Source organism: Gymnogyps californianus, chromosome 2 (genome assembly GCF_018139145.2).
Source record: "Gymnogyps californianus isolate 813 chromosome 2, ASM1813914v2, whole genome shotgun sequence".
NCBI classification, from domain to species: Eukaryota; Metazoa; Chordata; class Aves; order Accipitriformes; family Cathartidae; genus Gymnogyps; species Gymnogyps californianus.
Window position 1 is genome coordinate 150,869,350 of NC_059472.1, and position 71,250 is coordinate 150,940,599.

Consider the following 71,250-nt stretch of genomic DNA (forward strand, 5'->3'; position numbering starts at 1 on the left):
CCATCAGCCGACCTGGTTCAAAACTTCTGACATTCATCCTAGGCAGGCTAAAGAGACGTTTGGGGTTTTTGAGTGTCCCAGCTTCTCTTTATTTGGTAGTGGCAGAGAAAGATTTCTGTATGCACAAAATCCCCACTTCAGTGGACCGATCTGGCCCTTCTCCACTTGGCATGAGAACAACTTGGGAGTCACAATCGATACAGAAGAAGGACATCTTGCCTGACACCCGCACTGCTGCTCCATCCCCACACTTGGAGACCCTTTATCAAAGGTGTTACGTTTAGTCCTTGGCCTGGAAAGTAAAGGTTTGTCTTTCTTCCCACAATTTAGGGATGCTTCCTGATGGTTTCTGTACTCTTTCTTATGTTTTGTAAAACCTACTACATTTCAACTCGTATCTCTTTCCTCGGGTCTACAGCAGCCGTTCCCCTTCTCCTCTACTGCCCCCAATGTGCTGATGCCGTTTTGAGGAAGGAATTGCAAGCACAGCTCCCTCACCTTTTTCTGCCATACCCTCATAATCGTGGCTCTGACTCATGGCAGCACTCAGGTGATGGCTTCTCCCAAAGCACAGGAGAAGTCCTCTCGGTCTCCAGTGCAACATAGTGCAGGGCATTGCACAAGGAAGCACAATGAGTGCTTTATGAGTAGTTTGCCTCTCTCTGTCTCCATATCACTGTCTTTGAATGACCACCTTTATAAACCACATTGATGTCTGCCAGTGAAAGACATTACAGGTGAGGGAGGAAGAATCACTGTTGCCTTACTTGCAGTTCTGGGAGGAGAAAGGTGCTATCTGAAGTGGGTTTCAGTTCCTGCGTTCTCCAAGGTCGGGGCTGGTTTCCCTCTGTGGCAGTAACAATGCCTACTCAACAGGATCCACAGTCCAACTCACTATTTTATTATTAAATTATAGACCTAGAAATGCTCGAAATAAAAACTGATTAGATCAAACACTACTTGCTTAGCACATCGCCATGGCAACTCCCCTTTCTCCATCTGCTTAGTTATGAAGATGATGGCCTCTGCAATAAACTTTGAAATAGATACATAGAACCAAGTCAAAACAAGTTACAGAAAATGAATATCAACTGGCAGCAAGTAAGTCCATCATCCTCTGCCCCAGGATATCACTATTGTCTAGGCCCAAGATGAAAAAAGGTATGGCCACCAGAACTAGCACATAAGCAGAATGTAAGCACATGCATAAACGCAATCCACAAAACCCCCAGCCACTTGCTGTGTTACCCTAAAATCCATAGATACTTCAGGATATTTTTACTTTAAAATTCTCCACACACCCAGAGTTTTCACATGCTCCAGTGGCTTCCAGTATGGTCTGACTGGGCAGCACAGTACTAGTGGTGATGATAGTACATAAACCCTCCCCAGAAGAATCTCTACTTGGAAAATACTAATAAAAGCTAAATCATCTCAGCTCATTGCAGTCATTCACTTAATCTCTCCTTAGCTCCATGAACCACTCCCAGCTGATTGTGAAAACACCTCATTATCACATGAAACTAGACAGGCTTCTCACAGCCAGCTTGGTAGAAACCTTTCAAAGGTGCCCACACTCTTCTGTGAACGAGCAAAGTGAATAGTTATCTCCTCCAAGAAACACTGACAGATCATTAACGACTTCTGTGTGTTGCAAGAGCAACAACAACAGCAAGTATGGGTAAATGTCAATGTCTGCATTTGAGCCTTGATCCCTGTGGTCGGCAGAGGGAAATCAGCACCATCAGAGGTGATCCGTCACCCTTCTGAGATGCCCTCCTAAGCACAGAGGGAATCCAGCAATAGGAGAGACGGAGTACACCCTAAACCATCAAGCATTGGGACCTAAATAGACCCCAGAATCAGATCACAGAGGCGTTGCAAAAGCAATGTTATTCTAGGCAGTTTCTGCTCCATGAACAGCAATTATGTCTACGCCATTCTTTGCGGGATCATCCTTAGGTGACAGCACTGGAGCTCCAGATGACATTGAGTGGTGAGATCTCCCACCCCAGTTCCCTTCTCTCCCTGCTTCTCAGCCCCTGGTAGAGGCGCAGCAGCCAGCCAAACACAGATCCTGACCTGTCTGACAAAACACAAGCGTGTCGGAGGGCAGCCTCCCCCCTCTTTCAGCTCAGTGGGGAGCAAGACTGTTATCCTTTTTCAGATGAACTTCAATGATGAAAATCTCTCTGTCTCTCCTTTTTTCATGACTTTTAATGTTGGCATCACAGCCCTACCCAGGGATGCAGGTGCTAGGAAGGAGCCAGTCAAACAGACAGCCCTGTGACTAAGAGGGGTATACACGTGCAAAAAGGTAGCAGCTAGACTGAAGCCTTGAAAATGAGAACAAGCAGTGTTATTTTGCGCTCTAAAGCAAACATGAGAACTGCTAGATCCCATCCCAAACACTTATGTGGTAGATTCTATGCCCTGAAACATGGCTGCTGCACGCTGTGCTCCTTTATGTCCATAGACCTTTCCCCAAAGCCCAGATTTCTGTGTGTTTGTACGGATGCACACAGTTCCGGGCAAGGCTGCTCTTGGGATGTATGCCCACATAGGCAGGCAAACAAGAATCTTCACAATCAAAGAAAAGCATTCACAATTTGTCCGTCTTTATTTTACTGTTTATAAATACCCAGTTAGGAATTAGGGGAAAACCACTGTGTGGTTTAAGTAGCCAGTCTTCTACCACAAAGATGAATAGTGAATAGCTGAAGTGAATGATTCCCAGCAAACTCATAGTCTGAAAACGGTTTGTCTGTGTTATTCAGCAAATGCTTATGAATAATGAACAAGCAAACAGAAGTCAGAACATGACCAGAGGATGGATTAAACTGATCAGAGCGTTTATTCACAATTAAATATTTATCATATACTAAAAATATATATAGGTGTGTATGTTGGGGTGTATTTATACACCTCACACTCTTGTGCAAGCGTAAACAAGCCAGACAGCGTATCATCTATCAGACGGTAATGAGCAACACTAACGAGAGTGCAGGAAATGACTGTCCGTGGGTGCCGTAGTGCAACACCCCTACGTCAACTATATTTTACCTTCTTGTTTCGTCTGTCCCATATGCTACAAGCATGTTACGAGCATGATCAGTACTCATATAGAAAACTTGACGGCTATGCATCAGCAAGGCACCTGGGTGCGAAAAATGGGCAAGACCTGACAAACTTCTTCACAGTGTTCCTTATGGTACTGATGATATCGGGATGATATTGAGCCCGAGGTGGGAGCTGAGACAGAGAGTAATTTTATGAGCACTGCCACTGAAGTTTCCTGGCCAAGAGACTGTCAGAGACGTTACCTACAAGGAATCCTGCCTCTCGTCTTACAGACATTCTCCTCTTTCTGCAGTGATTTATCAGCCCTCGAAAGTAATCTGGAAGGGACGGTCACCTGCATAACAATTTCTTCAGAAGTACCATGCGTATTGCAAGACCCCTGCTTGCAAAACCCTTTGTGATAGTCGTGAGTGGGAAGCCATTATAAGGTCAACTACAAATAATCCAAAAGTATTTATTTTCCTATTAAGACATGCTTACTAGGTCAAACTCTCCAGTAGAACTGGGTGAAAAATAAACCTTTTTTTTCAACTGCAACTGGAAAGAAGTATTTGGGGCTGATTTGATTTTTTCATTTCTTAATATAGCCTGATTTCAAAATGAAAATACCATTTTTAAACAAAATGTCAAGATATTTTCCAGGCCTTCTCCCCACTTTTTGTTGAAATGATTTATCAAACTTGACCCAAATTGATTCAATTGCTCTAAAACTGCTGTGAATTTATATATTACCTAAAACTATTTTCTGCTCAGCTCCATCCAAAACATGTATAACACTTGTAAGAACTGGTGGGGGAAACTGTGACTGGGATACAGAAATATTTAAACATCCAATGCAAATAAAGTGCAAATGTAATGGCCTCACTACTACAGAAATGTCTTGGCATGTTTCCATCTGGAGCCAGTGAGATGATTAACTGGCCACATGCACCAATTATTTGAGGTTGACATTTACATCAGCACTGTGCAAACTGGGTGCTGTTCTGCTCACAAAAAAACCACTCAACCGAAGCCTGGAGACTGGATCTTCTCTGCTTGGGAAAACCTGAAATAAGGTGCAGAAAAATGAGCCTCCAGGATTTCCAAGCAGAGGTTTGGGCAGACCCGAAGAAGTCAACAGCCTGGACAGGGAAAGCCCTTGCTGTGCTGGCTGCAATAGTCCCCAGAGGGCTTCCCCAGAGCAGGAGTCACTTGCACAGGGACTCCCACCATTCCTGTCCTCCTGGAAACGTCTGTAACAACCTTCTCCCCTGGGACTCAGATGGGGAAGCATGGAGCTGACCGCACATTACCTACAGATGTCTTTACATTTGGAGGAGCATCTGTGTAGTGGTGGTAGATGAGTGCAATGCCAAATCCAGCCAAATGCCCTGTTCTGACTGTGTTCTCTATCATTCCACAAGTGGTTCTTGCACAAATGATTTACAATATAAGTTTACATACAGTGGGTGAGTTCTCCTCTCAGTTGGTGAGAATTGGAAATAATTCCCCAAAAGTCAACATAAAAGTTGCATGCCAGGAGGTCTGGAAGAATACACATGAAAAAAAGGCAGTTATTTGCTGTGTAATGATAATATGCAGCTACAACAGAAATGCAAGTGTTTTGCAGAAAAAACTCTGCACAAACACAAACGACAGGCTTCTCCCAAACCTCTCTAAAATCCAGAGGCCAAATTCTGCTCCAAGTCTGAGTGAATAAGGTACAAGTCTACTAAGGCGAGTAAAGCTTCAGCACCTCCAACATTTGGCTTTGGAGTACCTTTGGTTAGAGCCCTGTGCCACAAGGAGTGCTGCTAAGCAAGCAAGGACACAGTTCTCTCATATATTTCTTCCCATATATGTCTTCAGACAGCATCTGAATTTGCATCCCTCCCTTGGATGGAAACAAGCAGGTTTGTTCATTATCCATGTTTGGAGTAGGCAGAGCAAGATCAGGCCTGAGCTTTTGCTGAAAGGTACCTGTTGGCCTGGCTCTCCTACATATACTGACAGCAAAAACTATGTTAAAGCTTAGCTTAAAGGTTATTTGACTTGAACACAACCTATAAACCCAGTTTCAGTTACAGGGGTGTTCAGGGTCTCTAGGCAGTCTTGCTGTTCACTGCCTGTTTTCATATATTCCTGTCAACTGTGGCTGAGCCTTATCTGTTCTGTGTTTACTATTTGCGTGTTTGAAAACAAGGGAGGAAACAACCGCCAAGAAAATCCTGGCACATTTTCTGTGTGTGACAGCCATGCTATAAATAATAGAAAATCAATGTTTTCATTTTTTTCGTATCTGCTTACAGCTGGCTTGCCCTGTGTATTTCAGACAGCAAAATTAGATCAGTAGCAGCTTTGTCAAGCGTATTTTTTTCTTACAAAATGTTCAGTTTCTTTCAGAGCCTGTCCAGTCAAGTTCCCGTGAAGTGCTGATGATAAACTGAGATCTTCTGGTGCTCTTCAGCAGCCCTGTGCCTGCGGGTACGGGATGGATTGCTTGTTCGTATATCAGTGCATCATTTTGCGAAACAACGCTGGTGAGGAATGAATGGAAAAAAGAGTAGAGGTCAAGTGCAAGCTTTTATAACTGTTTGTATGAACCTGCAATGAGGGGAAAACATTCTCCTAAGGTGACATTTGCAGGAGGGCCTGTCTACCCACTAGATGGTGCTAGAAAATAATGTAACTGCCCGGAGCTGGCTCTGCCAACAGCCCCTTCGTCCCGAGTGGGCCGCCGCCGGCTGAGGAGGCAATGCTTGGATCATGCACGACGCTGCAATGTGCTAAGTGTGTGGTTTAAAATCAGTTGGAAACCGATATGCTTTCTACTCTGACTTGAGCTCGATTTGGTCTGCTTGGTGTATAGATGTGCCCTAAAAGAGAATGTTTAGCCCGGGCGTAGTTTGATGCCTTCAGTTTATTGCAAACTGAGCATCCTCATGAGCAGCCGGGCTGGCTGGCACAGTGCGTGGGGTGGGTGCGGGCTTCAGGCTCCTGAGCTGTGCCACACGCTGACCCCCTGCCCATGGCCCGGGGCTGCGTGGACACTGGCTAACGCAGCAGCACGCTTGCTGGGCTCAGCAGCGATGGCCAAGGAGACCTTCTGCAGGTCAGCAGCCAGCAAGACACAAAATCCTTTCATTCAAACCAGCCAAGTTTTCAAACACCTCCTGAAGGAGAAAGCCCTGCCAGGGCCAGGGCCGGCATGGAGGTGTGCACTCAACGGCAGGAGCCTCCCCTGCAGCTGACTGTGCCCCACTTGTCACACACGGGCTTCGCACCGTTCCTCTCCATTTTGCAGTCCAAGAAAATCAAAGTCGGGAGACTCTGGTGTATGAAGAATACAGGTGACATGAGTGATGTCTGCGGCTGCCCGGGGGCTGGGTAACCAGCACTGAGGCAGGCAGTGGCCAGCAGAGCATCGCTTGAGTGAAGAGCAGCCAGTGATGTACCAAACTCTGGGAGCCCCACACCCCGGATGGGGAGGAGGGGACGTCGTCCTCCTGGGCAGGGCCACAGAGGGGGTGAGTGGGACCCATGGGGAAGGGCACCAGCAGACTGAGGACATCAAGCACTGTAATACTTTCTCTCATATTTTAATAAAACCATTTGAGTTTCATTTTCACTTGAAAAGTTTGGTCTTTGTGAAGGGATGCACTTAATACAAAACAATCCTCACTCATGTGTAGTTAACACAGGGCGCTGCTTTCTCATGGATACACAGGAGGTACCACAGGAACTCCCATTGCTAAATGTTTCTTACCTAATTCCAGCTTTCTGTTTTTTTCCATGCACTATTTTCAATTAATTGCAGAAATGAATCAGTCTTGCTAGTGGACATAACAAGCTGAATTCAGATCCAGACCATAATCCAGAATTACTCTTTCTGATGAAAGAGAGTTTCCCTGATATTACATGATTGACAGTGAGATCAATTTTTGTCCCTGTTTGCCAGTGTTCTTCACATTGTGCAAGGGATATTCAAAGCCAGAATACAACGCTCTCACATAGCCACAGGAAAATGACAGACAGGGGGTATAAGACAAGCTATAAGTGAGGAATCTGGCCCCTAAAGCTGCAATCTTGTATAGTCTGGAAAAGGCTTCTGGGTAGAAAGCAGGGCCACAGGTCAGATCAATTTCTGCAGCGGTCACACAAAGGCCAGCTGAGGTCAGGTCATCTGCAATAAGCAGAAATTTCCATGCCGGAGCACTGGTAATGTGGTCCTGGCACATCCTCGTTCCAAACACATGGCCAATATTTGCTATTACAAATCATTTATTAAAGCTTGGCCAATCATAATAGCAAATTTGTACGCATGTGAAGATCTCTATATTTTGCCAAAAGTAGCTCATGCATGAAAAATATTACATAAACTTTCTGAACGTATATCAAAATAAATATTACAAATTACAGGAAATATGCTAAAATGACTCCCATTAAAGTTTCAGGATTTGTTTAGGATTACTCTGATGGTTATAAAAGTGTCTCCTCTCATATCCTTCAGTCGAAGGAACAGCTTTGCCTTGGTCATTTTCTCCCCTTAACAACATGCCAGATTATTCTTATATCCAGCAGAACTGCTAAAGGCACAGCACAAAGTCTAGACACCTGCACTTGTCCAGACCAAGTACACTGCTGAGCTGGATCCCTCAGGTCAGAAAAATCTTCTGTGCCAATTTTCCAGTGCTGATTGATGCTGCCCCTCCATGCTACGCAGAGCTGAGCCTTCAAGCCACCATCTGCAGTGGTCACCGTGTGTCTGCGAGTCGTGCCAGCGCTTTAAAGGCAGGTGTCAACACTCTTCACAGAGCACGACGACAGCAGGACTTGAACTTCCACTGTATGTGGCAAAGAGGGATGAAGTCACATATTTGCTTCACTTGATGCCTGTCAGCCTGCCCTTGCTACAGTTCTGGCTATACTCACTTCACAGCACGATAGTGACTGCAGTATCATGACATGCTTATGGTGCTTATGGTCCTTCTTAAATCTGCCTCTTACTCTGCAGCAGGGACATGGCAGGGCTTTGCCTCACAAACTAAGACACCTACATGCAGCTGTGAGCTGAACTGCACCCATAAAATCTGACACAAATTTCTCTGTGTTAGTGGCAAAGTGTCCTTTGACTTCAAGGGATTTGGGATTTTGCCCCAAGACTGATGAAAATGCCATGATATTCCCAGGTTGAAACCTCGTATATTACCCCTACACTACAAATAGTCACAGCTCACTTAAAGTCAATGAAAAAGTGTTTGAAAACATTCGATAAGTCCTAAGTCTACCCTGACAAGAATAATTGGTTCAGCTCTGGTCAATCTTTCTACAAGAAGTGATGCAGAGATAACGGGAGCTGGAAGACAGGAAATGAAAATGATGACAGAGGTAAAAAAAGAGCAATGGGAAACACTGGAACTGTGTAACTCAATGAAATGGAAAAGGTAAACATTTAAGGATAATGTTAAAATGAACAAAAGAAGGGAGTTTTTATACCACATTATCTCTGGCACTTACTGCCTCATGATTTCATTGAAGCCAAGCATAGATCAGGTTTCCAAGAGGGCTTAGATATGGATAAACAAGGTCCATATGAAGACATAGATCATTAGAATGGGAAAAGAAAAAAAAAAATCCACCTTTTTTTTTTAATTACAAACTCTTATGAGTCAGTCAAATTATTCCATAGCTGCGTATTACAGGACTTTTGTACCTCCCATAAAGCACCAATTATTTGGAATGAAAATACTTTCATGCTGCCCCCATGGCCACTCTGTTGGAGAGAAAGGGTGCAGGAGAAGAAAGGAGTGAAGAAACCTACCCCCAAGCGATGCAGAACCGGTCAAGCAGACTTTGTGGGGGCCATCCCAGTGACCTCCTATGGCAGACAGCCTTGAGGAACCCCAGCTCGCCACATCCCATTGCCTTCAGGCTCACGTGGGTGGGAGGCTACCACGGAAAAGTCCAGTGTGCCCAGAATAACTCAGCAAGGAGCCAGCATATGAAGTTTAAATAACTCACCCAAGGTCACATATCAAATAAACGGAAAACCTCGGGCTCCAGGAGATCCCTATCTCCTGGTGTGTTCTTTAGCCGACGCTGCCTGTCTCCTGCCATGCAATTGCAGCTAATAAAAAGGAGGGTGGGTGCTGTGTGCGGCTCTTTCTCCATAAATGCTATCAGGTATGTCACTTATCTCTCTTGGCCCGCTTCAGACAGCACATGAAACACTCCTCCGTTTGGCCAGCCGTGTATTTTCGGTGCCCCCCTCCCTGCCCAGACCGTGTGCTCACATGTGGAAGAAAACCAGCCGGAGCCAAGCCATCCTCCTCCCCGCTGCAGCTCGTTACTGCACGACAGCATCTCCCCCTGCACCCTCCCTCCCGAGAGGGCGGCTCGTTTGCCGGGGCGAAGGCGGGGAGGTGCGGGCGCAGCGTTTCCCAAAGGCAGAGGATGCGCTGCCACCTGCCGACCGCCGCTGCGCGGAGCGCGGGCCCGCGCGGGGCTGCGCGCCGCGGCCCCGCCGCCCGGCCAGGGGAGGGGGCTCGGGGTGTGGGGGGGGCACGGCTGGCCGGCGTGCTGCCGCGCTTGCAGCCGCCTTCGGTGTGCCGAGGCCGGCTGGGCAGGGCGGGCGGGCGGGCCGCTGCCTCCGCAGCTGGTGAGCCATCGCCGTGGCTCGATGCGCTGGTCGCTCCAGACGATGCAAAACATCCCCGGCATGAGGGAACAAAATCCCCCAGTTTCTCTATAAAACGCGGTTCTTCTTTAACGCTGCACCTGCCGCGGCATGAACGGCAGCCGGGGCTCCTCTGACCGCCACCGCACGGCACCACTGCTGGGCGCTGCGTGCTGGCACCGCTCCCAAACTCACCCTGGCGAGAGAGACCCCCCGACCAAAGCTGGGACTCACAGGGGAAAGGCTCTCTTGCCCTCCAAAACCACCGCTTGGAAAAGCGACGGGGAAGGGGAGGGAGATGGTGCCCAGGTGAGAGCGGAGCGATGTTCAGAAATCCCCAAGCAGAATGTGAAGAGGAGGACAACCCCTAATATGGGGAAAACGTGGTGGCATTCACAAAATGCAGGTGGAAGCGGGGAGCTGGACACGGCGAAATCGGCCTGGCCAGTGCTGAGGTGCTGCAAAACCAGGAGCCAGGCCTGCCTCCCTCCAGCGCCTGACACTAGCTTCGAGACCACAAAGTTTCCTAATGCAAGTATGGGGATGATGGGATTGTTTTCCAGCTTCTGACAGCTTTAGGCACACAGATTTCACAGCAGAGGGCATGTCTTGCAGCCATTGGGACCAGACTATTTTTAATGAAAAGCAAAATTTTCATAAATATTTGCTGACTCCGAGAGTTAGGGAGTGTAAAAAACCCACGCTATTGCAGAATTTGGGGTAATTGCAAGCTTTAGTGTTGCTACAACATAAATAGAGAAGTACTGTTATTTAAAGAGGAAGGAGATATGTATAAAGTGTTTTAGGGGGGTTTTAAATGTCTCTAAATATAATAACTAATTTCCCTGTTTGAGGACTTTCACTCTATAGTCACACAAGACAAAGTTTTTTGCTGGCATATATTAGATCAGCAGACACTAAGTTTTATTTTAGCTCCAAACTAAATTAATTTGAGTTAGAGATTTGTAAGGGTTTTTTAATGAAAGCATTAGCAGTATTTGGTTTTGTAAATGCTTGTATATAGAAGTGACGCACAAACACCCTCACAAAACCAATTCCCAAACCCAGATGGCCCAGATGGTGAGCTCACCTATGCAGAAAACGTCAATACGCTGTTCCCACAAGATCCAGCATGAACACCACCAGAGAGCCTTCCGTCCTCCCAGTGCCAGCTCATCCCCGCCTCAATCCCAAACAAAAATCTTAACGGGAAACGTATGATTTTCACTTGGTCCTAAATAGAAGTAAACCATTTCTGCTCAAATTATGAAAAAAACTGACCACTTCCCCCCCAAACCCCAGGAAATGTCAGTCTGAAAGATTCAGCAAGGTAAGTTTGTAAAAACTTACATGGATTTAAGAGCCACTTCTAAAATCAGCTGCTAATGACAGACTTAGAGGCTCTTAAACCAACATAGTTACTGAAAATATTAATAGTGTAAAAAATTCAGAAAACTCCAAGTGACTGAGAACTCTTTTCATTGGAAACCACTGCGAGCTAAAGCTTTTGCTAAGGTGCTAGCGGTAAGTAAGTGGCTTGTGTATGACTTTTATTGAGATACAAGTTCCAGGCTTGTAGAAGACAGGACCAGCGGTTTATACTTCAAGGAAATGACATTGTATACTGATGATTATTTTTATAGGTCTTGTTGTTGCTATTGAAACATGAAAGCACTTATCTTTATGTAGTTTCCTCTATCTCCATGAACTAGTTGTAAACTCTATTTGATTTTCCAGATCCTTTTCAGTCAAATGTTATTTAATAAGGACTGTAGTATATACAGAGCAGAGCAGCCAAAGGGCAGTTTTTAATTTGCAGGCTGAAGGAAGCCGTATTATAGCCAGGCAGGGAGGAACTTCCTGGCCATTTTTTTATAAACTAATAAAGTTTTTTGAGAAAAGGCGGCTAATCTTCTCCTTACTGCATGATTTCTCTTCACCTGGAACAGGAACCCTTTGCCAAAAAAAGCAAAGCTGGTTGCAGAAAAGGGCTCTGTTCAGCCTTCACGATCCTGTCTGCGGATGAAGGCAGGAGATAGCAGGATATGTTGCATATATATTTAAGTCCTTGCACCATTGTCAAGGAAGTTATATGAGCTTCTGGGAAATCCACAGTTCCTCTTTAATATGTCAACAGGTTAACAGTGTTGTGCAGACTGTATGTGGCTGTGCAAGCAAGGTGACGTTTATACGGCTGGATAGTGATAATAACAATTGGATGGGATAAGTTCTGATTCCTTCTGGTCATATTATCTTTCCACCTGAGCCGTAAGCACAAGTATTGACTTAATTTATCCTTACTGGCATGTGTTCGTTACAGAACACCAATTCATTCAGCAAATTCCATTTATAGGAGTTTGTAGGTCTTCATGTTTGCTCAAAGCCCACTGTACACTACTTTTCCTTCATAATGAATTTCGAGTGTGAGAACAAGTGCTCTCTTTAAAATCCTCTCCTTACTGAATGCTGGAGAAGTCTTCGAAAACTCGAAAGTCCCAAATGATGCAACGCATTTCCTCTTGTTCTCTGCCTGCGAAGAACCGCTTGGCTGCAGCAGGGTTTTGGCAAGGGGCCTCCAGGAAAGGTCCCCGGGTGCTGCCCACCCTCCCGGCCCCGATGTTCAGAGCTGGTGGCCCACGCTGCACATCATGGCCCTGCTACAGGACAGGTGCAGAGTGGGGACTGCGACGTGGGCCATTAGTGAGAGCAGTCCTATGCTATTTTTTGGCCTTTACATCCTCTCCTGGGGCGTGAGCTCTAAAAAACAGTTATATCACAGCACGAGAAAGTACTGCAACCCTGTGAGATGCCTGCACAGCTCAGGCCTTCTGCAAGCAGAAAGAATAATCGGACTATTTCTCAGTGCCAGGAGGTGAAAAGCCAGGAACAGCCCAGTTGTCTCCTTACCAACAAGAACTGAATCAATACTCAGGAAGGATTTGGAAAATTATTTTTTTCTGATCACAAATTCTCCAGAAGCAGCTAATTGGCGGGGGAAGGGTATTTTCTCATATTTTGAGGTTATTTGCCAAATGTTGGAGGAGGGATCCTGAATAATTTTTGGTCTGTAGGGTTTTTCCCTGTGTATTTCAGAATGAATACACCATGTCCAAGCTTTTGATCTCTTTGGGCAAAATAGTGACGGTCAACATTTGTGTTTTGAGAGATTTCAGAAAGAGATTTCAGTGGTAAATGGGTTGTGGGTTTTGGGTGTGAAGCTACCTTCTTACAACGCTTCTGCCCTGCTGGCTTGAAATGCACTGGAAATCCCCTGCACCTATTGGGCATTTTTTGACCATGAACTCATTTTCTAAAATACTGCTTAAAAGTGATGCACAAGCTAAGAACAATCCAAAAGACCTTGTTTTAAAATTCTGACAAAGATTAAAACATAAATAAATAAAACCAGTTCTGCTCTGGTAACAGTGAATAAACTTTTTTTTTCAATTCTATATCTCTTTGTATCTCTCCTTGTTTTCAAAGGTTACTTCCCTCAGTTTATTTATTTTTATCCCAGCTTTTATGTTTTTGTCCCTTGCCTTCCACCACAAATGACCTCACTGGAAAGTCCAAGAAATCCTCAACATAAAGTTTGCGAATTCTCCCAAGGCAAGGAAAAAACCCCATTGCTTCCCATTTGGTTATAAAATGTGGTTCCATAGATGTTCTTTCCAGTGCCGATACTATTAGGAAAGAGCAACAGCTCCAGATCTGGGGTAAAGTGCCAGTAAAAATCCTCTTGAGCCTAAGCCATTAAACAAAATGTTGATTGTATTTTATATTTCCCCCCTCCCAGAGTTTTATGTGCATCATTCATTGCATTGCTTTACCGACCTTGTCCTCTCTCAGAAAAACACACACACTTTTCTTTAAAAAAGTCATTAAACAAACCTAGCAAATGTAAAAACCTCTCTTCCTTGGGTGGTTTTATGGATGTATGCTGATTAGATCTGTCTCTGTGCACCAGAAACTGAGAGGCAGTCAGGTGTCAGGGAAATAACCTCAATAAAATCACAAAATCCTTGGGCAATATGAGAAGCCTGCTCAGAGCAAAGCATATTACAAGAGCTGTGCCGGGCGTGGGGACTGCGGAGGAGAAAGCCAGGCCACCGCTGCAGAGGAGAAACCGCCCGAGTCTGGACATGGTGTAAGGTTGGAGGAGGTGGGAACCCCCCAAGGTGAGGTGGGCAGGGGAGAGGGCAGACACAGGCAAACGTGCTGGACGCAGTCTGGAGAGCTGAAAAGCGGGCAAAAGCAAGGCACTCCGACACACAGCAGAAAGGTCAGCCTGGACCTCTACCGCCAGATCACCGAGGCCACCGATGTGAAGTCCTGAGGGACCCCAGGCGCCAGAAACGTGTTGCGGCTGGTCTGATCTCAGCCTGCAAGAGCAAACACCCGCTTCCTCCTGTGTTGCGCAGAGAGGGAACCAACCGGGGTTGAGTCACGCCTGGTGAAATTCTGGGTGGTGTTATTAAAGGGGAAAAGTGATTTGGATGAAAGTGAGACCAAGAACCGAAGGGAGAAGTAGAACTGCTGCGTATGAGCAGAGGCGCAGAGAGAAGAAAGTGCCGGTGGCATTTGCACAGCAGCATGGTGAATCAGCGGTGTGGATGTGCCTGGTGTGGATGTGCTCAGCGTGCCTGGAGACCTGTTGGTGCCACCCAGCCACCAGCATGAGCGAGTGCCCACAGCTGCACTTGGGTGCCCCATGGGGAAGTAGAAGAAGGAAGAGACTGGAATGGAAGAAGAGCAGAATTAAAAGAAAATGGAATTGAGCTCTAAAATGGAAAGGAAAGCAAGCCACAGTTGTCAGGGTGTCCTTCCACAGCACACTGAGACTGCAGGGTTTGGATCAGAGGCTCAACAGCAGCGCAGCAGAAAGCTCTCCAGTTCCCCATCCCTGCCTGCTCGCTCCCAAATTTATTCAATTTTATTGTGAGATCATTTCTAAGTCAGATCTAGTCCCACGCAGCAGGGAGAGGGAGACATACTCTGCATGGGGATGGGAACAAGTGCCTGGGGCAGGGCAAAGAGCTCCTTGTTCCAGCTTTGCAGCAGGGATGCGCTCACGTGAGTCCCCCTGTGCAAACCGCACCAGGCGAGGTGGCAACCTGTGGTTGCTGCACAGCTGCATGGAAGGAGAAAGCCAATGAGCTAGCAATGCTGTTATTTAACTTTTTTTCATATGCATTTTATTTTTCATCTGTTGAATCTGGATCCTCCTGCTCCTACTGCACAAATATCTTGTGTCATCTCTTAAAAGTTTTCTGTTTAAGAAAATTCAGATACAGTGGATTAATTTTACATCACTGGTGAATTGACAAATGCTTGCCATTTTCAAATGAACAGCTTAATTAGTTTATTTTTGCATAGAGGACATTTATGTGCTCTATGGTTCATGTTTCTTCTCTGTGTCACATTAATTCCTGCATCTGATGACTTTAAAGATTTGTCCTGTGTTTTGTGGCAGTAAAGCTGGACTGCCCATAAACTGCTTGTAACACCAAATTACCAGGACATTTATATTCCTAATTTAACCTGTGAAACACAAGGGATATCACACTGCATTTGGGGGTTTAAACTGAGCATTGCTAAAATCCTGTCCCTTGGTAGGTGAATACTGGCTAATGTTCCCTGGCTGCTGAGTCCGCAGGGCAGCTAATCGCTGCCAGCAGAGCAAAGAGTGACAAGGTGGCGGGCACTGTCTGCAGGGCCCAGGCACTGTACCCACTGGTAGCACGTAACCCCTGTGTCCTCCCAGCCAGCTGTGCAGGCTCCGCCACGTTTTGGACACACGGCATCCCCGGAGGAAAGCAGGGAGCTGGTGCAATGCAAAACCAACCTGCCAGCCCGCCGAGGGGAAAGCGGTTGCAATAGCCCTGCTTTCAGCTGGTCTCCCTTTTTTCCCCTGTCCTCTTCTGGGCTCCAGGGGATGAGATTCGCTAGTCCCAGCCGTGCAGCTCCCGAATATGTGGCTCTCGCAAGGACATCAGTAGATGGCGATAGAAGTTTTCAAACCGAGCTGGAGTCTCCTTAGGATTTGCACAAGGCTAAGAGATGTGGTTCAGGTTTTAACTCCCCCAAACTGCTCCCAGCACCAGGAGGAATGAGGCTGACTTTGGTAGCACTGCTCCTGGAGTCCACCTGATCTGCAAAAACGTCAGTCAGAGAGATCGGGAAAGAGCTTAAATATTGTATTAGTACTGCCCTGCACAGTGCCAGAATGGTAGTCTAACTTCCCCCGCCTATACATAACCCTATGGGGCAGAAACTGTAGCTTGGGCTCCTGATGGGCCTCTTTAGCTCCAGCCATCACGCCCTTTCCCTCCTAGAGAGGCAAAAAGCCACATTATGCTGTACTTACCTTTGTTCCAAGGCAAGAATCCAGCATGCTGGGCTGGAGATAGAGAGGCAGTTGCGCAGCTGGAGGGCCTCTGTCTGCTAGTGGGGCAATGCAAATAATCACATCCCATTGCACCCGCTGCAGCTTCTGAGCGTGGCTGAGTAATCTGAGCTTGGTCAACGGCCCAGAATAATAACACTGAGGTGCCCAGAGCGGCATTTGCCACGTCATTCAGGAATAAAAGTGTTTGGGCTCACTCCCAGGCTGCAGCATGCTGCCTTCTCACCAGTCAGCCATCCCCACAGCACTGCCCCAGCACAACTCCATTCTGCGCTTAGGCTTCGGTTTAATTTAATTCTATGCAAAAAGGGGGAGCAAAAAAAAAAAAAAAGAGGTCAAAAGAGGAGAAGCCACAAAAAATTAAATTTAACTTTATATAGAATAAAGGTCTTCTGCAAGGAAGTCACTTTCTTGCCATTCTGGGTGTTAAGCTACTCCCTGGGGAAGCTGTGGGAGGCACACCTCCTTATTATATGCTGCAAACATGATTAACTTGTTTTTCTGTATAAATGACCCCTATGATTCATTGTCGTCAGGCAACCTGCAGAGTTTCAGTTCCAGCTGAATTTAAAAAAGGAGTTGAGCAAATTGTTGGTGTTTTCTGGCCCATGATGCAAAATCGTAAAGTCACAAAAGGGTTAATTGTCGAAACTACTTTGGAGTATTACTGAAGTTTCCAAAGCCAAGAATGTCTGTTTCTCATGTGTTTCTGTTTGCCCTCTGCTCTGCTGCTGCTTGCTGTGCTCTGCTACAGGAGCAGAGGTGGCATCCCAAAAACAATGGCATCCCTCTGCCTCACAGAAGGGACAGCAGGACCTGTTGGGGCATTGAAACTTGTCCCCTGCTCCTCAAGTTCCTGTAGCCCATCATCTTCAACATCATCTTCATGGGCTTGCAGGGACACAGTTTGACAGCCTTTACATGTGCCCATGCCCCAGATTTCCCTAATGACTCAGGAAACGACACACCTCACTGAGGGCAGGTTGTCTCCTCCCGGGAGTCAGGGACGAATGTAGGTACAGGCAGGGTCTGATGGCCGCTCTGCAGCGTGAAAATGAGTCCTCCCAGTGCCAGGGTGAAACCAAGGGCAAAAGCACTTTGCCATGGGCTTCACATTCTCGTACCACCCTCTAAATGCCATGTCTTTTTTATATACCCTGCAGCCCCACATTACACAGTGAGGGTCTGGATGAAATTGGACCCTGTGAGATAGATAGAAAGAAGAGGCCATGGTCTAGATGACAGTCTTTTGGTTTCTAACTACTAACTCTCAGCCAGAGGGCAGAGGGTCTATCTGCACAGCCTGCCAAATTGTCATCTTCTCAACGGCTTTGTGAGAAGGAAAGCGCAGATGGGCACAGAGGCATCAGGAGCAGGAGTGACCCACCAGTGTCCTGGGAGCCTGCAGCAGAGGAGGGAGTTGCGCCAGGGCTGCACCCTCACCCCAGCCACTGAACCACGCTTTCAGTCATGGTTGGGTCGTTTCCAGGAAAAAGTGTCTCTTGGTGGAGCTGAGAGCAGAGAAGATTCATTGCCCGAGAAGATTCATTGCCCCCTGCAAACACCGCTCAAATGCTGCAAGGCTGAGCAGGCACGACACTGCCCTGCAGCACCCCGGGGGAAATGCATCAGTGAGCATCTGCTGTGCCGGGGCAGACAACCCGGCATGTGCCGTTATTACCAGGTTGGTATCAGCACGGCTTTGGGTAAGGCTGGTGCTCACAGGTGACAGCCCCAATAGTTGCTCTGTTTTTCCCCAGAAGTGGAAACCCAAACCACATACCCCCTCTACCCTCCTCCACTGTTCATAAGCCAGGTGTCTTTCAGAAAACATGGTGTTGGACTGTTTGAGAGAATTTTATGGGGTTTTCTGGTACCGTTTCTCATTTCTTTTGGCAATCCAAGTGCGTTAGCACCCACCAAGCATCTAACTGTGACGCAGCTAAGTGTTGGAAATCCTGGAACATTACAGAAGCCATTTAAAGCACATTTCTGTGTTTCTAAGGTCGTGTTATGGAAAGAGGATGAAACCACGTTGCGTCCTTCCCGACACGCTGCTTAAACTGGTAACAGGAGCCGAAAGGCAGGAGAGCAACCTGAGAGGGGAGCGGAAAGAGGCACGGCCGGTGGCGCGAGGGCTGGGTGCGGGAGAGGAGCCATTGGTGGGGGGAGCATGGAGGACACAGAGGGCAAAGCCCTTGGGGCACATCTGGGGTGGCTGCAAGGGCAGAGGGCTACCTTGAAAGGCGGGGGCTAGTGCACCAAAAATTCACCGGCTGGGATGGGTTCCTGCCAGGGCCAAGGATGCTGCCGGGCACTCCCCATGGTTCTAGAGGGTTGTCTGAGGGAAGGCCGGGATTGCACCACCTGCTTCTTCTACCAGCAGAAACTGCTCACAAACCCCTGCTTACCCTGACAGGACTCAGGCTGAGCTAGCAAGCAGTTTTCTGCTGAAACGAGGGGCTTGGGATCAAATGCCCTGCTCTCTGTGCCAAGGCAAGGTCCTAGTGGGGGGATTTCCCTGGGAATTCCTCCCTGAAGGACATGTGTACCTGGAAAAAAGGGAAAAGGGAATTCCCACAAGCTCTAAAGCTGTGTTTTGGCCATTCATAGTCAATGTCAGTGATTCATATTTAATCCCTGCATCTGGATGGGCAGCCCCTAGCCAGGCTGGAGGCAGATAACCTGGCCCTCACCCCATGCTCCGGCAGAAATAACTGCAGTTGCACCAGACTCTTCCCTTCAGGCTCCACCGAAAGCTCAGACTGATCTGGGAAGTTTTAGCTTTTTTTTTCCATTGGTAGTTCAAAGAATTAAATGTAATTCTCTTTCTCCTGTCACCACTGTTTTCGTGTGTGCTGGAGCTTCTGGTTTCCAGTTACCACCGAAAGCAGAAGTGAAAAGCAGCAAGAAAAGCCATTCTCAGGGTATTTTAAGTTCAAGCAAAGTCAGGAGGTTTTGGAAACAAAACAGGGGCATTATGAGATAATTTGGTTTGTGCTTAGCTAAAGGAAAACCAAAGTTTGACACTTGCCTATCCCTGTGAACCAGCCACATACTTTCTCCTCCCTCTGAAATACCCACTTGGTATCAGTATCCACAGCTCAGTTCCAGTTTTGCCTAACAGAAATGTTTATGAGTAATAATGTTTTGCTGTTCAGTCAGAATTCCTGTCTGAAGGTCTCAAAATAACTGCAAAATTTTAATTTTGCCAAAGTAAGAGCTGAGAAACAACAGATTTTCTGAACACAAGGCCCTACCTTACTTGCCCAAGCTTATGCTCTGTTTCTGGGATAGAGCCCAACTACCTTGTTTCTTTAAGTAGGTAATATTTCTTCACATTTTCCTTCAGCAAGTGGCCATATTTTGATATAGGTAGTAACTGTCTCTTTTTCATAGTCACTCTTTTGCACAGATTTGGTGTTAGCCACCCAGGGAGGCAGCGGCAGAGCTGAGGACGATGCTGGAGTCCCTTAACCCAAGGCACAGCCACGCTTCACCAGTTCACCCGCCTTTCCCAGCTGTCCTCCTACAATGGACCAAGGATGCATGGGGAGGACCAGGTCTTGCTACGGCCACTGACTTCTTCAGTCACTCAGATATCATGAGAAATGTTGGAATAAAAGCCAAGAGAAAGGCTCTGATTTTTGTTGTTGCTTTTAATCAGCAGTGTGTACAATGCTGCCGTGTAATGAAGATGGTCTGGACCCAGAAACCAAAGAAGAATGAAGAGGTCTCAGAAAAAAATGGCTGGTCAGGCAGGAGACATGCGATCCAGATCTATTTATCTACCTGTACACTTCTTACGAGAGAGGATGACAAGTTTCTCTGCAGAGCAAGCATGTTTGCCAAGAGCAATGACACCAAGTGAAGATTTGAAATGGCAAAGATCATCTGAGAGCAGTGAAAGCCTATGGGTTTTTCTTTGTTAGACCAAATGACTGTGAGCAATTCATACTGGAATGGGTCAGCACAGGTACAGCGGGCGATGGAAGATGCTTAAAGTGAAGAAGTTTTAGGTGATGTCCAGTGGAGTTTTCTGGCCACAGAAAAGGAGTGCAAAGTCCTGACTGAACAGTGAAAACAAAGAGATGTTTCAACACTTTGTGCCATAAGGACAATTGGGGGACGTGAGACCTTAGGGAGACATTCACAGCATGAAATCTATGTAGCTGAAAGACTAGTATTTGGGGGCTGGATCTGGCCCAGCTGATCCTAGTCGATACTTCAAGTTTAAAAAAAAAAAAAAAAGAAATCTTTGAAACTTAGATCTGGGCAGGGAATTGTTCTTGCAGCCTATGACCTATCGTCGGAGCAACTTCCCATTCAGCTCCAAGTTTCAACTGTTGAAAAAACTTTGTTTGCTGTGCCTACTCTTACTAGACAGGAAGAGAAAAGTAAGATAGAGTAGGAGATACACGAAGTCTAGAGAGCAGGAGAATGTGCATCAAGGAGAAAGGAAGTAGTCGTGCTGATAAGGACAGTTATTAAGGAAACATTACAGTAAATGAGAGAACTGTGCCTGTTTCCGCTAAGGAATATGGTGATGTCAAACAGAAAGAAAGAACAAAAGAAAAAAAACCAGGAAATTGAGAGGATCGTGCATAAAAGCAGGCAGCCCAGGTAATAAAATGGAGGAGTATCTTGATCTTCCAGTGAAAGACATGAAATCAGCTAGTACAGGGATAACAGCAGCAGGAATGTCACCTGGGGTTGTAGGGTCGATATCGACCAGGAAAGAGAATAGTACCAGGGGAGGCGATGGAAAGCTTTCCTCTCTTTGGGAATGGGAAAGAAAACAATTTTGATCTGTGTAAAAATCAATTTGTTGAACCGGTCATAAAGAAGTTCTAGCAGGGCGGTGTTAGGAATGTGTTATAAATTCCTTAAGGTCAAATTTGCATTGTGATAGCACTCTCCAGAGAGGGGGTAACAATGACAATTTTGGAGGCCAGCAGGTTTTTCCTTTGTGGATTTGATGCGCCAAGATGCAGGGCCAGCGTGTGACGTCCCTCCCCGCTGCAGAACCAGACATGTGCCTGCCACGCGATCGCGGCACACTTGCCCTCATCTTCCAGGTGTATGGATGGGCAGCTGTCCTATGCCCGAGAGGTCTCTATTTGGTTGCATGACAGATGCACTCAGATCACATGGGAGAGAAAAAACCCAGAGCCCTTGGTAGCCAGAGCAGCAGGGAATGGGCTGTGGGCTGGCAGGGCAGTTCCCTGTCCAGGTGTAAGTGTTGACAAGCTTATGGGCTATATGTTATCCAAACCTCCACCAAGCAGAAGACGCAGAAGCTGTTTGGAGAAACATACCTCAAGAGAAAAGAAGGTGTGGAAAGGCTCCATCCCTAATGGGATGAGTTAGTAGCTGAGTAAGGGTTTCAGGTGTAAGCAGGAGCCTACAGAGGCTGGGAAGAGACTGAGCCACCGAGGTCATGCCTTGGACATCTCAGAGTGCAAGGGGAAAGTGAGAGCTGTTATGAGGCAAGCCGAATCAGTCAAAGGACATCAAAACAAACAGCAAAGTATGGGTTAAATGAAGTGGAGAAAGAACTCACCGCAGGAACTCTTCCTCTTTTGTGCAAGGCCTGCTGCATGATGCATCAGTGCCCAGGGGTGTTGCAAAAACCAGCACTATTGCACAGACATTTTCCCTGACAGTATTTTTACTATATCCTCTTAGTTTCTCCTTAGTTCTAGTTTTCCTCCAGTTTCTAGGGAAGTCTGGGCATAAAGAAAAAATAAATAGAGAGCCTTTAGACATGATCAACGGCTGGCATCAGCTGATCAGGTGCTGGACTTTAGTTCCTATGTCCTTTTTAGGATCTGGCTCCAGACACCTTCCTCCTTTAAGCTCTCAGGAAATCCCCAAGCTAGAAGGGCTGAAAATAAAACTAGCCTAGACTTACCAGAGTACAGAAAGGCACCTGAAAATGTAACAGAAAAAGAGCTTTTCTCTGCATTCAGGTAAAGTCTGAAAGTGGTTTTTAAAGTAAACTTTCCCCACTGCCAGCTCATTTCTGCACTGATCTCGTGCATAAGGAAACATCAGCCTGAGACAGACTTTTCCAAGAAAGTTGTCAAGGGGGTGCAAAATGGAAGCAGCCCCCCGCTGGGGGGTCACCTCCCTTTCCCTGCCTTCACGTGGGCTTGCGGTGCCAGAGGAGGGTCAGAGGCTGGGGCGGGTGAGTCACGGGGAAGGTGGGCAGGGGAATACCAATGCCTCGCTGCCCATGGGTGCTCCTGGGGTGACTCACCCAGCAGCGAGCATATGCAGCACCCTCTGGCTGCCAGGAGGGCACCAAAAACCATCGGGGCACCAAGCGGCAGCCTCGGAGGGAAGGGGGCAAAGCCTGGGGCTCGTTGGTCTGGGCAGGAGAAGGACGAGAGTGGAGCAGGTTTGGGATTGCAAAGGTGTGAAGGCACTGGATGAGGCAGATGAAGGCATAGGCAGGGATGTGGCTCCTAGGGTGGCTACCACCACGCTGGGGACATGGGATGGACCAGAGATAGTAGCCAGATCCTGTGTCTTTCCGACGTAGCACTTTCCACTGCCACCAGCAGAGATGGGAGAGGACCCTCTGCTGCAGATGCCCCAGCCCAGGGGTGCTCAGAGTGCCCACGCTGCCCAGCCCTGCTCAGTGGTCCTGCTGCACTCCTCTGCTTGCAGCAGAAATCCACGTAGCTCATGTCCGTGAGGCCAGTTTTTGCAGCTGGTATCACTCAGCTGTGGCATTCGAGTCTACTCATATTTCTGAAGTACTTCATCCACTGCTCTCCATCCCTCCTGCTCCAGGGAGCAGGGCAGGGCAGAGGAGCTGGGGGAGTTTCTGCGAGGAGTCCTTTAGCTTGTGTTATGCAAAAAGTTAGACAAGATGATAATTATCCCTTTCAGTTTTAAGGTTTCTGAACCATTTCCTCTCTCTATCATCTCACACATCTGCTCTGTTCATATTACCCCACACTAGAGCTTTCACCTCTGCCCGAGCCAGTCTGCAGCAAGGTCTGATCCCCAAGGCATCTCCACCAATCCCACAGGGACTCCACAAAACCTTGCTGTGGAAAGCACATCAAAGGCCAGGGAATCACAGCGGAGGAAGGCACAAGACAGAGAGCATGCCATTGCCGAGATGCCCAGCCCAAACCGGGGAGAGCCGCATTCCCTCCCGCAGTCCCCGGGGTCATGGCTTTCCTCTCCGGGAGTGAGGCAGGCTGCGAGCTCTGCCTTGCATAGGGCATGTGGACACGCTGCTCTCCAGACACGAGCCTTTCCTTCCCACACCCTGTGAAAGGTGAGATAAGCTTCAGGCACAAATAAATAAACAATATACCGTGCTTGGCTCTCAACAGCAAGGAAATAAGCTGAGGGCTCCAGCGCACATGGCTGAGAAACCATTTACCAACCGGGACAAATGCAGGAAGATATTCTGTCCCTGGCAGCACGCCCGTACAGTCAGTGGCATGACACCAGGAGTCAGCTACGCGCCAGGAGTGAGTCCGTGGGAGTTGTGGAGGTTGTGAATAATCCTGCATGCACCACCCTAGGATGGAAAGCTATGTGAAGCTCATCACTAACAGCAACATAGCTCCTTAAATATATGTGACTGCCTGTTGTCCCAGCAGATGTGGGACAGACGTGCTCTATATGGGGTTTCTGAAGTGCATGCCTGGGACTAGGCTACTGGCTGCTGAGGAGGAGGGGGAGATAATTATAAGGACCCTGTCGTAAAGAACTAGCTCAGAGCTCAAGTGTCTGAGTGACAGGAGGCAGCTCAGCTGCCGTGCCTGGGGCTGGGGCAGGCGCAGGCTCGCTGAATGCAGGCAGCTTTCCTGTTTTGCTGGCTAGATAGCTCCATATAGACTGCATGGGACTCGGGCAGACACAAGGCAAGGGGCATGAAAGCATCGGCCTAGCAAAGCTGCAAGTGTCTTAGGGTACCTGAGGGCAGGGTGGCACAAAACAGACTGTTCCTTTACTTAGAGGAGAGGAAGGATTTAAACTTAGAAACACCAGCCTGCTCAGCAAGATGCAGAGAGCGAGCTGCTAGCTAGTGTCCTGCAAAACAGGCAAGTGTGTGCTAGATAAAGGCCTGAAAGAGACTTATTTCAAAGAAAAGAGAAATCTGTGTGCATGTTATGGATAAATGCACTAGGCAAATTAATAGGGCCGGACTACATCCTGTGTCTCTGGTCAGCTTCTGCATCCCTGGTGCCCTTTTGGTGTATGCATCACGCTATGGCTTTGACTCACGAGTTGGCAGTGGAATGGCTTTGGATTTACTGTCTCATGTCCTGAGAGGAGACGAGGTGGAGGCACTGACATTGCTGGGAAAGTGGAAATAATCTTTAATCTTCCCGCTCTGTACTACAGCCATATGCCGGTGCTCCTGCAGAAGTCATGCTGTGTGCCATGCTTAGCACCAGCTGGTGGGTAGCACAGGACCCGTTCCCACGGTGGTCAGCTTCCCAAAGTACCTGACATCTAAGCCAGCCCAGCACTGCCAGTGCACTGGCTCAGGGCAAGCACAGTGTACAGGCCACCTCTGCTCTTCCGCAAGTTTTGGTGACAGTGCAGCTATGCCAAGTATTGTCCTCTGCTAAAGGCTTGTACCCTTCCAGGCTTTCTGCCTGGCTCCTCTCCCAGTAAAACCTTCCCTCGCAGGGGCTGGCAGGAGAGAGGAGAGTAACCCTCATATCACAGCGCTAGTGCTTAGGTGAACTTTTCTGCTCAGAAAGGCACTGAGGTCCTGGTAGTCCCTCTCCCAGCGACCTTAGAGGAGAGGGGACAGAAGGTGACTGAGTCAGGCAGGGGGGAAGCATGGGGGGACTGTGCCCCGGAGCACGTCAAAAGTTGCCTGGATGGGGGAAACAAGGCTTCCTTCTGTAGTTTCTCCCAGGCACAAGGAATAACCTGGGAGAGCTGCAGGAACAGGAAGTAAAAGACACTGTGTCATAAGGAGGTGGAAATTATAAAAGCCATTCCTGAGACCTTGCAAGACCGGGAAGGGAGGTGAGGTAAGCAAGCAGAGGAAGAGGAAGGGTCCCATTGCTCTGGGACACCAGGTGGAGGTGAGGGTGCAGGCAGATGCTGAAGGGAGACAAGGTTTGCCTTTTCATGACTGCCTTTTCTTGCATCAGCCTCTGCTCTCCATCCAAAACATGGGTCAGCAGGCAATGGGATGCAGGGTGGCTCAGCTTTCTCCTGCCACCTGCCGCCCCTCAAGGTTCAGGTCCACATGGAGCAGCCCACGCAGGGCAGACTGCAAAGTCACACTCAGTTATTTGGGTTGTCCCGTTCAAGCTTTGAAAATGTGTCCCTATATCTTTAAAAATACCAATTTACAAACTTAAGGCAACTGACCTTATAAATTAGACATGAAATTGTGCATGCAATCTTATGCACCCAGCTGGTTACTCGTATTTTCAAAACTCTGGTCTGAAACTGTTATGTCGCTGCGAGCGCGTGACTCCAGCTGAATAATCACAGCCTCACGGGAACTGGGAGAGGAGCACCTAGCACGGAGTGTTACAAAGATGAGTCATCCTCAACAGGCTGATATTTAATAGCTGGACATGTTTCCCTGGTGTCTAACCTCTGCCTCATTTCATCATGTTTCAGGGACAGAGGTGATGTTGCCTGAGACAACATTTACAAATACAACACAGACAATATTATTTTGGAGAAGATGATCTGTCTTCATGGCTTCTGGTACTAATTGCTCCTGTGAGAAGCTTGACTCTGCTGTGATGACTTTTCACATCGCAGCACTATCCAGTTCACTAAAACCACTTCCTTAATATAAATAAGACCTTTTCTGATTAAAAAGGCACAATGAAGTACTGTAATCATCACTATTGCAAAATCTAGAAGAATGGTATCTACTGAAATATGAAGGCTGGGCACGCAAAACATTAAAGTCTAAGAGAAGGCAAATTCCAGCTCACAACAGCTGGAGTTAGCTGAAGTTTGCAAGGAGCTGAAGCTTGCAAGGAGCACCACATTTCCTTGCCTAAATCCAGAATTTTCCTCCTTTCTGCAGGCAGCTGAGGGATGAAAGGTCTCTATTGCTGACCATCTCCAGCAGGCCTTCCTACTGTGCTGGTTTCATCTCCCATGTGTCCTACCAAGCGGTCTGGAGGCGTTCATAAAAAGCGGCTCTTGCCCAAGACCTGTTTATGGAGCGGTTTGCTGGGTGGTCCCTCCTGTCCTCTGGCATGCCAGAACACGAGGCGTGCAGGGGTGCCTTCTGATGGGCACGTGCGCTAATTCTGGCTTCAGGTGTCTGAATGTGCGACGCTGCGTCCGCCTGATAAATTAGTGCTGGAAGTCACCCCCCCTTCATCATGGAAGAAGGAATGCTTCTGGCCCTGTTTTCAAATTTCGTGGGGCGCAGGAGGAAATAGCACGACTCTCTTTAAGATATGCACACTCAGAGACACACCTTGAGGCCTCCTCCTTCCAGGTCATTTCTGACTTCTTATCAAGTCTGCACTTTTTCATGTGCGCTACAGGGAAAGCTAAGAGAAGATGCTGCAGTTAATATTGGAGTCTTGGTGCAAGGCTGGAAAATACAAGCTAACTGGGGTAGTAGCTGCATAAAACAGTGCAGAAAGGGAGCCAGACCTTCCTGAACATTTTTAACATTATTTGGGTCATTTCCCTTCCCTGAAATGTTGCTCTTTTGGCAAGAGGAGTTATTGATATGTTGCAGCCAAAGATGTTTTCATATTTCTAGGGAAGAGCCAACTTAACTTCAGAGCACTCCTTGCTTGCCTGAAAAGATCTTTTCTTACACAGAAAATGGTTCAGTTTTCCCTGAAAATAACCCAGTGCGTACATGAAAACGGCATTTGGCTAACTCTGCCTGAGACAGTGAAACCTGGTTTTCTGTTGTTTCAAAACCACCTACACTCATACCCACGTGGATGCAGCATACGTGTCCCTCCGCAGCGGGTCTGCAGGGCGAGCAGGCAGCCAGTTAGACAAGACATCATTACATGGGTGTCGTGGTTTAACCCCAGCCAGCAACTAAGCACCACGCAGCTGCTCCCTCCTCCCAGTGGAATGGGGAGGAGGATTGGACAAAAAAAGTAAAACTCGTGGGTTAAGATAAGAACAGTTTAATAACTAAAGTAAAATAAAATATAATACTAATATAATAATAATAATAATAATAATGAAAAGGAATATAACAAAAAAAAAGAGAAATAAAACCCAAGAAAAGACAAGTGATGCACAATGCAATTGCTCACCACCCGCTGACCGATGCCTGAGCAGCAATCCCCCCCTCCCGGCCAACTCCCCCCAGTTTATATACTGAGCATGACATTCTATGGTATGGAATATCTGTTTGGCTAGTTGAGGTCAGCTGTCCTGGCTGTGCTCCCTCCCAGCTTCTTGCACACCTGCTTGCTGGCAGAGCATGGGAAACTGAAAAGTCCTTGACTTAAGATAAGCACTACTTAGCAACAACTGAAACATCAGTGTGTTATCAACATTATTCTCACACTAAATCCAAAACACAGCACTGTACCAGCTACTAAGAAGAAAATTAACTCTAACCCAGCCGAAACCAGGACAATGGGGTTTTCAGACCATTTTTCAAACACATTCCTTAGTGGGAGCCTTTGCTGGCACCCCTGGTGCCCTGGTGTTGCCATCTCTGTATGCCAGGAAGTGCAGCCATGGTCCTCGCAGTGCCCGGCCCCAGTGTCCCAGCAGGGGCTCACCTGGTGGATGCTCCCAGGGGTCCAGGTTGCCCCTGGGCCACTGCACCTGGGGGATGGGAGCATAGTGCCACTGGGCTGCCGTCATCCCTGGGGCATGGCCATGCTCCTGGTCCTGCCCAAGGCAGCAGTTGAAACCTGCCACCTCCAGGCACTGCAGCGGGAGCTCAGTGGGCAAAGGAGCCAGGGGTCCCAAACAGCTCCATCTGTGACACTAGTGACAGCCAATTCACTGCAAAGAGGCTGGTGGCCCAGTGCAGAGGCAGAGCCAGGGTGCCAGCCTCCCCCAGCATCCCTCTGCGCCTGTGCCAGAGGGCCACCAGGCTGGCTGGCACTGTGGGATGTGCTGTGCAGACGGTGACTCGCAGGGACCAGGAGGTGAATGCCGTGGGATGGGAGGAAAGCTGGCACGGGTGATGGGGACGCCAAGTTTGGCTTGGAAACTACTTTCATTATGCACAAAAATAGGGCACAACAGCTCAGTGATTGGGAGGGATCTTTCTATCACCGGTGGATAAAGGCTCCTGAAGCAGCATCCACAGTGACAGCATGATGCAGGCACAGGCTCTGCTCAGGGTCAGCTCTGCCATGAGCTTACATGTACCAGGACCATACACAGCAGCTCCTGCTCACTTGCAGTTTAGACAGGCGAGAGAGGAGCTGACAAAGGGAAAATATGTACACTGGGAATTCGCACACTGATTTTGAAGACTTCCTCTTTGGGCAAACCATGTCTTTTTTTTTGGGGGGGGGGGGGGGGGGGTAGGGGAAGAAGAAAAGTTGACCTTGGCTTACTGTAAGTGAGAGTTACAGGAGAAGGCAACCCTTCACACTGCCAGCAGTCTCAACAAGCCCCCAGGCTGCTTGCTGGCTCCGTGACACTTCGACTCCAGAGGTTTGATAGACGCCTTCCTGCCGCCCCCTCCTCACGTGCTCCACATGCGCCTCACCAAGTCCCTCCCTGCCCGTCTCTCGTTTCCATCCCTCGCCCTTCTTCGGCTGCGTGCCACTTCAGAATGTGACTTGCTATCAGCACCAGGAGGGATTTTAAACTTTTCAAACATTACCGTTTATTTGACTTTTTCATGTTGGCAAAGCTATGCTTAGTGTCATAGCCTGCAAGTGGGGCATTGTCCCTCTGTGCATGGACACTATGGTAGCATTCTGCCTCTGAAAGTGGCTCCTACTGGAACAAGGTTCACACTTGGGACCAGATTTATGGATGAGCGTGACACCGCTATTGCGTGTAGCTTTGATGAGGATCAGCTATGCACAGCTGTTTTCTCTTGCACACCTCACTCTGGAGCATCCCTGCCTCTCCTCCCTCTGACAGCCTCCCTCCGGACAAACCCACCTTCTCCTGCACACGCTCTGACTGACCCCACGGCTGTGCCAACCCGCTGCTCAGGTGGCACGTGGTGCTGCCTCGCGCGGGAGGTGTGGGACACAGGTGAGCAAAGGCTCGCGGCTGTCGCGGCAGCTTGCCTCCTCCCCGGTGAGTCACCATGCCCCAGTATCAGTCGGCAGGGTTATTTCTGGTGGCCAGCCTGAAGCAGCACGAGTGCGCCCATGGGACTGTAATGAGTCACTGCCAAGGTCCGGCTGGATTTTTTTGGGCGTTGCTGAGTTTGGCCAGCACGCACTATTTATAAAGGACTTGTTTTCCCTTTGCCCAAATGATTAGCTTTGGATGGTGACAGTTTTAGAAATGGATCTTGCTGGGCCTTTCCTGTAAGGAAAAGAAAAGGATGCTCAGGCTCCAAATAGTGCTTTGGTGCTCATTTACTGGGAATTTGCAAGGTCCTTCCTCCCTGGGCATGGGATGCAAAGCAAAGCGTTGGAAGCACAGTCCTCGCCCACGGTGTCTGAGCCTGCCTTGGAAGCAGCTAGTACAGCCCCAAGGCAAGCTGTTTCCAGCCATACAAACCTTCCCAGTTTTGGCCACGCACAGCACCGTGCAGCTCCCCACGCCCCAGCCCTTCCCAACCGACCCGCTTGGTCTTCCCAGCTGCTGCAGGGGTCACACCTCCAGTATCCCTTCCCCAGCTGCTGCTTTGCTTCTGCCATTTAGCCGGCAGAGCGACACACCGTTTTCCCCAAGGTCCCAACAAAGGGACTAGCACTTGGCCAAGGGCCTCCCTCCCCATTCCCACCAGCACCGCACATGGGGAGGGCCTTGCAAACTGCTCTGTACTTCTACTGCAGCTTCTCTCAAACTTCCATTTGGGTTAACAGGGAAGTTCATTTAACCTCCAGCCAAGAAAACCCTTACTTATTCCAATTGCTCCTCCCAGTCTTTTCTGTCCACTGACATTTTTGCAGGATTAGAAAAACAAGGGCCTGAATTTAGGAGTTCAGAAACCTCCAGAAACCAGGCAGTGAGTGAAACCCTCTCACTTGCAGGAGGCATGGGAGATGGGGGGGGGGGGCGGGGAGGACAGCAGGGGCTGCAAAGAAGCAGCAGCTACAAGAAAATGGGAAAAAAGGGACTTTGACTTCTCTCTCTCCCCCCGTGTTGTTTCAAAGGCATGACCTAAACCCGATCTTCCTTCACGAACAGAGTGGGGAGCTCAGCACGTCTTCAAACGATCTTCAAACCCACTGTAGGCTGCTCACACCAGGAAGCCCTGCAGAGGAGCACAGTGGTGGGCTCAGTTTCAGGGTCACAGGCTGATCTGAGGACAAGAAACCTGCTAAGCCCAGGAGGAGAAAAGGCACCTCTGGCTCCTTAATTTCACCAGTTACTGCAAGCAGTGGGTTTCTCCGCACACTTGTATTTTCCTTTGCAGTCTCAGTACTCCCTCAAGAGAAAATGAAACTATACACCAGAAATCAACACAAACAGAGGCAAACCATTTGCAAAATCCCACAGCTCAGCGCAGACCAGCAATCCCCCTGGGGCTTGTGCTGGCAGGGTTTTCCCACCATCCCTTTTCATTCCCTCCCCCTCTCCTCCAGCCTTGATTGCTCCAAGTCCGCAGCTGCTCAGGCAACCAGATTAGAGAAACAATCTTCCCCTTCCCAGGTTATTTCTAACCCGGTTCATTTCCTTGACCTCATTCCCCAGGCAGTGGCACAAACAGGTGAACCTACGCAACACAGGGATCAACCACTGTGGGATACGCTTGAGGAATGTGATATGCTTGGGATATGATGTATTGCTGCAGAGAGAAATCCCTGCTTAGCTGCAGCCCGAGCCTCACCTGAAATATAGTCCTCAGCTATTAGAAAGCTCACAGAGCTGGTAGCGATGCTTGGTGTTTGGTGTACCTGAACAGCTGTTTGTTGACTGTGTACCGGTCCTCTGAAGTGATATTTGTCATGAAGCCTCATACTGTTTAGACCTGTGGATGTGCCTATACAGAGCTATTAGTTCACTCAGCCAAACCTTATCACCTATATCAAACCTATGTCTGGCAATACATAAACCGTAATTACTTTGGATAACCTGGTCACTTATTACTTGCGTTGTGTGAAGATGTATAACAGCCATATACTAAGAATGAATATTAAATAGTGAGTCTGCCCCCATATGCAGATTTCCATGCTAAATCATTTAACTCTGTGGGGGAGAGGAGAATGGCATTAAAGAAAAAAATACAAGAAGAAAAATCAGTGTAACATTTTTCAAGCAATGGTAAAAGCCCCCTAGCAGCCTGTAACTCTAACATGGATCTCATTGTTGGAAGTACCTAGGCACTTGATAAGCATTTGCATAACATCTAGCCACTATTTGATGGGGATAAACACCTTAATTTTATAGAAGAGAAACTGGGGAAGACATTTTAAGCCCACCTCCACTTACCTGAAAAGCTGCTTCCTACTAATTCTGTGAATCTCATTAAAGATCAAAAGCCATCAGCAAAAGACCAGAAAATTGAATGTAGGTCTCTCAAGGCAAAGGTGAGCCTCCAAACCATTAGGTCATGTTTTCTTTAAGTCAGCTACACTGAAAGTGTAATCCCTGAATATCCTGATCGCTACAGCCAGGATAAATATGAAGAGGGCTGCTCTACGCAGCTCTCCTCAAAGCCGCTAGTCATCTAGAGATTTTGCACAAAGTACTGGAGCAGGTGGGTTATTCCCAGCAGGATTTTTTGCAGCAATTAACATCAGGACTGAAGCGCTGCATGTTGTACACAACTGCTGTGCAACACCCAGGCAGTCCAGAAGGACTGTTGGGGTCTGAGAATGAGATTTTGTCAGAAACACTCATCGTCTGTTACCGGAGTCCAAAATCCATCAACAATGACCTTCACCCAACTCCCCAATAAGTGGAACGATGCATGTAGTGCACCTGGGCCATGGTAGGGGAGGTTCGCCCAAATACGGTCACAGCCCCACACTGTTTTCAAAGATGAAAGAACAGAGTGACCACGTCTCAAGGCACTGAGCTGGATTTATTCATTTGACCATATCCGTATCAAACTAGAAATCATCTGTTTAAGATCATGTGTTAGATAGGAGCAGCATTAAATAACAGACGTATGAAAAAGAGACTGTGCTTCAGAAAAGATTCAGTGTACAACATACATAGTATGCCATTTTAACACAAACGCTTATAAAGAGTCATCCTAAGCATCAAAGAGAGTTTTATAAAAGTTTACGTTCTCATCCCATGGGATGTACAGAACTATGCAGTTTACATAGTTTTACTATCATCCAAAACATCATGTTTCAAATGTATGAGGCACAGCAAGAACAATGTAATTCCATTTCCATAGGAACATAAACACAGCTTGTCACTAATGACACGCTTTCCAAACTATAGCACTCACGGCAATTATACATGTGTACAATTTTAAAGTATTAAAAAGCAAGAGTCTGGAGCCTGCCCACTATTACCAATAGGGAATAACATTTGCTCTACCCTTGAAAACTACCCAAGATATTCTTGCAGTAGTTGTAACACAGGAAGCAAGTGGAGTCACTGTCATGCTTTGTCAGGGCCAGCTTGCTGTGCTATTCCCAAAGCTAACCAATGTAGCCAGTGAAGGATTCCTTCCACCCACAGAGAAGGGGGACAGCGCCCTGCTTAGCTCTGACAGCCCAGGGAAGATGCAAAGTTAAAACACATCTGTAACCAAGTGATGCTTCGGCTCCAGAGATAGCTGACAGAAATTAGCTCAGCTTAAGGGAGGCCCTGATTTCCATTGAGAATGACCAGACACTGGCCAAGTCTCAAAGACAGAACAAGACTGAACCAGTCTTTGACTGGTTAAATCAAGGACTTTTTTTTTTTTTTTGGAAGGTTTTCTCTAAGGACAGCTCAGAGAGACTGAATCTTACAGCCCACATGCTCAATTACTATTTTTTTTTTCATGGCAGTATTTGCAAGCATATATTATAAGTTTTATAAAAGTGCAAGGCCCAGCACAGGAAGATATACCGGATTAAGACATTCCCAGCAGTGTTCTTTTTGCCATCTTCTTGTTGGTCAACCAGCAGACACACAAATACCGTTGTTTGGGATCAGCTTATCAGAGCCCCTAAGGGTTTAGCTTAATCATCTGTGCAATTAAACACTATTCACATTTGACAGCCTACAATGGCAATATTTTTATGTACAAATCTGAAAATCAAGTCTTAAAATCAAGTTTTAAGAGGTAGAGGTCCATTTCCGACCTGCTGACTTAAAATGTTACTGAGTCAGTCGTATTCTAAGGCTGGTGGTCCCCTAACAATATTGAAGTAACCAGCCAGAGCTCCAAGATCTATGTAGAGTGATCTTTGCCTCTTCAGCAGGTCCGACTCTTCCATGCTCCCGGTACACAACGAGGAATCTAAAACGGAAAGAGACAAAGCATGTCATTGCACAAATAGCTACATTAGTTCAGTTTCATGGTTGTAGACATTACTGGAATAATTGGCCTAATATTTGCTTTTACTTATCTGTGGTGTAGAAAGCTTCATTTTTAAGGACAATACAACATAAACCTCATATAAAATAAAATAAAAGATAACATATCAACCCACAACTCTAGGGCAAAGAAAGGTAAGCAGTTTGCTACTGAAAACAGCAAGTGTGTTCAACTATTTAAAAAAAAAGTCCATCAGCTGGGACAGCTAAGCAGAGCTTCCTCATCCTCTGAGCCATAGTGCTAAAGGAGAGTTCGGTGCAAGAAAAAAACCTGCTAACTTTCTGCCAGCTGAGAATTCCCCTTCATTACAGGGGAATTTTCATCTAAACAGATGACATCCTCTTTGTGTCGCTGGGTGTGACAATACAGAACAAATATGGGACCATCAGACTCAGATTTTTTTTTTTCCTTTTAAATCAAGGTCTGAAGAAACCAGACCTGGTTTGCAAAGGCAGAACTCCCCTGAATACTTGTATAATGAGTATCCTGGAATATCAAGCACCTAAAGTTCCAGTTTAATGCTCAAATACTTTTTCATCTTTGAAAGAATTGACTCAGATGGCCTGAGCCGGTCAAAGGATTATGCACCCACAAGGCAAAATCCAGAAGGAGCAATGCCATTCTAGCTGCAAAAGCTGTAATTGATTTAAATGTTAGGTGGATTCGTTGCAACAATTATGCATTACAGCACCCAAAACTTTGCATAGATATCTTTTCAAATACTTATCACAATCAAATAAACCACTTGTCTGGGGCCAGTTTTTAAATGCCTTTTGTCAGGACCCTACTAACATATTTTAGAATATTTTAGAATATGTTAGTAGAAGAAAAGCATTTTGAAGCCTGTTAGCAGGTTGCTGGCACTAAATCTCCCTTGGGCTTGATATTATCTGAGGACACACTGAGTTTCCTAACTGGTTTGTGTATTATCCTTCATAAAGCACTTATTAATGCACAAGAGGAACCATGTTCTATCCTACAGTCATTTTTGTTTTTAAAACAAAGGGCTTGTACTGCTGACACTCAGCAACATTACAGTTATGGTTTTGTGTGTGTCTTTTTCTTTAAGGAGGCAAAAAGTGTTGGATTTGGTGGTGGTGGTGGTGGTGGTTGATGGACTTTTTTTGTCATTATTGTCAACAAATCACTAGTATCAATAAAACATCTCTAGTACTGTGGCAAATTAAGGCAATCTGGGACAGCAACCTATACTTCACGAAGTGCCCTGAATGACTGCCAGGGCTTTTTCATGAGCCAGCCCTTCCGGAGCTGCAGAATTCAGGCTAAGTTCTTCCCCTGTTGAAGTCAATGGGCGTTTTACATAACACTTAATGAGCTCTGGGTCTGATCTCATCTGATTGGGATTTTTGCTGGTCTCTTTCCAGAAGCTTTTTGAGTTTCGTTTGTTTCTAAACACTCAATCAAATCAAGTTTTGACACAAAGTAAAATCTACAAAGTGCAAGGTAAGTAAGCCTGATATCATTACCTGTAATGTTTTCTGGCAACTGCAGCTCCTTCCTTGCAAGTAGTCTTTTCCTTTCAAACAATGCTGAGTCCAGACTCTGGCACCGCGGCTGCTCTTCTGGGGGTGGGTGTAAAGCTTCGTGTTTCAGTAAGTCTGCTGCAGACAGCCTATGATTAGGATTCCTTTCTAGAGCTGCTTCTAGCAACCCTCTCATGGAAGTGCTGCAGTCTTCGGCAATGTCTTCTAAGGGGGGAGCTTGCTTGTGTATCTGTTGGATCAAAAAAAGACCACTGAAACAGTTATTCCAAGAACAATGGAAGAGGAAGTCACAGATAACCACGAGTGGTCTGGGAATTCCCTACTTAAAACTCATCACCTCCCTAAGCTGGGCTGATCAATTAGAACAGAACATGTAACTGCACAAATCCACCTTTTTAAAATCAGATTTTATCATAAATTTAAAAACTCAAGGCAACTCCCAGCAAGCCTAAAATCCGGTGCAATGAAAATTCATCAGATTTCTGTACCACACTGGAAGAACCAGAGAATCAAATTTGCCAGGCTCCAGTTTTTATCTGCAACTTCTAACCAAAACAGACAAGTAGAACACAGATGGGCTTGTTTCAATCAAGTTTCACGGTGTTCTAACCCTGTCCTTGCAGTAAACCCAAGGCCTGTAAATTGTAACACAAACCACAGAGATGACTCCAGCTCAGCCTCTGTCTTCCCCTAAATGATCAAAATCCACTTCTTCCCACCCTCCCCCAAAGCAAAAAGGATGATATCATCTCTCTGACAAATATTTTGATAGTTTTTATATGACTGGAGCTTTCCCAACAAGAGTACAGGAAACCCTTCAACTGAAACTGAGCTACGGCTTTGCTAAGAACACTTACAATATAGAGGTAGGATGGATATGCAGAACGAGGGTATCTGTTCACCCAGGGCGGGATGCCAGTTTGCATATGAATAATAGTAGCTCCCATGCTGTAGATGTCCGCTTTTGTTGTGTGGCCTCTGCAGAGAATAACTTCAGGGCTCATGTAGATCTGTGAAGAATAGTCAAAAAAAGATTAATCAATAGGGGAAAACAAAAAGCAAAGACCAATCATGACATTTTGTGATCCAGGAAACCCCCCTCTGAAGGGATACATCCCACTAGTACCTGCAGCCTAAAGACCAAGCACCATCTGGGGAGTAAGATTTTTCTGCTCTGCACATTACCACAATCACACAGATCTTCTGGTCTGGCACCTGGACAAACTCATATTCCAGGTTTGCCCTCCCCAGACAGGCCACAGCTCAGTGGCTATGAGACTTAGCTGAGCTGTGAGAGGCTGGGGTTCAAGCCATGGCTCTGCTTCGTTCAGCTGGGTAGCAGGAACCTCATCCCTCCACAGCAAAAGGAGGTGCCTGAATTGCCCGTTTGTTTTGTCAGGCACTGCTAGGACTGCTCCTTTCTGCTTGAACAACATGAGCATGCACTAGGCTAAAGAGATAGGGCGACCCCCACTGCTAGCCACCCAGCTGGGGGTAGGAGTCCACTCCTCAAATCCCTGTTAGATTGGATACTACACAACTCTTCTGGGCAGAACTGACAGATATACACCTTCCTGTCTTCCTTACTCTTCTCCTCTCCCCTCCTTATCCAATAACTTGCATGTTGGGGCATTAGCCTAAGAAATGGGATGGTGAGGAACACGCCAGGTCTAAGGCAATGCATAAATTAAAAGCCAGGTCTCTTACGTCCTCCTGCGTGCCCTTTCCACCAGGTTACCCCCAGAGCAGCTCTTAAGGCAAGCATCCCTCTTCTATCCTTTTTTTAGACCAAAAATTCTAATCTCATCTAAACCAAAATACAGTTTCCATACAAACATTTCACTGAAATGTTTGGATTTGTCAAGACCCTGAAGAAGGATCTGGTGGGAAGCTCCTGCCAGTCCCAGGCAGCTCGGAGTGCAGCTGGAGGAGAACCAGCCGGGTAGGATGCAGGAGGCACACCCCACGGCTGGCAGGAGCTGCCCACACAGCTCTGCCACCACCACTGGCCAAGGGAGTAGGTTTCAACACAACGTGGGCACGGCCCACAACACACTAGGTTAGCAACCCACCCTATTTGCTTCTGGTTTCTACTTTTCCCTCACCCAATTTCCCTCTAAAGGAGCCAAATAGAACTTTAATTAGTTCAAGTCATCCTGCCACAAAGAATCACATTAAAAGCCATTAACTGACACAAGAGCAGGAAGTTAAGTCATCACCACATGGTTTGACTACTTATTACAGATTGAGAATGGCTGTAGGGCTCACGCAAATTCCAAGGAATATTTCCCAGTAAATCACATACCATATCTGCAAACAGAGCTTCAGATCAGAAGCGTGTGCAAAGGTTCAGCAGGTGTCTACAGCTGCTACTTACTCCTATCCATTGCTTTCCTCAGCGCTAAGATAGAATAAGTGTGTCTGCACCTGCCACCTTTAAGCCTCATAAGGAGCAAAGAACAGAATTTCTACTTTTGTAAAAAAAAAGTCATTAGCAAATACAGTGCAACTTGAGTGAAATCTATATAAACAAAAAGCAGCTGCCTTCTTGAGGAAAAAAGGATGCTGGAACAAGAACCTGTCTGCAGTAACAGTCAAAGTGTGAAAATGGTCAAGATGCACCTTGATTGCACAGGGACAAAAAGCAAAAGTGAGATGTGCACCAAAGCTGTGATTTCAGACTGATTTAGACTGGCCTAAGACCCTGTTGTCACCAAAATAGGCAGCCCAAGCCCCAGATACCTTCCCCTTCTCACTCCTTCCTACTGCTGGGCTGGCACCCATCTGCCAGTCAGACCAGAGACACAACCCAGCTAAAAACCAGTCCTTTTCTTCATGCTGTGCTAGTTTTAATTTAGCATTCCTGCAAATGAATCACACCTTCCACATTCAATAAACCTTAGCAGACAACCTTTTCCTCACCTCAAATGGTTGTAACTGAAGCTTACATATTTTAACAAAGTGACAGAAGCATAACAGAAAGTGTAGCAAACGCCTAGAAAAAGTACTTCCTGCAGAGCAGTTTCATCACAACCACCGTATATTGTGCTGCATGCCTTGTACACACACTGTTCAGAAAACCCAGGTTTTTCATGCTACACCAACTAAACAAAATTTAACTATCTTTCAATCATTCTGCCTAGAATTGCAACTATTCATTTCCATAAACACAAAGAAGATTCACTACATTCAGACTTTCTGTGCTACAGAAGTGAATAAAAATCCTAAATCCCCAGAGGGGAACATGCACAAGAGAAAGATAACTCCAACTGCCACTTCCTTTGTGGACATGAGTCCCTGCCAATACCAGACGTAAGAGAAACCAGACAGTTCACGGGCACGCCGCTGCACGGCAGGGATAGAGCCCTAACAAGGGGTTGCACAACTACATGCAGGAACAGCACCCCTGGACAACTGCACCACTTCTTAAGGCTGCATAATAAAGGGTGCAAAACTCAGGAGGACTTTGGAGAGTCAAGATCTTACTTTGAAAGAATCAGGAAAGCCAGTGCTATCAAAGACTACAGAGGGCATTTGTGGGTGACTGGATTAGGCACCCCACAAGGCTGAACACAGGCACTGTGGAGAGGAAGATGCCTAGGAGGAAGACTGTGAGCAGAAAAACTTATAGACTAGCATTCATGATGTTCCTAGAAGCCTTTGACTGGTATTTGAAAATCTCCTTTCACAGCGCTCTCTCTGCAACCTTACTTCTGGCCTGCGATGCTGTGGCAGAACAGCAGGATTGCTGGTTCCGAGGGCTGGCTACCTCTCCCCTGAGACAGCAAACACCAATCACCGCCATGTTTCAAGGTTGTGGGGATTATCTGCTTTCTGAGGACATGACTGCAGGTGCTCGACAGTGCAGAATAATTTTCTTCCTACTAAATGAAGAACTAAGTGTTCTTCACAGTTGTTCTCACCAACAGGAACTTGGCCTGTCCTCCAACAGCCAGGAGTGGATCATCACCAGTCAACTCCACAAACCTGGAAATTTCCTGTTTACACACGTCTCCATCCTTGGGAAACACCTTACCAGGGCTTCCAATTCATTCCCGCTATTTTTCTTATTCTCATTAACAGCACACAAAACCCCCTTAAACAAACAAACAAGAAACCCCAAACCAAACCAAAATAAAAAACCCACATAGCACGTACATTAACTGCCAGAAAGCATGTTGCTTCCAGTACAGTAAGCATTTTAAGCTCTTAACTCCCCTGACTAGAAAGACAGTGAAAACAAATGTTCAAGTATTTTCCCAAATATCTTGAAAAAAGATAAACAAACAAGCCTGACGTTCTGTGAAATCTTGGTTTATCCTACCCTTGCAAGGCGTGAAATGCTCTTTGTCAGTTATACAAGTATCTCCTCTAAACAGATGCCTATGCTGTGGAAGACTATCAAAATGGTAAGCGCCAACATTTCAGCTGAAGCGTTTCCTGTAAACAACCTCCAGCAACAGAGAGCATGCAAAGCCACATTTGCAGCAGCTATCCAAGCTAGTTGTTGCTGCTTGGTTGTTTGCTAAAGCTCCAGCCCTGGAAACACCTCGGCATGAGTGTAGCCCAAGTGGCGCGCAGGACCTCTGTGCATGTTCAGAGTCAAAGTCACTGAGAACATTTAAAAGGCCCCCACTTCCATCACTGTAATGCCTAAGCAAGTTTACTAGATAATCATCAACCGTGCCATACATAACCCCCAAAGGACAAGAGGGTTACATGTAGATGGGGAACAGAGCTCAGAAATGCTAAGGGACGAATCCCAGAGGTCTGTAATTTCTGCGGTTTCAAAGGAGGAGTCAAACTACTGTGTTGAGCAGGTCACCCCAGTCCATAGCTGGTATCTCAGAAGAAATCTTTGCTAGAGCAAAGAACAAATTCCTGTCTGAAGTGTCTCTGACCAGCAGCCGATCCACTGCAAACAACCCTCCTCAGAGCACTGTTCCTTTGTTTGACTTCAGTGGACCCCGATTTCTCTTTGACTTCAGATTTAATAATCACCAACAAATGGGACTGCAGAGAAGGTGACATGGCTTTCAAAGTGTAACACCTGATTCTCCATTCAGCAAGTTGAAAATAAAAATATAATTGAGATTATATTAATGTTTGTTTTTAACTTTTTGATAAGTTATTATAAAACTCTTTTGCCCAAGCTTCTACCCTCAAGCTCCAAATTTGACCCTAACCATCATTACCACGGGAGTAATACAACATAAGGGCTTTTGTCCCTCCAGCTTCTTACCTCTGTTCCTCTAAGGTCTTTGGGATAGTAAATGTCTTCAGTCATTTGAACACTTAGGCCAAAATCCACCAAAACAGCCTTAGTTGACATAAAGACGATATTGCTTGCTAAAAGAAAAACAAAAATGATAACATTTAAGTTTCTAGCATGTTGGGGCGTTTATTTTACAACATGTGTTTCATTTGGAAGTTGTGCTAATCTCTCTTTTCAGGCTAACCAGTCTCTATAGCCAACACAGTCCTTCTCCTAGCCAAAATGGGTCTGTTAGTGACTGGGTCCAATTTCAAATCATATCTTAAAAATCAAACGGACTGGTTTACATAAAAGAAGAATCAATGTTTGGACATTTTCCTAGCTTAAAAAAACAAAAAGAGAGAGAGAGAAAAAATGGCTGAGGGTAAGGGAGGAAGGTGGAAGACTGGTAGGCACCTCAGCGCAGCGAGGCTTGCTCTGAAGATGTTTAATGGTCTCCAAGGTGGAGAGCATGCTGTGCAGGTCAGGCTATAAACAACATAACTGTTGGTCACCAAGAGGTTTCTCTACACTAACGATTTAAATGAAGACAGAAGTAGAGAGGAACTGAGGCCCCTCCACAGCAGCCACACCAGTCTCCTGCACCGGTCAGCAAGAGCAGCTCAGCGTGACAACAGAGGACAAACTATGGCTGCAAAAGTAATGAAAGACAGAGAGTTCCAAACTCCCAATGAATTGCAGCAATATCTAGGAGCTTACTTCACTTTCCTTCATAAAACTCTGCCTAAGGCACAACTTTGTACTCAGAGGCTTTCTTTGCAGTTGTATTTCTGATCAAATATTTATGAAGGTAGTGCTCTGTGTAAGCCTTGAGAAATTCTTGTTTGCTGTTTCAGAAGACGTGGACAAATGAAGCCTCCAAGTTACACAACAGAAACACATTTTCTCCCAAAGGAAATTGTGGGTCACTTTCCATCTTGACAGTGCCCACCGTGACCATCCAGTGGGAAGAGGCAGGCTTGATTTCAGCAGTACCGGTTCCTGAAGCAACCCTTCACATATCTGCCTCCTCACCAGTGCTACAAAACTACGTAAATAAATGTGTAATTTTAGGGATACCTTTGAAGATACGGATTTCAAACACCACATAAAGGACGGTGCAGAGGGCCACGCTGCCACAGTGCAGCAAGCTCTGCTGCCTGTTTGGGACTGCACCCAGCCCCAGCTTCGGCTGGTTCTGGACCGAAGTTCCCCCCACCAAATAACCTTAGATGTAACCGCTTTCCTACCAAGGGTTAAACTGAGTGGCAGCACTGAGCTGCTCCTAAGAGCCAACAGAGAGACCTCCTCCCCTTCCTGGCTCAGGGCAGCCTTTCTCTCAGAAAAATCCCGATCTCCTCCTGCATCAGCAGGACAGACTCAACAGCAGCCGATGCAGTGAGGAAGAAATCAGAGATGTTTGGGGAACAGCCTTTTCTATCGATTCCGCCTGGCGAGGGAAAATACATACCTCGGCTCCCTCGAGCAGAGGCTGCCTCACCAGGCAGCGGGCATGGCTGCCATTAAGGGCCCGAGTTACCCAGCTCACCCCCTCGAACAAAACAGCTCCCTGCAGGCGGGAGCGTGGCCGGGGTTTGCACCCAGGCACCTCCAGGCCTGGCGGCCATCAGCCCCGGGCGGCCTCCGCCTCAGCTCCTGCCCTGCATCCAGGAACGCAGAAAAAGGCTGGAAAAAGCAAAACGCGCTCACATCCACCACATTCAGAACGGGCCGGTTCTCCTATCCACTATCTAGATGTAGTGGGTTGGGTTTTGGCTGGTTTGGTTTTTAAACATTTTAATTAAATGTCACTGTTACTGCCAATTACAATAAACCCATAGGAAAGACTCTTACTACAAGTGAGAAAGCACAACTAAGCGAAAAATTAAGCAGTTTTACGGTTGTCAGAATCTCAAAGGCTTAAAGTACTGACCCACAGTCAGTACTAAAAAAAATGCAAAACTGAGATAAAAATTTAGCAATTCCTGATAATTGTCTTCTTTCAACTATTTATTGTAACACTCCAGTTTGAATAGCTCTATTTTAAACCCTCAAGTTTAGCAAAAATTAACTTGCAGAAGAGATACGTCTTCATTAGAAGCACTGTTACTAAAAAGGCAGAATTTATCTGTTTGCGGGGGGAGGTGGTGCTGGGAGAAACAGTATTTAATATTAAATTAAATGTAATGCATTAAAATTGAATTTTAAAGCAATTTAACGTTAATGTATTTAGTTTAGGTTTAAAATCAATACATTTTGATTATTTATACATGTTAATACCCAGAGCTTTTTAAAAGCAAATATATACTAAAATTTGCAGTAATTGTTGAAAGAAAAAAACAGTACAAATTATGTATTTCGTTCCACAGTGTCTCAAACTGAGGAACAGCCATGCAGAAACATAAAACCTAAAAGAAGGTGCAAGTGGAAGATGGGCATGGAAGTACTAAGGATGAATTTACATGGAAAGAAGGAAATTTCTGGCTTAACACACACTGATAATTTTGCTCATTTTCTTTAGGTTTTATTTCAAATTGAGTTGCTCAAGAAAGGCAAAGGAACTATGGCTTTCGAATCATCCTCTCCACTGAAGTGAATTAATAAATAGTGTAAATAACGATTATCTCCAGAACCTGACCTTGTCATTTGTTGAGCGTTAACCATCCCTCCCTCCCAGAGATGCAAGGCAACGCACCCCAGCTCAGTCCCAAGCTCTCCACTGGAGCCCCAGCCCAGCTTGGACCAGAAAGCACCCCAAGGAATGACACACACATACGTTTGATATCATGGTGGATAATCCTTTTGGAGTGGAGAAAGTCAAGTCCTTTCAGAATATGCTTTGTCACCCAAATGATTTCAAATTCTCTCATAGGACCACAACTCTCCAGCTTCTCCATGACAGATCCTCCCTCTCCGGCTTCCATAAAGAGATGGATCGTCTCATCCCACAAAATAGCACCATATAATTCAGCAATGTTTTCATGACGGAAACATGCCTGTATTTCAACATCTGATGGTTTGAACTGTTCCACTGGGACCTAGGACATTGACAGAAAACCACAGAAAAGCAGCTCAAAAAACAAGTTATCCATACTAACACTAGTTATCCTATAGATTAAAATGGAAGAAGGAAGCAAAGCACTCCTATCCACTTGTTAAAATATGGAGCTTTATTTTGATCCTGTGACTTGTTCTTCCTTTCCAGTTGAGATACATCCTGTTTAAAGTTGAGAGAGGTTTTGGAATTATGCCCAAAAAAAAGTGCAATCTTCCAGAAAAAACAATGTAGCAAGAGTTATTCCCGTCAAAATCCGGTGGTTACGCAAAAGCTCTATGCAAACTTCCTGGTGAAGGAGATAAAAATCCCGCTGCTTTTTCCATTAGCTTTGTGCAGTCTCATCTGCTCTACCAGAACTATATACCCGTCTGACACGTGGATCAGTGCTTGCAGCGCTCAGCACAGTCTACAGATTAACAGTGCTCAGGACCATTACTGACCTCAATTCAACCCTTATCAGCACTGTTTTATGGCTTACAAGAAATGAAACCTGCTTTAAAGTGAGCACCTGGCAGCACTATATTTCTTTAAAAAGTACTGATGGCAGATTGCTAAGGCAATAAAAGCATTGTTTGCTTACACACAGAAAGGCTACTACCTCTCTTTTTATTCTCCTTCCCTCAGACTTGTGGCTGTGAACCAAATAAGAGGCTAATATTTTTATTGCAATGAGAAATACTGTTTGTATTTTCAGAAACATTAGGATGCTTTAATTCTGCAGTGGGTTATGCAGGAGCAAAATAGCAAACTAAATCTGTCCCCATGTGGATACGCTGGCTGCAAGGGAAGGACATACAACTGCCTCCCCAACTCTTTCACACACAGAAGTAATACAGGTACTTATTCACAAGCCAGGGGATATAGAGCAATGTCCCAGCTGACCTTTTACTGGCCCTAAATATTTACTGCTCAATTCAGTATAGTATGTTGAAAGGTAAAGCTGGAAGAAAATGTTGGCTTGCATAAAAATAGGGGGGTGCTCAGCAGTTTTCCTGAGACATCTCACAACCTTAAGCTCAGTCAGTGCTCAAAACACAATGAAAGTTGCACGTAAGCTGAGCTCTCAGGGACATTTATGACACTGGAGTAAAGAAAACTTAAGTCTGAGGACCCCAGTTAAAGGATGAGATCCTAAAACTATCTGTAGCAACAGGGTTTTGCTATCACCTTCAGCAGGGACGTGATCTCACGCTGATATTTTACCACCATGAGTACAGCAAGACAAGTAGAAATTCTTCTACCCCCACACCGCAGCCCACATGGCAGTTACACATACTTCCAGATACTTTCAAAATGCAGAAACTTTTGAAGTCTCAGAGCCAAAAAATTAAAACAATGTAACAGTTAAAAACGTGCATTTTTCCTACCTTGTATAGGCCAACGAAACCAAGATGATCATCAGCCTAACAGTGGAATTTGATGCAGACATATTTGAAAATATACTGTATGTACTATGTCGTACAATATTTGCTCAGAGATAAAACCACTGAACTAACATACCAGTTTGCATGCCATTCGTTTCTTGGTTTCTCTATCTTGGGCTAAGTACACCTTCCCAAAAGCTCCTCGAGGAATAAAATCAGAACCAATGTTCCTGTAAGTCAGCTTCCATGGAAACAGGAGCACATCTGAGTCGATTTGATAGCGCCCATTCTTGGGTGTGATCTGTGGAGTTAAATTTAAAAAAAATTAAAAAATCACAATGAAGTTAAAACTACTTCAAGCCTAATTAATTTTATACATGTAGTGGAAAAAAAATAAGATATCACTTATATATGTGCATGATGCATGCGATCTGTTCAGCAGTCTTTATTTAGAAACACCAAATGGGAACAGCATGTGAGGTGTGGCATTCATTCACAGCCCAGGCATCCACGTTTCTCTCCAGTGACTAACTTACAAAGTGTAAGTTGCAATTAATTGTCTTGAAACAACAACAACAGCAGCTGGGTTAATGAAATTACCCACCTCTTGTTATGAGATTTACCTGCACATGTTTGTCCTTCCTGTAATCTCCTAACTTGTTATGCCACATACCTGTTACTCACAGGCTATCTTATACAACGTGAGCAAGAGTTTCAGCATTTCCTAATATCACATGTACTGCTAGGGGAACACATTTTAATTTTCCATCTTGTATCAGAGTTTCTGCTGCTTAGTAAAAGGTCGAAGAAGTCTGCCGTGATTTTACCAGCCACCTTCTTCTAGTTTTATACTGTAGTTCAAAAAAAAGAGCGGGAGTCACACTGTCTGCTTTAGGTGGGTAATGCAGGGAGCTTTGGTTCTCTATACTGTCACCAAGGCAAGGAGGGCTCCTCCAGGAAGCGATTCAGAGCATCTAAGTCAGCATCTTGCTCTAAATCTTCCTCCGAATCAGCTCCCTCCCTCTGCACATGACAGAGAGAGACCAAACTCCTAACTACAGACATGTGAGTACTGCTTGAGGTTTGACGTTATTTCTTCAGTCTCTTAATATTCTCTCAGCTAAACAATTAGTAAGGTTTCCTGTGAATATGCTTCTAATTAATTCAGGGATATACAGTATTGCCAGTATCTGGAATATCATTAATCTGTTTACTGCTACTTTATCGAGAATCTTGAAGATAAAGTAAAAGCAGATCAAGGATATTTATCACTTCATGTCTGTCACATGGCCTCACGTACTCAGCTCTTCAGCTACCCTTTTTAAGATAACAGCATATTAGGAAGATTATTGGGTTTATATTTCTTTTTAAGATGTAACGCACATAATCTTTCTGTGCTTTAACTATATTCAAGTTTTTCAATTAGGAAAGTATCTTCTTGACTGCTAAAACTGTCATTTGTGACTAGTATCTACATGAAATAAGTTAATTCTTTGAAGTTCTTGATTTTGGGGAGGATAAGTTCTTAACTGTTGAGGGGTGTATGTCTTTTAATAAAAAGTATTTTGCTTAGGACATGCAGAGCGAGCCTCCCCTCTACTTATCAGAAACAAGGTAAAGACTCCAGCAATCCGTACATCTCGCCTGCTCACTTCTGCATTTCAAGGGGTTGAGACCAGCTAATCCACATGGGTTACACCTATCCGGGAAAGTAACACAGACCGAGTGGAGTGGATTTGCAGAGCAAGAGAGCAACAACCACCAAACGATTCACGTTTTCAGGAGGCTTTCAGGACTGGTTCCTAGCCTGGTCCTGTGGAGTGAATGCTCGTTTGTGGCTGTAATGCATCCTCCAGTTTAGTTTCAACCGAAAGAAATCCAGTTTGTGCGCTCCAAGACCCTTAGTGATGTAAGCCACAGTGCAGTCAGTCACAGTGCAGGGTCACAAGGCAATCAGAAACACTCCTGATCCTAACTAAAATACTGTAGATATTTACAATGTAGATGCACCTGCTGAAATGCAGGTACAGGTAATGCCCTGCCTCCGATCCTCAGTTGCTTAACGGGCTCACGTGCACCTATTAGTACTTGGGGTTCATACCAATTGTATGCATCTGTAGAAACAATATGCAAGCAAAACAACCACGAGTAGAATAGTGTCTATCCTAAGTATAGGAAACATTTAATATTAGTAAGTGTCATTTCAATGTTACAGAGTTTAAAAGTGACTGTTTTGCAATACTGCAACGCTCCCTCCAAATCAGAATAAAGCAATACCCTGTGCTATTTCACACCTGAGTAACCAGTAAGCCTCAAGCAACAAATGTTCACATATAAAACATATTACATGCAAGATATTTAAGATGATAGACGTAGAACATCTTAAGAAAATAAAGCAGCAGCACAAACATATAGGAATAAACTTCCATTTCATAGTTGTTTCCAGAGCAACTGATTTTAAATAGAAGTCCAATGACACTAATACCTACAAATGCCTGTAGAACACAAATCTTTTTAGGGAAAAAATGAACATATCTCAAAACAACACATCTATACTTGAATCTAGCAGCGTGATATTACATAATATTGTAATTCTGAAAGTCACAGTTGATACTATATGCTTTTTCTCCTTACATTATTACTTTTTACATTTTGTGCAGATACAGTGAATTCAGTAACTATACCAAAATAGATCCTAGACCTTTATTTGGGAGTTTTGCATAATGAACTCTTTTTACTGCATGGACACAAGGCATCTCCCAAACCTGTAAGCTATCATAGGTGTGGCTTTTGCTTTTTTACTGCGTGTCTCAAGTTTGTATTCAATGTTGGGAAATGTTTTCTAACGTCCAGGGATACCAAGAGGCAACATAGAGTGGACCTTTCTGAACAACAGACCTTTCTCCATAGCTGCCTGAGACTGTAGGGGCGAGACTTGATGACCTCAGAGATCCCCTCCAGTCCCAGGTTTGCACAGGGAACAACAGCCTGACTGTTACTCCTGGGACTGGAGGTGATCTTTATTTAGATTCATTAAAAACTTCTAACTCCTAAGGACTACTAATTTTCAAGTAAACAGAAAAGTGACATACCATGTTCAAGAGGATTCCAGATTCTTGCTGTCTGCATCCTTTAAATTGTTTTGCAGTGTTAGACACCTGATTTGCAAAAGCAAGCAGGTCTTCCACAGTCCCGTATTTGACGGAGGACATCAAAGAAACCTCCCTTTCACAAAACAGTAAAGATTCCGCACTTTCTTCATTTTGATTTGCCTCTTCACACATTGTAATTAAGCTGTCTTCATAGACTGCAAGGTCTCCACCTGGATAAAGGTTTTCCATGATGTCTATCACCTCTGACATATTTAAATTAGTTAACAACAAGTCAATCTCCTCTTTGCTATCACTACCCGTGCTCATATACTCCATTACTGTCCACTTTGCCAAACCACTCCTGAAAAAAAAGAAACAAACAAACCTGAAAACACTTTTCACCCAAATTTGTTTTAGCAAAGTAAGAACGAAAAGAAGTGATCAGGGTGATAGACAGCTCATCATTATACAGTTAGATTTAAAATTATTAATTTGTATTATCAAGAAAATCGTAATTAGTAGACTAGGTGAAGAGGAAATGGGGAAAAAGTCTTTGCTATTGAAAGTTTATTTAGAAGTTATTAGTGAACCTCCCCTGTCATTTGTTCTTGGAATTTACTTTGATAAAGCTTTTCGCCAGAGGAACTGGCACAGTAAGGAAGCCCGAACTAGTTATCTTTTGCTGGATATGCAAAAATGAAGGAGCATCCTTAATACAAATGAAGGAATTTATTATTTGGAAATGAATGACAGAGAGAGAGATAAACGTACTCAATTAGTTTATCCCCGTTTTTATGAGCAATTTATGTGATGTGTCCAGAAAGAGGAGAAGGTCATGGAGCAAGATCATTCTACTAGTAATAAGCATGTTAGTATCATTGCATAAAGCACAAGTAAGTCACCACCTGAGACACACAACCCATCTTTTTTGCAAATAACCGATCAGAACTAGATTTGAACTGAAATTTTCACCCGTTTCAGAAGAAAGTCAGAAATTGAGTTATCATAAAAGCAACGAGCTTTTGAAGCAGTTTCCAGCAGTTTGTTCTGCCCTCACTAGTCCTAACAATAACTTTTTAAGATAAATCTTGACCATTTTGCTGAAGTAGACTTTCACTACAAGAAACTGGGTTCAACATCCCAAAAAGTCCCTTCCCATCCCAGGTTTCTACTTTAAGCCAGAGAGAGTTACTCTATTCAAGTTAAAAACGTATGCATGGTCAGTCATTAAAATACTTACACAAATAGTTTTCAACACGTAAATGTCTAGAGCACTTACCTTGTATTTATCCTGGTTACATCACACAAAACCATCAAAAACGTCTCAATATAATCCCTAAAGTCGTCATGTTTCTTGAACCCGTATTTACCACGAACGATAATTTCACAGCGTTCTGTAGCAGTCTATTAAAAAAAGCAAAACAAATAAAGCCATGGCATACCAGCTCAAGCAGAAGGACTGGTTTATACTCATATGAATATTTGCTTCACAGGCTTCACGGAAAGAAAAACTAGTAATCACAAGGCTGAGATAACAGGGGATTTTTCTGCAGAAAAAGATGACAGCTCAAAAAAGAATCAAGCTACTGTATGATCATCCAGATTTCCAAGTAGTAGTGAAAAATAGTTTTTCCATGGTTAGGTCCTGAGTTTTATTCTCCCTGCCTCATGCTTGCTAATAGCAAAGAAGAGAAGGATCTCCTTTTCCTCTAGCAGAACTGAGTAGAGCATGCCCTATTTAGAGAGCTCTCATTTCCCTTTTTCATAATCCACTGCAACCATCTATTTTGGGCTAAAGATAACAACTAGACAAAAAGATACTTACAAAAAAAAAAAGAAAAAAGAAAAGCAGCAAGCACAACCTATTTATCTCAAGGACAAGCAGCAGACTCGGCCCCCTGAGGCCATGAAGCAATGCCGTTTACCCAGGTACAGTTTCTGGTTACGATCATTATCTTTCTTACCCTCCCCGCAAGGACGTGGAAGCTTTGTGGCACATATTTCTCATGGGTTAGAGTATTTACGTCAGCTCTAACGTTGAAGAAAACCGAGTAAAATGACGCGGCTGACTTGGCAAAGAAACTCAGACCACGTGCTGCGCGTTCGGAAGGCAGGACAGGACAGCTCAGCAGATGCAGCACAGGAAAAGCCTGCGGTGCAACGCGCTCCTTTTCAAACCTCTGGGGTGATGGTGGCAGAGCAGCACCGTGCCCCCCCATCCCCCCAAGACGACACAGTGACTTTCACCAGTACTCTACACCAGTTCACCCAGCCTCAAGTCAACCTGACAGCACCCCTAGCATTAGGGCAGCTGGGTAGGAAACCTTGCGGTCACTAGCACTGCTCGAGCAGGCAGCACTCAGGCTTTGTATCCGGAGTGCTGAGAGAGGTCAGTTTTTTCCAACCTACACAAGAAATGAAAGATGCTAGGGGTGTTTTCTAACCCCTAGCATCCCATCTTCCTGCTCTATGCCCAAGCTAAAGGCTGTTAACAAAGCCTGAAAACGTTTACTCTTTATTATAAAGGAGATTTTGACTTTTTCCCCACAGCAGGACTTTTACTTGTTGCTTTTTTTTTTTGGTGCTGAATTAGTGGGGGTGGAGAAAAAAAGAAACAGTCCAGTCATAAAAGGAACTGAGAGACTGTGTGTGTAAAGTCAGGTAAAGTTAGAAACTAGTCCTGAGGGGCTTTCTGAAGAAAAATATGAGCCTCTAGATGCTCTAGTCTTTTGTGGATAAAGACAAGTACATACCACGATTAAACCAATTCACTCTCTGATAACGTTTTCATACGTAAGGCACCTGTACAGTTTAGACCAAATGCAGCTTTCCACAAGTGCCAGCTCTGCTCTGTTCCTCAAAATGTTCCTGAACTACAGCACAATACTAATAATATTCTTGACAGTTTCACTACTACCCAAAAAGCTCTGAATAACAAGAAAAAGTTACTATAACCTATGTATTCTCAGTTCTGTGCTTTTAGTGCTTGAGAAAAGCTGCAGACCCTTCATTTTTCTAAACACTAAATGTTTACATGATGAAAGCAGTGTCTAGACTATGTAAAGCTGATTTTTTAAATTATGCAGCAATTTATGTATTATATTTCCACAACTGGCAAAAAAGGGGTCCATTTGCCAACAGGGAATTCATTTTTCCTTTTTATCCCTAAAATCTTGTACTAGTATCTGTGGTGGGCGCTCAAGTAATGTTCTAAATCATTCTGTACAATCCAGGTACATGAAGAAATTACTTCACTAAGTATGCTTTACTTAGGTTCTCAGTTAAAAAACTGTTTTTACCAACAATGGAAAAATAAAACTAACTGTAAGCACTTAATTCAGTTGCTAAAGCACAAGACCCTTTCTCCAGTTCTGCCATTATTTCAACATCGTCACATGAGTAATGTGCAAGCCAAGAGTTTATTTCTCTATTTATCACGAGTAGCTTTTCCTTAAACTCCTTTTTCTGAGAAGTGTGCTGCTTGAGAGCATCCTTATATCCACCATATTAAACTAAGAGTAACTGGATACCAGACTTCTGAGCTCCTGTGGGATTGTTTTGTGTCAAGGATCAACAAAACAAAAACCCAAACAAAACCTACAATAAAAATTAAAAAAAACCTAACCAAAACCTGCACAGACTGGCTCAACACAATCATACACCCATAATAAAGGTTTCTTGTGCTGCTTTTAGGGAATAATTTTCTGGTCTAAGTGGCAAGTAATTGTACACTTAGATGACAATGATGAAAAAAGTCGTTATTTGCTTTTAAGAAAAGTTATCGACAGACCTTGAAAAACACAATCCCTTTGAAGAAAAAGTTCTGCTGTTAAGGGACAAGAAATACTAACAACTTCAATTTCCACATCATTTCAGATTTTCACTTGGGAAAAAGGAAAAAAAAAACCCCACCCTCCTAGCGCTGGCAGTGGCAGAAAGTCCATCCCCAGCAGGGAGGGGCTTCGGTGCCCCCCTTCCCGCCCTGCAGCCCCCCTGGGGACAGCACAGGTGCTGGAGACCAAGCGACTCCAGCGGCAAACACGACGCTGTTCAGGAGGCTGAGGGCAGCCGGGAACCTGCGCACCGATAACCCCCTGCATCCCCATCCCCGTCCCCATCCCCTGCTGCGAGCCGGCCGAGCTGGAGGGCGAGCGGAGAAGCAGCCGAGCCGCCTCCGCGGCGGCAGCCCCGTCCCGTCCCGCTCCGTCCCGTCGAGGCTCTCCCGGCGCCTCTCCCCAGCGCTGCCCCCCTCCCGCCCCGCCGGGAGGCCGCGCTGCCCCCAGCCCCGCTCCCCCCGCCGCTTACCCGCGGGGCGCCGGGAGAGGCCGCGCCGCCCGCCCGCCGCTAGCGCCGGGGCCGCTCGGCCGGGTCCCGCGGGAAACTCCCGGGGGCGGGGAAGGGCGCAGGTAGCGCCGCCCGCCCCTCGCCGAGGGCGGGGGACCGGGGCGGCTCCGGCCGAGGTTTCTATTTCGGTTTCCTGGAAGGCGGGAGCGAGCGCCGCCCTGCCCCGGGCGCGGGGCGGGGGGCGGCCGGGGCGAAGCGGGGCCCCGGCTCCGCCATAATCCCGGCGGGCGCTCCCGTCGCGGCCCAGCACGTCCCTGGCGGCGGCATGTCCTGACGGCAACTGCGTGTCGCTGGCTGGTGGCATCGGTGAACGCCTTCCCGCGGCCCCTCATGTTCCCCTGCGCGTCCCGAGGGGATCCCACCAGCTTCCCACACGCACTTAGTTTAAGCATTATCCGAATTAAACTTCAGCTGAAACTCTGGTGGAATTTAGGACAACAATGCGAAGGATTTGTTAGTGGCAGTAGGATTAAAATACTCCGGGAGACAGTAGCGTGAGTTTGGCAATTGCTAAAATTGCGCAGGACTACATTTTATTTCTCATCCAAAAGGCAGTACCTCTTGCAGGACTGTGCTGCCCAATAGCTCCCCTTCAGTGAATTAATTTTTAAGGAGAGAAGTGGCACCTCTTGACCACCAAAACCAGTTGCCGCAGCACTAGGAACTGATGAGTTGAACCTGTCTCCAGATCTCATGAGACACGAGCTGTATTTTCTGTTTATTATCTGCACTATAATGACTATTTGCTTACTGAAGTCAATGGCAAAACTTTCATTATAAAGTTTCAGGACAAACACTCCCCTTAGGCTTCAGTGTTTATTATCAGCACATACAACTCCTTTTCTGTTTATATTATCCAGACACACTGACTCCCTTGTTTAAAGGTTCTGTGTTTGCTACCTCTCCTATTTTGTTCAAAATTGTCCAAAGCATGGCACAAATGACATTCTGAAACGTGCAGGGTTCAGACAGACTCACTACCTGATTTTGTTTTCCTTAGCATCATAACTTAGTACGTGGAACACTGCTAGCAGGATTAACCTCTGTTCACACACGGTTTCTTCTCCAAAATATACAGACGATAAATACATTGGCAAACCTCCATAAAGGAGTATGTGTCTTCTTTATTGCGTTTGACCCTGTTCAATTGCACTACTCGACACATTTGCTAAGAAATGTCTGTGAAAAAATGCAAGAAAGTTGAAGATGATTAAAGGAAGAAAAAACAGAGGAAGGAAATGAAGGGGATTGAGGAAGAAGGTAGGCTACAGGAGAGGTAAAAATGAGAGAGGCCAGGCCTAGGAGACGGCGGAATTGGCAGCATCTTGAAAGTGGGAGGTTAAGGCTGAGTAACACATCCTTAACATGTAGCAGCTCTCACACTAGGATACCTTAGGTAACCTCTTTCAGGAACTTGCTTGGGTTATTAGTTTTCCTAAACCCACAATTACTTTTAATGAAACCATTGTCCTTTTTTAGACCAGCTTCAAAGGGGAAAAGAGGAGGAGTTTCTCTCTCTCCACATCAATGAATTTAGGAAGGACAAGTCATAGGATTCCAGAGGAAACTCACCGTGGAGAGATGGAGGAAACACAAGTTTGTGCTCCGTGGCACGCGTACGTAGGATATAAATTGAAATGCAGTATTTTAAAAGCAATCTGCTCTCTGTCTTCAGGATCATCCTGGGATACAAAACCAAGATAAGTAATTGCTATGACCTAATTACAGACCCTGACTTACTAGGAGGCTACCAAGAGCATAGCTCTGCAGTGAAGACCTGCTAACACACGAAGTAGCCACACGGCCCCTAACAGACACTATAAATGTGCCCACAAGTTTTACACAAATGACTGTTTTTAAATGCTAAAGAAAATTATGTCTTCTTCAGTCCATACCTGGGGAACTGTGCTGTAGGCCAATGACTACTTCCCGGGCGCCCTGCAGCTCTGTGCCCCAACCACTGCATTCCTGATCCCTCAGAATGTCCATACTGCCTTCTCTACGGTAACTCTGCTTTCGCATCCCTGGCACGGGACCTGACAAACATTTTATTTCCCCTTGGTAAGTAGCCAGTCTGCCAAAATCTGCATTTGGCCCCCATCATCTTGGCCATGGGCCCCTTCAGGTTCACCGCCGCACCCACCTTTACCCTCCTGCCCTCGGCTGGTGGGGCTCATGCGAGGCGTGACCGCAGGCCCTGGCAGCGGGGCACGCAGGAGGCCTAGGCTGCTGTGTGCTTCCTCACAGCGGGCAGGCAGCCACACGCCTTGGGCCTGGCCTGCGAAGCTCAGTTTGTTCCCTCTGCCTGGAACAGGCAAGTGCCCGCACTCACACGCCTTGGGCCCGGCCTGGGCTGCTCGGTTTGCCCCCTCCAGGTGGAGCAGGCAGCTGCCCGCACCCACGCGCCTTGGGCCTGGCCTGGGCTGGCCGGTTAGATTTGGTCCCTCATGCCAGAGCAGGCAGCTGCCTGCTCTCACATGCCTCGGAGGCAGCAACAGCCCTTCCCGGCGCGGGAAACGTCGTGCCGGTAACCCAGGGACGGCCCGGAACGCCGGGAGCCGCTGCGCGCCAGACGGAGGAAGGCTGAGCATCGCCGGCCGCCGTCGAACGCAGCGGCCGGCGCCTGCGCAGAGGCTGCTGCCGGCGCGGCGCTGCCCGGTAATGGCGCACCGCGCGGGCGGGCGGACGCTGTCCCTGCTGCGGGGCCGCCTACGCCTCCCCGGCCCGGCGGCGGCCGGCGGCTGCGCGGGCCGCGGGCAGGCCCGCCTCGTCTCCTCCGGCGCCGCGGTGCAGAGGGCACCGCAGGCAGCCGGCGCCGAGGAGGCGGGTGAAGGTAGGGGTCGCCGGGCCGCGCCGCGTTCCCCTCAGGGCCTGGCTGCCGTGTGGGGCCGGGGCGGCATGGCTGTTTCTCCCCGGGGGGCGATGAGGTCAGGCGAGGGCGTGGGGAGTGGAGTGGCCGCCTGCCGTGTTTGCGGCGGGCGGTTCGGCTCCGGGAGAGGCTCCTGGGCACTAGCGGCGACCCGGGCGTGATGTGCTCCTCAGGGCCCGGGGAGCCTTTGCCGGGGGGATCCCGGCGGCAGCGAGGTCGGCCTGTGCTTTCCCGGCCGTAGCGCCAGGGTGCGGTCCAGGAGGCCAGAATCCACTGTCATTGTCTGGCATTTGGTTTATTAACCGTAGATATCAGCTGGAGGTAAATGAAGTGACAGTGGTTATTCCCGAGAGGCCCCCCTTAAAAAAACATAGGGAACGGTTGATTGTTGCAGTGTCTTTAGTACAAGCCAAGAACTAGTGAGGACTGTCCGTTGTTGATGTGCGGTAACTTGGATGTACTGTGTAACTTAAAGCATTTGTGAGCCTGAGGCCTGTGCTTCTACTTATACTCATGTTTCAGAGCTTGAAAAACATTAGGTAGCAACCTTTTTTTAAAGAGAGGAGAAAATCAGGCTGTATTATCACAGTTTCACAAAACCAACAGTCTTTTGCTGTTCATATCCTTGTATTAACAAATGCGCAGAAAATTGGATTAAGGAAAAATTCTAGATTTCAGGTAATCATTCTTGTTTTGGTGTATAAATTTGATCATTAGTCTCACCTGGTTTGCTACATGACTATGTGAATGCTTGCATTAGCATCAGCATGCAGAGGGCAGGATTAGAATATGTATGAGCACCGTGTGGAGGATGGGGCTGTTTTTTCCAGCAGCAGTGCTGGTGTATACCTGTTTAAAATAATTGTGAAACACTGGCTCTAACTGGAAATGTTGAATGGAACAGGGGAAGAAAGCAAAGTGGACTGCCTCTCATGCATTTAAAATGCTTACAGCCGCCATTTGGATGCGATCATCTGCGTCTGTGCTGTGCTCAGACTGTACAAATGACAGCAGAGCCGGGAAGAGATGTCAGAGCACGTCTTCTGCTATAGTAACTAAGCATGTACAGGTAGTAAATCAGGCAAGAATCACATAGCCGCTCTGGCCTAATGCAGAGAGCTGTGGGACTGAGAAGATCTGGGTTCATCTGCTGATTGTGTCACTCGTCTATGGGACTTGTCCTTTCTCCATCTCAGTCACTTCACACTTGTCTGCCCCTACAGAAAATAGGACATTTATCATCCTCATAAAGTGCTTCTTTGGTCTTCTGATGAAAAATGCTATGTAAAACTAAGCTATTGAAACAACTACTGTGATTATTATTTACAAGCCTGTGTGAGAGCTTCATAAACCCATAAAATAAAAGATTTTTAAAAAATATTAGTAAATACTAACAAGTGTCATTAGATGATAGTTAAGATTTTCTTGAGGCCACAGTATCTCGTGGATTCCTCAAAATCAAAAACATAGAATAAAGAGCTCTCTATTGAATCTTTCCGTAGCAGATAGTAGCTGCAGGGAAATAACTGCATGTTCTCCAGCTTCCCAATCTGAATTACAAATGGCATTATTAACAGGTAGCAGCTTCACAGGCTCTGGTAATGTGATGTGGTCAGTGGATTAGTTTGAGAGTTATGCAGGGAAGTGATTATGATTTCAAGTTTGGGACATGGCCCCTTTGCCTGTATGCAATCAAGAAAAAAGTTTCTGTGTTTCTGGATGTTCGAGCCTGTCTCATTTCCATGTGAGTTCTGTAGGCTGTCAGCAACAATATAGATTGCCAGTAGTGTGGTGAGGTATGACTGGTCTGTGGGTTTATTGTTGTAGAGTAGATGAAAGTATAGTATTAAACAAAAATTTTTGAGTAGGAGTTTACTGTAAAAGAAGCTGAGTTGTAAAAGTAAGCAAGTGTTGAATTGTTCCGAAGGTGAAAGTGCTGGTTTTGTGGTAGGTGAGAGAGATTATCTTTTCGGTGCAGCTTGCCAAAGGTCTAGCTCTGCCTCATACCCTAGCTGGTATTTCCACGCTCATATGTAGAGTCCGACTGTGTGTGCTGAGTTTTTTGACGGTGAACAGCAAATCAAAGAAGAGCAAAGATTCCTTCTATCATCAAGCTTCCTGTGGCATTAAGGGAAGTCAGTATTGTTTTCTTCCTACATTTCCTATTCCTTACAAATGTATGCATTTGTGAGAGAAATACACTTATGTTTGTGTGTTTCATTCATTCTTGATTGTTTTCTCTTTTGCTGTAACTCTCTTTGAGAGCCAGGACAAACTTTTGTTCAGTTGTTCAATCCAGAGGAAGAGACTAAATGTACTGAAATCAGTTTTAAATCTTTCTGTTTATATAGAAAAACCTTGATGCTCATTTCTTCTCACAGATGCTGAAGTCAATATCAGAAAGAAGACGTTCACTGAGGTCCAGACAGAACGATCGGAGCAAGCAGAACGGACTGTTTTAATTAAGTGCCCATCAAAACTTAACGAAAAAAAATTATTGCAGTATTTATCCAGTCATGGAAACATTAAGAGTCATTTCTTTTTTGAAAATCGTGTAAGTAATTAACAATGTAAACTAAAATCTAGACTTAGACAAAAAGAAATACCAGCATTTGGTCAAGGCCTCATGCATGCAAGTTAAGCAAATTATGTATAATTAGTATATTAAATTAGTTTTTATCTTTCTTAATGTTTACAAGTTGCTGAGCAACAGATTTTTATTCATAAGTCAGCTAAGCAACACCTCTAAGGGATAGCTAGTAACCTGTTTTGCACTAAATCTTTGAAACTTTTATGTAGCCCTGTTCACTGTTCTAGCAATAGAGCTAACTCTTTTTGATGTGTTTCTTGAGCATTACAGTTGTGAAGATAAATAGATTTTAGAACTTTTATGTTTAATGCTTACTGCCAAGAATAGCATATCTTAAATATTTTTGACCTCTTGTGAAAAAGCATCTAAAAAGTGTTGAGGTACAGAGCTTAGCATTCAGCTTCAGGACTGTCGTATTAAACTGTCTCAATACTCCCAGGAACATCTGAATAATAGCAGTACAATCAGTTCAAGGCTTGTGTGCATTTATCTAACCCTGTCTATTTCCATTCTTAATGTTTTAGGGTATCCATGCTTTAATAGAATTTTCAGAAAAGAACAGTATAGCCTCATTGCAGGATGCTGTTGGAATCCCAAGTGCTGCAGAGCATCACGTTGTCCCATTTAAATCTAGACTTTTTACTTTCACGCTGAAAAACCCAGTGAGTCAAGCTGCTCAAGAGACGCCAGTTCACCTCTCTCCTCAGTCTCACATTCCAGTGAAAGAGCTTATTCAAAAGCTTTGTCATGCAGACAGTGTAAGTAGAGGTTTCTAGATCTCTCTCAATTAAAAATGAACTATGTCCATTTCAGATTTGCAAGTGGTCATGTGCAACTTATAAAGAAATTTATTTCTATTAAAAAAAAAAAGTAACTCCTGTTAGAATTTTGTGTGAATGGTTCTCCTACATTGAAACAAATAGATGAAATTAGTCCGTTTAATTGTCAAAATCATTTTTTCTGTATGAAATAAATGTGTTTGAGATTAAAAAAAAAATCTTCTAGTTGCAATGATAGTAGATGAAAATATATGTTAATAGGTAGAAGATGGGTCATTGTATTTTTACAATGTTTATTTTCTTAACTAGATAAGCAGTCAGATGTACATTCTACTGAATGAGTATCAGCTTACAGAAGAAAATATCAAGCTCCGATTTCTGGCCTGTTCTCTGGTTCGGGATTTCACACATGCGTATTTTCCAGACAGCACGGTAAAGCCATTTGGCTCTTCAGTCAACACCTTTGGCAAATTGGGATGTGATGTGGACATGTTTCTGGACTTCCATGATGTACGAAAGCATGCTACAAAAATGGTAAGATTATGCTGTGCATCTTCAGTCTGTTGGATTTCTTCAACAGCGCAGCTCATTTGCTGTTTCACACACAGGAATCAGTTTATTTATAGTTAGATTTTACATGAGTTCATACTACAGACTGTGAGCAAGTTTATTTGAATGTTTGGATTTGAAGACTTTCAAAAGCTGGATGTGACATGAAAGAGATCTTCCTTGCAATAGGAAGAAAATGATTTGGTGTTTACGTAGACTTTGTACAGTTAGGGTGAATTTCACTGTGAAAAAAACCCCTCATCGTGTGAAACTGATTCAGCAATGTCAGACCTTCCCATCCTACTGTTGTGTTTTCTTCTCTGGAGTTGCTGGGCTTCATCCATGCTGTTTTAAAGCTTGGCTTTGATTTTTAGGGTCCTCCGTGTTCTAAAGCATAATAATTTTGTGCGTGTGTGTGCATGTGCATTTTGGGAGGGTTGTCAGGTTCTTTTCCTTAGTTTAAAGAGTTGACTTCATGCTACAGAAAAGTTACTGAAGTAACTGGGGTGCATACACATACATATACACACACACACAGAGGAGCGTGTGGAGGTGTGAAAGTTTTAAGACCTGGGATAGTATTGGTGAATAGTTGCAGGTGGCACACATGTTCATATTTGTGTTGTCTGTCCAGAGGAAATTACCATGTTAACAGCACCTGATTTTCATTGTGAAGGGAATTAGTTGGCTTTCTCCTGAAAGGAACCTGAGGATAAGCTGGTATATGTGAACTGTAGATGTTTTGGGGACCAGGACCCAGGAGCAAAACAGGAACTGAGCCAGGTCAATAATGCAGATACTTTCAGTTGTCAGACTTTCCATAAGCTACTTCATAATTATTTGAATGCCTCACTGATAATACAACAGTAAGCACCAAGACGAGTGGTGATTACTAAGCAAGTGTAGAGGCTTGAAATTGAAATACACTCACTTGAATTTGCTGACCAAAGTACGGAATTTGCATCACTACCTTGAGAAGCTGGAGGGTTACAAGACTGCCAGTAAACAATATTCAGTCAACATTGCCTTTTTCAATGCACATATTAAATTTCATCTTAATCATGTCTTTACCCATACTACGATTCAGAAATCTGCATTATGTAACCAAGTTCACATGTTTAGTGTTGGTATTTGGGCAGCTTCAAATCGTAATAGTTATTTAGAGTAGGTGGTGTCTCAGTCCTTGTGCGTATAGGCATAAAGAATGGGAAAGGACTATAGACAAGGCATTTTTGGAAGGATCTTATCTCTTGCTGCTGTTTTTTGACTGTGAACAGTGTAAATATCCTTTCGGAGAACGAAATATGAAAGAGAGAGATGAGAATCAGGATAGGAAGAAGGGAGAGTTGGATCAGAAATGCCCTGTGGAGAAGTTGGGATTCTTCATGGATTCTGAATGGGTAATTAAGTAAGTGATTCTGGCATTTTGAAAACTTTTCTTTTTATTTATACAGTGACAGATAGTTTGGGAAAAACTAGCTTTGTTTCCCTTAAAAAAAAAAAAAGAAAAAAAAGACAATGGGCTTAAGCTTTTGAAGATTGAAAATTCACTCAGCTTTTCTGTACAATTTGTATATTGCCATGTACGTTACTTTTAAAGAAATATCCCTTCAAACGTATATAGTTTTTAGCATTATTGCAGTGATCAAACACAACGAAAGCAAATATGTCAGCTAAAGAGTAGGATCATTGTGCATGTGTGGGGAGTGTTAAAATTTAGCAACCCTTTACATTTAAACAGTAAAGTTGCCTCTTAAATTTTGAGGGAAAAATCTTTCAAGTATAAAATGTCTATTTTCAAAGCATATTTTGTAGCTAGCTGTTTTCTTTAGTATTCATCCTCTGTAGAAATAGAAGTTCTATTGTGAACTTTAGAGTTATTCGATGATGGGATTACTAGCAGTTGTGATTACTTGTGGACAGTTGACAGACTTATTACTATGGGGATGCTGCAGCAAGAGCCAGCAGGGATACTATTCGAGCGTATGTCTTCAGGTTACATGATAGGTTAATAGGCTGCATGGCACACTTATACTCTGTGTGGTGCAGTGGGGCTTTTGTCTTGTGTGAGAGCACAGTGTTTACACACTAAAGATGATGGATCTTGTTGGTTTTGTTGAAATTTTCGAGCGTTAAAACACAGGCACATCTGCTGCATCAATGTGAAAGTATGTACAAAAATAAGGTGCATTAGAGCATTGTCCTGTAAAGAAGTGTAAAAATCGTTAGTGCAACTCTTGTGTCTTGATCCAAGCATAGTCAAAATGGGAGACTAAGGTGCCAGCACCTAGAGAGCTTTGAGCTTTGTAGGCGTAGTGGGTTAACCTTGGCTGATGTCCAGCTGCCCACCCAGTTGCTCTCTCACTCCCCCCTCCTCAGCAGGATGAGGGGAGAAAGTAAGATGAAAAAGCTCGTGCGTCGAGATAAAGACAGGGAGATCACTTACCAATTACCATCACGGGCAAAACAAACTCAACTTGGGGAAGATTAATTTAATTTATTGCCAGTTAATAACAGAGTAGGATAGTGAGAAATAAAAAAAAAAAAATTAAAAGCACCTTCCCACCGCACCTCCTTCTTCCCAGGCTCAAGTTCACTCCCAACGCTTCTACCTCCTCCCCGCAAGCAACACAGGGGGAATGGGGAATGGGGGTTGTGGTCAGTTCATAACGCTTTGTCTCTGCTGCTCCTTCCTCCTGACGTTGTTCCCCTGCTCCAGTGTGGGGTCCCTCCCACGGGCTGCAGCTCTTCAAGAACTGCTCCAGCATGGGTCCTACCACGGCGTACAGTCCCTCAGCAATGGACTGCTCCAGTGTGGGTTCCCCACGGGGTCACAGGTCCTGCCGGAAAAGCTGCTCCTCTCCATGGCCTGCAGCTCCTGCCAGGAGCCTGCTCCTGCGTGGGCTCTGCACAGGCTGCAGCTTCCTTCAGGGTATATCCGCCTGCTCTGGCGTGGGGTCTTCCGCAGGCTGCAGGGTGAATATCTGGTCCACTGTGGTCCTGCATGGGCTGCAGGAGGACAACCTGCATCACCATGGTCTTCTAGGGAATCTCTGCTTTGGTGCCTGGAGCACCTCCTCCTCCTCCTTCTTCACTGACCTTGGTGTCTGCAGGGTTGTTTCTCTCACACTTTTCTCACTCTCCAGCTGCTGCGCAGTGTTTTTTACCCTTTCTTAAGTAGGTTATCACAGAGGTGCTACCAGCATCGCTGATGGGCTCAGCTTTGGCCAGCACTGGTCCGTCTTGGAGCCGGCTGGAACTGTCTCTGTCCAACATGAGGAGTAGCTTCTGGTGTCTTCTCACAGAAGCCACCCCTGCAGCTCCCCCACTACCAAAACCTTGCCACGTAAACCCAATATAGTAGGAAAATAAGATGTTGGGTTTATCTCCTGTGATAGGCAACAGAGGAAGGCAAAAGTCTCATATAGTTGGCAGTGTGGTTTATAGGGATAGTGATATTCTCCCTGACAAATTGTGTTACTAGTATACATGTTGACTGTCTTAGAACAAGTGAAGACAAGGGGAGGTAGCTTTAGTTATAAGATGATATAGTAGCAGTGGAAAGGGTATCTTCTGATTTGTGCGCTATTGCAGCCTTTCAGGAGGTACCAGCAAGGGAGGAGGTCCAGGCATTTCAGCACCTGTTTACATTAAATAACATTTTTTGAGTCTTATGGCAAACTGATTACTAATTGTGAATTAAAAAAGGAGCAAAAGCGGGAGCATTCTTTACTAAGAGTGAATTATCAATACAGTGTTTGACCACAGATACGGAGTTTTTAACATGCGGGCAGTTTGGGAGATCAGTGAATGACTTAAAACAGAGTTCTGTCATATTTTTAGAGTAACAGTTTCTGCGTTAAAACAGTTATGCTTCTTGCTTAGGGTACTATATCAATTTACCCCAAAGTAATAGTTTACTTTATCTACGTTTGCTGTTTTGAGCAAAATGGCAAGAATAGGGGGAGAACCACAGGGTTGGGGCGAGTGTATCAGTACTTCATCTCCCCCAGCTGGCACCAAAGCTATATATGAAAGTCCTATCAATTATTAAGAGTGTCTGTTTTATCATTACAAAAAAGTCTTCATCCAGCTTTTGAGAGATACTGAGCTGCTGTCTGGGAAGGCACGTTGTGATTTTTGTCACAAACATAAAGGTCCAAACACCAGCGCACCTACATGTCGGCCGAGTCCCCATCTTTTTCTTTCCTGTTACCTACCTCAGTGTTGATAGTTACAGGCTCCTTTCACTTTGAGCCAGCCCTGCTGTAGCATGCAGCTACACAGCCAAATGGGATTAGAGACATCTGTCCTGGTATGTTCAAATACACATGCTAGCTGGAGAACTGTTGGCAAGAGGAGAGCAGGAACAGTCACCTCAGTGATTGCCAGAGCGACTCAGAAATTCAGTGCCTCAAAGTGAGTTTGTGGGAAAAGTTGCAAGGTCCATAACTTCTGAATTGTTTCACCTGTCTGTGAGTGCGTGTTTTCTTTGCACTAGCCTGTTGACAACAAAAGTAACCTCCGCTGTGTCTCAGAGGACTAGTCAGGTCACTGCATAATGCTGTTTGTATAGTATGCATTCACCCATGATGTGTTCCAAGGGGGAGGATAAGTCACTGTCAAGTATTGGATTAACAAGCAAAATTAGCTGAGGCTTAAAAACATAGAGAGACTATAAAGAGAACAGAGATTTCATAGGTATGAAGGTATTTTATTGAAATCTAAACTACAAATATGACAATTCAAAATACAAAGACCTACAGGAAAATTCATGTCTGATGTTGTCAAAATACATCTCCATGGTTTTTTTTGTCAGAAAAACTGTGTCTGATGTGATTATTTTAAGTCTTACAGAAACTTACCTTCATTTTGAAGGATTAAGTAATTTGCATGCTAAAATTCCTAATTTTTTTTAAAATGAAAAAGACATTTTCCTTTACACTGCTACTTGATTCACTAATAATGCATTGTTCTTTGAGGATTTGAAATGGAATTACTGGTGGTTTGAAATTAATGGTGGTTTGGTGGTGTTTTGCCCCTCTTACTTCTAATTTAATTGTATGCTCCTCTTTTCAGTCAGAGCGTATATGCTTTCTCGGGAATTCCAGAATTACTGATTTTAGGCAATAGTGAGATGTAGTAGTATTATAGCCTCATCTGAACAAGTAACTTTACAGTAAGTTGATCACTATTAACCTGGAAAAATTGAATCACTGAAAAAGAATATAAAAGAGAAAGCAGTATGTTTTTACCTTTTTAAAGCTCTGTGGGCTGCTTTGAATAATTCTTGTCTTTCAGTCTCTCATTGTACAGACTCCTTTGCAAATTGGTATAGTCTTTCAGAAGTATTCTTAAGTGTCTCTTTGGTTCCAGAACTAACAGTTTACTTTTAAAATTTTGTGTTAGAAAAAAGGTCCCTTTGAAATGGAGTATCAGATGAAAAGATTACCATCTGAAAGATTAGCAACTCAGAAAATTCTTTCTGTGATTGGTGATTGCCTTGATAATTTTGGTCCTGGATGTGTGGGTGTACAGAAGATACTCAATGCTCGCTGCCCACTGGTGAAATTTTCCCATCAACCGACAGGATTCCAGTGTGATCTGTCAGTGAGCAACAGGTAAGACCTGGTTTTAAAAGGTTTAGGAAGAATGCTAACGTAGTTATGTTCTGAAAACCTGTAATGAAGACTGTTTAGTCTACTCCTTTCTGTGTTCTTAACAAACGTGAATGTTGGCTCTGAAAGTAGGTTTTAATGTGCTTAAGATATCTTTGTCCAGCATAGGAAATACTTGCTAGCTGAAACTGAGCACTTGAAAACCACTCTATACAATAAGGTTGGCTTATAAGGAATTGAAAGAAGGCAGTGTTCGTTAGTCATTACTTCCCTTCATGTATATGGGTATATGCACAGCCTTCTTTTGATTGCTTTTCAGATTAAGCAGCTCCATTATGTTAACTTTCAGTGATTGGGCTTCTAGTTATTTTGGTGTCCCTTTTTTCTTCTTAAAAGCCTGCATACACCTGTTTGCTGGTAAGGTATCTTGAATGCTAAATTAACTTACTGCATCAGAAAACGGAGTCTGAAGTGTTACTGTCATTCAGGACCTTTCACAGCAGTGCCCAATAGAGGGAGCAGGCTTCTTAGAAATAGCTCTGTTTGTATCTGGTTTTCCTCTTCCAGCTTGCTCTCATTCAGTTGATAGTAAAGCATATAATTTATTTTGCTGTCACTTATTTTATTAAGAAATACCCACCTCAGTCCAGTATACATCCACAGCCCTGGCATAAGGATACATAATCAAAAATGAGTTATTAACCCTTGTCGCTGTTGTTAGGGAATAGCAAAATATGAGTGATTATCTTTCAGAATAGTTTTTATATGACTTTTAGTGCAGATTTTGTGATTTGTCTACATCAGATACAATCAGATCCTAGACTGAATTTTCTGAATTACCCAAAGTTCTGTTTCAGAATATGCAGGAGTTGTTAAGGCAGTACTGAACAAATGTCTTACAATAAAATTACTTTTGTATATGCAGCCACAGTGAAAGTCAGCATGCAGTTCTGTGCAAACTTCCTTGTGATTTTCTGCTGAGGGTTTGGCTGGTTGGGACTGTGTGTGTTGTCTTGTTATCATTTGGAGTAATAACAAACCTGTGTGGGCACAAGGAAGCACTTCACAGTTGGAATTTTAGAAGTCTAGGTGTTACAAAACTTTGACATGGTAAACTTCCCCGAAATGCCATGGTGGATTTTTAGAAGAATTCAGTGCAAGACTGGGAGTAAAAACTCCTGCAACTGTAGTTCAACAAGCACTTTAGACTAAAACTGACCCCAAAGTAAGTTTTGCTTTCACACCATGCTTCTATTTTTTCCCGCTTTTTCTTGCCCGCCCATTTGTACACTACATGAATGTTTCTGCAACCATATGATGAAGCAGATCAAAAACTGATCCATCGGAAAACCCTTATCCTTCCAGATTAATTGTTTTTTCAGCAGGACCAAACATTGGTCATTTGAAAATTACCAAATTGACTTGTTTTGCAGATTTCATTGTGTCTCTGCATTTCATGTATTTTTCAGTGCATTATTTTATTATTTTTTAGATTACAGTTGTAAAAGAAGTTCTAGTTGTATTTTATTATATGTTAGGATAGAGATATTATCTAATGTACCTCAAAGGCAATTGTGGCTAAATTGTTTTTCACGTTGATTCTGCACAGTTTCACTCCTGCGTACCTGATCGTGGTTTTTTGGTTTTGTTTTTTTTTTCTCCCACTGTGATGTGGAACAAGGAAACAGGAAACAGTGCAAATGCAGTATTATTATTTACTCATAACCGTATCCTTCTTACTATGGAAAACTACCAGGTATTTCATCCTGGACAATTTCAGGCATTCTCTTCTATTTTTTGAAATGGATAAAAGTTAAATTTTTTTTTATGGATACACTCTTCCCCTATAACTGATGCTCTAGGGCTGAACAACAAACGCTGCATCTGGTACTTCACGATTCTCTCATTATTTACATGTCTTTTACTTTTCATTTCTTCTTCAGCATTGCTATAAAAAGTTCAGAACTCTTGTATATCTATGGCTGTCTTGATTCCCGTGTAAGAGCGCTAGTGTTCACTGTACGATGTTGGGCCCGTGTTCATGGACTTACAAATAGTGTTCCTGGTACCTGGATTACAAACTTCTCTCTGACCATGATGGTCATGTTTTTCCTGCAAAAGAGATCACCACCTATCATTCCAACACTAGACCAGCTTAAAGAACTGGCAGGTAAGGACAGCTGTTTATGTGTTTATTAAAGTGACTTTCACATTTGTTTTCTCTAAAGTGATGAATAAACCCAAGCAATTTCTTTATGCTCTCAAATACTAATGCATATTATGCGTGCCTTAAATTTGAGGGAATATACAAGTTTTACTTGTCTTTTTTTTGTGAAAATAATGCCTTTTTAAAGGCAAAATAAATCCATTTTCAATACAATGCTAAATTCTATTTAGAGGGGTTAGGCTTGTTCTGTGCCTTAGATAATTAAAAGTCATTTATGTGCTCAATGCTCTCATGCTGGCTGTTTTTTGTTTATTTTATATTTTGTTTTTTAGCAGACTTGTAGGGTCTCAAATGTCTCTGCAGTTGTTACGGATTTTGTGCAGATTGATATGATGTCTATTGTTTTATAGATAACCAAATGTTTAAAAGAAAGGCTATATTTTTTCCTCACAATTTGTAATATCCTTGAGACTGTTCAGGCCATCTGCAAGTAATTCTTATATCTTCACAAACAAGCTGTTCTGGCTGTTTCATACATAGCTTTCAGGGTGTATTATCTTCAGTAAATCTTATGAAAGCGTAGAGAATTACACTCCAAGTTCTTGATTCCTCACTCATGCCTTCTGCTTATTGACATGCTTCCTTGGAAGCTTTGAGTGCTTTGAGTGGAGAAGAATGTCTGTGTTCAGTTGCTTTAAAATCAGTTTAAGCATTTCCATCAGAATTCTATAGAATTTTTATACATAAAACAAAACACCTGTCCTGAAATTTTACAAGAATGTTCGTAGTTCTCTTAAGTTTTTTAGAAAAAGTCAGTGGACACTTTGGGTCTAATTTTTTTTAAACCCTCATATAGATATTAACCTCAGAGATTTGTGCTGCTTAGTGTATAATAAAGCTCTGTATGCAGTGATATCAGGTTTGTTACTTAAAAGAAGTAACTTCAGAGATAGAAAGATGTCATATACCTTATTCCTGTAGGAATTTTGAAAATATGCCATTTACTTATGCTTATTTTCCTTTGCCTGTCCATAGACTTTTTTCTTTTAAATCTGGGACCACTTAAGTTGAATCTTAACCTGAAAGTTCACTTGTGAACTCCTAATTTGATTTACTTAATATGATAGCATTCATTGAATTCAATCATGTCTGTTACCTGAATTTTAGTAAATACAATGGCATTTTATTGTTTATCACTCCAAAATATGCCCACAATTTTTGTTTCAGATGAAAAGGACAAGCATATAATTGGAGGATATGATTGCTCATTTGTTAGTGATTTAAGCAAGATTAAACCTACAACAAATACAGAAACACTTGGTAGGTAAATCTTCATCAACTTTTTTTTTTTTTATTTTTATGAGCATATTGAAAATAAACTTTTCCTTAATGTTACTGATGCCTATTGTTTTTCTTTCCCTTAGATGTATTGTTAGGTGACTTTTTTGAATATTTTGGAAACTTTGATTTCAGAAAGAATTCCATAAATCTTCGAAAGGTAAATGAATTTTAATCTCTCATCATTATCAATTGAAGTTCTCTGTCTGCCGTTTGACAAACTACATATGCCAAGCAACAATTTCTGTCATTTTTAATTGTATATACAAAGTACATTTAAATTGGTTGTATCCAGAAACTGAGTCCTTTCTGTGAAGGAAGAGAGTTTTCCTCTCGGAGCCTAATGACTTACAGCACCATTAAGAACATTTACAGTGTCATTACTTGGATATGTTGGAAAGCACAAATTCTGATGCCAAGCCTGTATGATTTTTCTTGAAAACCTGGTAATAAAAGTGGCAGTTTTAAAAGGTAGAAGCTATTTTGCTTCTGTGAGAGGAAAACTTTTAAAAGGTCGTGATGTATGTCATCGCAGACGTATATGACAAACCCCATACGCCAACTGGCTTTGCATTTAAAGTTGGGAGTCCAGACCCAAATAGTGTCTGCATTAAAACTTACAACTGAGTTCTGAAAGTTGCTTTTGGTGCTTGAGTTTCCTCCTGCAGTTTGTATCAGCCTACGGTAAGCATACTTACAAGCCGGTAAGCATGACAGATAACGTGATCATTTTGTGCTCTCACTTTGGTTTACTTTATATGTTTAAGTCATGCTATTTATTGATACGTGTGTGCGTATGCAAGTATAATAGAAATATATATAAATGTAACTACCTTAACCTGCACCTGTTCCTGCTGGGCTGCTGACAGGATGGGAGGTTTCAGTGCCATGTTGCTGTGTGTACACTCTTGTTTGTGTTCTGTTTCCTACTTGGGCACTATAGACTACTGGCATAAGAACTCTTTTTGCTGCTGCAGGTTGATCCTAGAAACTGATTCATTAAGCTGGAGAACTTTTGTTTGCCATTAAGCCTTAAAAAAGGCAAGCAAAAACATACACATGTTGGAGCCTGAGCTAGTCAGGGGAAATGTCTGTGCTGCTGATGTTTGTCTGTTTAACTAGTCAGTCCTCTTGGCCCTGGGGCAAGAGTATGTAGCATCTACGTGGACACTTCCTGGACTAGCGGTAGCTGGTAGGTGCCTGCTAGAGCTTGCAGTGAAAGGCTTGCAGAGGTTCTGTAATACAGAACAGGTCATCTAAGTAGCACTGATAAGCACTGAGATGGAAGTGCATTTAAATAGCAAACTACATAGTTGTCAACAACTTGCATTGTACTATATACTAAGTGCCCAAAAGTGGACCATGATCTGAATAGCTCTGTACTTAAAAGACAGACTGAACTGGGAGGAATTTAAGCCAAGGCAGTAATCTTGTTTTGTTATACTAGCTCTTAATGAGCACTGTGAGAGGAATGGTTTGAACAGTTTAAGTGCTTGTTATAGTTTATCAAACTGGGCCGTGCAGGTTAATATGACACACTCGTGCTGCCCATACACAAATGGAGATAGGAGTAGGAGGTCGCAATGAGTGAGGTCTGAGGTTTGTGGAAAAGCAAGTAGGAGAATGGCCAAAAAGACAGGCTAAGCTGTAGTTGTGTGTTCTTAGCCTTGAAGGAAATCTAAGCTGAATGTGGCAAGGAAAACCACCACTAAGAGGATTCAGAGAACAGGAGTCATACAGTCAGGTTGACAGGAAAATTAACTTGATAAATAATGACTGTTTTTTTTGCAAAAAGTTCTCTACTAGGTCAAAATACTTTAATGCTAATGTAATAATTCAAGTGATTTGTTATTTGCTCAGCCTATAATGCACATATGCAACTTTGGCTTTTTCTTTACACTGTCTGCAGGGAAAGGAAGTAAATAAACCTGAGTCGTCTCCTCTTTATATCTGGAATCCCTTTGAACAAGATCTTAATATCAGCAAGAATGTTAATCAGCCACAGCTGGAGAAATTTGTAGCTATGGCCAGAGAAAGTGCCTGGATTTTACAGAAGGAAGATAAAACTCAGCGAATGATCAATAAAGAACCTTGGGGACTGGCAGCCCTACTGATACCATTTGGAAAAAGTAATCCCAGCAAGATGAAGAATAGGATGAAAGGAATAGGAAGTGAAACAATCAGAAACCTCTTGGACTCTTTAAAGTTAAATAATGCAAACAGTCTACAAAAAGCAGTGGGAAAGTGACTTTCAGCACAGAAACACAGTAGCTGATACTCTGTTTTAGGAATTGAATGTGACAATCTGAAGAACATTACTTTTAATATTTCTATTACGGTGAAAAGGAGAGTCAAATAACCTCTGTTTTCCATTGTGATGCTTTTTGTACAGGTCTGCTTTCTTTCTGTACATTTCCTCCTTACTCTTCACTTTTCCATCTGTTTTATGAATGAAGAGCATTCAAATGCAAGTTTCACAGATACATTTTGGAAGTAGCCTTCAGTTGGGCACTCTTCAAAAAAAAAAAAGAAAAGGACTGACAGGAGCAGCATGGGAAAAAGCCTTTGGGAATTCTCTTGGCTAGCATACAAATGATATGCTAAGTAAAAGCTCAAGAAACAACCACCTTTCAGTGAAACCACAGTTTGAAAGAAGATGAATGTGTTAGAACCATTGCTTCCAATCCAATAATGTTCTGGAAGCCAGTAAAACCAAAGTGCATGTATCTATTTTTGCCATTGTTTTCCATTCATGTAGATAGTGCCAAGACAAAATAAAGAGAATGGAATTAGATAGTAGGGTTTGCAGTTTCATAAAGGATTGCTGTCCAAGGGTAGTGCAACTGTTTTGTGTTGGAAAAGTGGTTTTGCTCTTGTGTTTACCACCTGATCTCAAATTTCTTCAGTTAACTCTCTTTTGTTTTCTGTACCCATAGGACTGGTTCCCACCCACACTTGTATATACACTCATGTTTCTCATTTTGCCTT

General features: G+C 44.5%; 2 protein-coding genes across 3 annotated transcripts in view; one reads left to right on the forward strand and one right to left on the reverse strand.

The window, feature by feature from the left end:
• Positions 1-33,125: 33,125 nt before the first annotated feature.
• MAP3K8 (mitogen-activated protein kinase kinase kinase 8) lies at positions 33,126-52,338 on the reverse strand. Of its 2 annotated transcripts, XM_050891660.1 has the most exons (9): positions 52,314-52,338; positions 49,288-49,412; positions 48,009-48,369; positions 45,053-45,217; positions 43,271-43,532; positions 40,483-40,589; positions 36,098-36,250; positions 35,223-35,469; positions 33,126-33,657 (listed from the first exon to the last, which is right to left on the reverse strand). In XM_050891660.1, the coding sequence occupies exons 2-9, from the start codon at positions 49,320-49,322 to the stop codon at positions 33,524-33,526; spliced, it is 1,464 nt and encodes a 487-aa protein (XP_050747617.1). In that variant the 5' UTR covers positions 49,323-49,412; positions 52,314-52,338; the 3' UTR covers positions 33,126-33,523. The 2 variants fall into 2 exon arrangements, with proteins under 2 accessions (XP_050747617.1, XP_050747616.1); XM_050891659.1 differs by lacking the exon at positions 52,314-52,338 and having other exon boundaries at positions 48,009-48,238; positions 49,288-49,313.
• Positions 52,339-55,013: 2,675 nt separating this feature from the next.
• Positions 55,014-71,250, forward strand: part of MTPAP (mitochondrial poly(A) polymerase) — a 16,502-nt gene continuing 265 nt past the window's right edge. Inside the window, exons 1-9 of the mRNA XM_050892729.1 lie at positions 55,014-55,185; positions 57,603-57,775; positions 58,336-58,569; positions 58,900-59,124; positions 64,549-64,760; positions 66,701-66,927; positions 68,152-68,244; positions 68,349-68,422; positions 70,172-71,250. The exon at positions 70,172-71,250 is cut by the window's right edge and continues 265 nt beyond it. Coding sequence (XP_050748686.1) covers positions 55,014-55,185; positions 57,603-57,775; positions 58,336-58,569; positions 58,900-59,124; positions 64,549-64,760; positions 66,701-66,927; positions 68,152-68,244; positions 68,349-68,422; positions 70,172-70,510 — 1,749 coding nt within the window. The 3' untranslated portion in view covers positions 70,511-71,250. The remainder of the gene's footprint in view (positions 55,186-57,602; positions 57,776-58,335; positions 58,570-58,899; positions 59,125-64,548; positions 64,761-66,700; positions 66,928-68,151; positions 68,245-68,348; positions 68,423-70,171) is intronic.

Coding starts and splice junctions, on each gene's coding strand:
- MAP3K8 (XM_050891660.1), bottom strand. CDS start 49,322: ATGGTTTTGTGTGATGTAACCAGGATAAATACAAG. Junction 45,218..48,008: donor CTGGAATCCTCTTGAACATG/GTATGTCACTTT, acceptor TTAACTCCACAG/ATCACACCCAAGAATGGGCG. Junction 40,590..43,270: donor TATCCACCATGATATCAAAC/GTATGTGTGTGT, acceptor TTTTTCTTTTAG/CAAGCAATATCGTCTTTATG.